General features: G+C 46.9%; 2 protein-coding genes and 1 long non-coding RNA gene across 3 annotated transcripts; 2 read left to right on the top strand and 1 right to left on the bottom strand.

The window, feature by feature from the left end:
• Window positions 1–10979: 10979 nt before the first annotated feature.
• ARHGAP35 (Rho GTPase activating protein 35) lies at window positions 10980–54427 on the bottom strand. Its single transcript, XM_026715484.2, is given in 8 exon segments — window positions 10980–11139; window positions 11142–11443; window positions 11850–11955; window positions 14253–14384; window positions 15651–15728; window positions 26721–26865; window positions 34649–38546; window positions 54303–54427. Coding segments are annotated over 7 exon segments (4506 nt in total). The 5' UTR covers window positions 38342–38546; window positions 54303–54427; the 3' UTR covers window positions 10980–11089.
• Window positions 54428–59885: 5458 nt separating this feature from the next.
• AP2S1 (adaptor related protein complex 2 subunit sigma 1) lies at window positions 59886–67837 on the top strand. Its single transcript, XM_026715491.2, has 5 exons — window positions 59886–60125; window positions 63194–63343; window positions 64730–64843; window positions 65965–66024; window positions 67128–67837. Exons 1-5 carry the CDS (start codon window positions 60123–60125, stop codon window positions 67227–67229), a joined length of 429 nt encoding a protein of 142 aa, XP_026571276.1. The 5' UTR covers window positions 59886–60122; the 3' UTR covers window positions 67230–67837.
• A 411-nt stretch (window positions 67838–68248) lies between these two features.
• Window positions 68249–68496, top strand: LOC148124990 (uncharacterized). The gene is made up of 2 exons (XR_015744878.1): window positions 68249–68373; window positions 68425–68496. It is a non-coding gene; the product is annotated as an uncharacterized LOC148124990 (long non-coding RNA).
• Window positions 68497–70952: the final 2456 nt, after the last annotated feature.

The following is a 70952-nucleotide window of genomic DNA, read 5'->3' as shown; positions in this document are numbered from 1 at the left end:
ACATTACAAAATACACAGCCTAATCAAAGCCGCCTAAAGAAAAGGCCAGATTGGTCTGTCCTATCAAAGGGCCCAGCTGGCAAGAAAGCTCCAGGTCCACTTCACACAACCCCAGAGAGTCGTCGACTTACAAACATCCATTTAGCGACCGTTCAAAGTCACTGGACTACTGAAAAGGGGACTTTATGGCTGGTTCTCCCACCAACGCAGCCTCTCCCTGGGCAAATGATCAGAATTTGGGAGCTTGGCAACTGGCAGGTAGTTACGATGGTTGCCGCCGGTGTGTGTGTGTGTGTGAGAGAGAGAGAGAGAGATTCACTTAACAATCACAGGTCAGAAAGCGGAACGTGCCTCGCTTAACAATCCTCTCACTTAGCAACGGAACTTCCCATCCCAATTGCGGTCATATGCCGAGGACTCCCTGTAGTTTGGGAGGGAGGGAATTAGTCCCTTCCTCCAAGCACCTCTCAGAGACCCAAATGAGTGGGTGGGGGGGGGAGAGAAAACACCCACTGCCTCCTCCCCCCTCCCCCCCACGTTGCTTCCATTTCGGGAGCTGGATCTTTCCCTGCCCCCCCCGCCCCCCCAGCCCCGTGGAGCCAGGATGCCAGGACGGGCCGCCCCCACCTGCTATCCACCTTCACGTTTTTGCATCTACCTTTGGCTGCTGGAGAGAAGAGGGGGGGGGTCCCCCTTCCTTTCCCCCCCCCCAATGATGGGGCTTCTTGAGTGTATTTGTGCAAATGGCGCGGCCTTCCCTCCCCCCTTCCTTGGCAGAGCAGTGGCATGCATGCCCAACCAGAGAGGGGAGCCTCCGGTGATGGGTGTCAGGAGGACCCCTCCCCATCCATTTGGCCCAAATGTGACCTGTGGCCCAGCTGGGGAGGCCTTTGACACCGGCTGAGCCGTAGCTGTCAGTCAGCAGCTTCCTGTCTGCGTCAGGGGGTCTCTCTTGGGGGACATCCTCAGTTTTGAGATGCTGCCAGCTGCTGACATGAGCTTGACCCCTGTTAACTTTTGGGCTGCTGGGGGGGTGGGGGGTGGGGCTTGGCTGGCAAGCTGGCGGGGGGGGGGGCAGGAGAGGAGCTGCCAGTGGCAGCAGGAATTTGCTGCGCCACCAACTTGCATTTCCAAGGATGCTGGCTGCATGTTCCTCCCTCCTCTGCTATCTTCCTGGACTATCCTGGGCTATTCTGTGGGCCAGAACAGTCCAAGAAGAGAGGGTCCATGTTGGTTTGTGGCAGCCAAAACGTCAGAGGGAGGCTTGTTACACCCTTTTTCCAACCAGCCATTTTTTCCTTAAAGGCGGCCGATTTTGTGAGTGACCGCTCAGAAAAGCCAGTGCCTTTCAATAAAGTATTAACAGAAGTTGGAAAAGGCCTTACAAGCTTCCATTTTATATTTTATGTTATTATTAGTTTAGTTTAGCTTATTGAACACTTTCATTTTAATTTTTATTATTTGACTAGCTCGATACCTGTGCTTCGCTATGTGACCGGGCAAGTTTTTGGGGAGGAAAATAAAAGGGAAAAATTCTGCCTCTGCCTACCAGCATCCATCAGTATTTGTCTGGCTAGCGTCCTGTCAGTGTGTGAGAGAGTTGAGGGCTGTTTGGAAAGTGAAACAGTATTTGCTGTGTGAGCAAGGAGGAGACAGCAAGGAGCCTGGGCGTGGCTTAGCTCAACTGTTCTGTACTAAAGCTGGTTGCTGCTGTGAAACTAAAACCGAAACGGAAACTCCTCTCTTCTGCTTGTGTTTTGCAAGTGGGGAGGGGGGAGTAGAGCTCCTTAGCATCAGAGCATGTTAATAATACCAATAATAATATAGGAAATACTCTAAATGCTCTGATGGTCATTTCAAAAATCCTTTTAGTGAGCACCTAGAAGCCAGGAGGAAGATATGGGCCAAATTTAAAGTTTGTAGGCTTTGCAGTTCTGGAGATTTTGTGATGATGCGTGAGGGGTACTTCTCTTTTATACATATATATAGATTTTATTATGTAGTATATTGTATTTATTTGGTTTTGTTTTGTTTTGTTTTGCTTGTAGTCCTCAACTTACAACAGTTCATTTAGTGGCCATCCGAAGACCATCCACAGCACTGGAAAAAGTGGCTTATGACCGTTTTTCACACTTATGACTATTGCAGCATCCTCATGGCTTCAAATTTGGATGTTTTGGTAAACTGTCTTGTATTTACGACGATCGCAGTGTCCCGTGTGTGTGTGTGTGTGTGTGTGTGTGTGTGTGTGTGATGTGATCCCCTTTTGCAACCTTCTGGCAAGCAAAGTCAAAGGAAAAGCCGGATTCACTTAACGACCGGGTCACTAACTTAACAGCTGCAGTGATTCACTTAACAACCATGGCAAGAAAAGTCACAAAGCGGGGCAAAACTCACTTAACTCACCTAGCCACATCAATTTGGGGCTCCATTGTGGTTGTAAATCGAGGACCTCCTGTATTCTCTTATTCCGATTTGGGCATCAAGAGAGGGATGAGGTTACCTGTTCAGGTCAGGTAGCAAAATGGAACAATACCGCCATCTGCTGGACATGGAAGCAGCTACAAGGCCCGCTTCTGGCCCAAGCAATTTAAAAGCAAATTAACTCGAGGGAATTAAGGCTATTGTTACCTCATTTCGTGGAATTAATGGCAGCATATAAACACCAGTTTGGATGCTCACCCTTTTGCATGCAGGTAATTCACAGGCAACGCCTATTTTCCTCCTGAAGATTTAAACCCTGAAATTAAGAAAATTAAGGGACTCGGAAAGTAGAGGGGGCGGCGGGTGTCTTGCTTCGTGTTTAAACGAACAAAATCTTGCGTTAATCAGGGGCTTGGAAAAGGCCTTGTCTCACCATTTATATTCCAGAATAATTAATTTGCATTGGATGCTCGGTAACCGATATGAAAATCCCACTAAAAAGGAGCAAAACGAAGTCTAAAATTACCCAACCTTTGCGGTGTAGTTTGCTTTCCCTTTGCACTGCGTAGTAGCAATGCAGCCAGCTTATACTCGGGGTGTAAGGTCTGCATCCTCTTCCTTTTCTAGCAGCAGAGGAAGGAATGAATAACTTGTGTGGAGGGACCATTCAAAGTTACAATGGCATGGAAGGAAGGAAGGAAGGAAGGAAGGAAGGTTGGTTTACAGAGTCAGCCTCTGGCCCCCAACAATCTGGGTCCTCATTTTACCCATCTCGGAAGGACGGAAGGTTGAGTCAACCTTGAGCCTGGTGGGATTTGAACTGCCAAATTGCAGGCAGCTGGCTGCGGAAGTAGCTTGTAGCAGTACTCCACTCTAACCACTGCACCACAGAGGCTCCTTAAATGCTATCTGTATAAAAAAAAATCTGGTTAACTAAGTTGAATCGGCACTAGATAAGGGTCAAGGGAATTCACAGTCGGTGGGGTGTGTGTGTGGAAGACTTGGGTCACTTGTGGTTGCAGAATGACTCCAAACTGATGACATGTTTAACTCCGCCTCCCAGCTCAGGTTCTTCTCCTCCAACCCTGGAGAGACGCCAATTCCCCTAACCCTTCACTAGCCAAGTCGACGAGTTGGCTACAAGCAGGAATTTTGTCCTGTCTTTTCGGAGCCCCTCTGATGAGTTAGATAAAACGGGCAGGAGGTGTAATCAATGCAGCAATTAGCTACCTGCCCTTAAACAAACCACTTAGCTCACCACGATTTTGTGGGCAGAGCGGTAGATTAATAATAGGGTTGCAGCCGCTTCAACGTGTGACCGCATCCTTTTACTGGTGCGCTGAAGCAAAGGACCGGGGCCAGCTCCATGGACTGGGGGGTGGGGAATGGGGGGTTGAGGAAAGAGGGATGTAAGCTTCCTAATTGCTGGGTGCAATTCTACAAAGCAAAATATTTAATTAACTAAAAAAGCCGTTCACTCGAGCAAATCACCGGGACTGGCTGAGATTAATAAACGGGGGGAAAGGGATGTTGTAACCAGAGAGGGGGGATCGTAAGAGAGTAGGGTGAGGGGAGGCGCAGCCGGCAAAGGAGCCGCTTTGACAAATGGTCAACTGGGGGTCAAGTCCACCAGTAAAAGCAACCAGGATGGAGTTCAGCTGTGAAGCTGGAACGTTTTTTTTTTTTCTTTTTCCCAACAGCAGCAGAAAGTCAACGGCTCATTGGAAGGCGTGTCACTGAATGTGTCATTTGCTCCGGTTTGAGATGGGTCAGAAGGACCCCCTGGATTCTAACCTCGTCCTCATGGACCCCCAAGAGGCAGGTATCTGGTCCCAGGTCATCTTTTGAGCTTTGCTGGCAGCCGCGAATGTGAGAGGTCGCCTCGACTTCCTTTCCAAAATGAAGATGGGGGTTGCAGCCATCCTACTGAAACCTTGCCCTTGTGTGTATGTGTGTATATATGTATATATCTATATCTATATATCTATATATATCTATATCTATATATCTATATATCTATATATCTATATATCTATATCTATATCTATATCTATATCTATATCTATATCTATATCTATCTATCTATCTATCTATCTATCTATCTATCTATCTATCTATCTATCTATCTATCTATCTTTCTATCTATCTATGGCAGCCCCTCCCTTGTAGATGTTCCTGCTTCCTTCTAATTAATTCAACCGATCGAGGAGCATATTTGTAGCTCAGGGTTGAAATGAGTTGAGTGGGTTTTTTTTTTGCAGACCTTGCACGACCCAACTGGGTAACGTCATCAGTGCGGGTCAAAGAGAGGGGTTTCGGGCACTGAGGACAGTTACCTAGTTTGGGTAACTAACATCTGCAAGAAAATCACCAAGATCGGAGGGCACCCCACAAATCGCTCAAAATTAATTTGGTGCCCTGGCGAGGAGCTTAAAAGCAAAGAAGGGACCTCTTGCAAAAATGCAGGGCCTTTCCAGCGTTTGTGCCTCAACCGAGCGGCGGGATCCTGACCAAAGATTATTCTCCTCCCCCTTAGTTCCTTTCCCTAAAACTCTGCAGCTTCATAATTCACAGGGGACAGATAGGTAGGTAGGTAGATAATAGAACAGAATATTCTTTATTGGCCAAGTGTGATTGGACACACAAGGAATTTGTCTATGGTGCAAATGCTCTCAGGGTACAAACAAGAAAGGATTTACGTTTGAGTTCACCAGTACGTATTTATCCCAAGAATTTACTAGCAGTCCAAAGATGTGCAAAAGCTAAAGTAAAAAAGACCACCCCAGGTGTCATTTCCCCCGCCCCCCCTCGGAGTCTGAATCCAAGGAGGAAGATGGACAGCTGACAGGGAGTGGGAGGGTGGCTCCCTTGGCTGGGGAGGAAACTGGGGAAGGGCAAAGTCCAGCTGGGCAGAGGGAGAACAAGGGAGAGGGAATTCAGAGGAAGACCCAGGTCCACCTCCCTCTTCATCCTAGGGCACGCAGGGAGGAACGGAGAAGGGAGCAACATGAGTTGGGTGGCTTACGGGGGAGGAAAGGGCCCTGATTCCCTTCGTTAGGCACAGCTGGGAAGGGAGATTAAAAGAGATGCATGCCGAGTGTGGCAGCCGCTGGCAGCCAAGTGAGTTTATCTTGTGTTGACTTTGCTTATCTGCGTTCCTGGCATCCTCTCAACCGTGTTGAATTACTATCATTCCTTCACGTCTGGAATTCCTTCTCTTGCCCTGCCAAACAAATTATCTCCTCTTGCCTTGTTTGGACTTATAGTTACACTTTTTGTTGACCATGTTTTGGACTTGATTCCCTGCAGCCAAAGGCTGTTCCTGGGAGGGTTTTTCTCCAGCCAGAAGGTAACCAGGACATTGGGGGCCAAGTTGGAGCTACTGATTATCTGACCGGGTTGCATTTGTGCCACGCCCGTTTGGGTCATTACACAGCGAAGAAGGGGCACTTACAAACACAGGCCCTTCCCAGCTTCAATAGAGGGGGAGGTGTCCTGGTCAAAGATCACTCCCCTCCCTCTCATTTCCTTTCCTCCCCCTCAAACTCTGCAGCTTCCTAATTCGCAGGGTTTACATTTGAGTTTCACCTGTGCACATCTATCCCAAGAAGTTACTGGCGGTCCAAAGATGTGCAAAAACTCACGTAAACAAGACCAACCCCAGTTAGTTTTAACTTTGGCAAACCCAATGTGGCATCCTAAGTTTAAAACTGCTGCCACTGGTTGAGGGAGTTAAATTCCCTTTTGACCTTCGGAAAAGCAGTAAAAATGTGTCCCTTTTCCTTTTAAGCTTTGAACCCGATTGGGGTCTCTTTTAACAGGAGAGGGTTGTCATATTTTGGATTTTTTACCGCTTGTTTTAGAGTTTAATAAGTTTGGCACTGACCAGAGCGGCGGCGTTTAAATTGGGCAGCCATAAAAAAGAAATCTGAATAAAAATAAACACCTATCCGGGCAGGTAAAGGTGATGCAGAGATGGCCTTTAAGCTAAGAACGCATCCGTTGGACACTGGAGGGCAGCAGCTACATTGTGTAAAAGTTTTGCTCTTTTTTTTAAGTCATCCCTGAACCTCCTTATAGAACAGGAGTCCCCCAACTTGGCCACTTTAAGACCTGTGGACTTCAACTCCCAGAATTCTCCAGCCTGCGTTGCCACCCATCGTCCACAGCCCAGATTGAGACAAACTGAACAGAAGCCCACAAAAGCATGCAGGACAAGCAAGGGAAAAAAAACAACACATTTTTTTTAACAAGATTGATTTATTAACTATGATACATATCACATAAGGCCTTTAAGTTTTTACACCATTCCCATTGAGACACATACAATACTCTGTAGCAAATAACATGATTTTTTTTTTCCTCTTTAAATTCAGCAAAAAGGGGGGAGCTTTTCTTGGTTTGCCCAGAGATTTCAACAATTTCATGCACTAATTGGATGGGCTGAGAGGGGGGGGGGAAGAGAAAGAACCACAAAGAGTTAAAAACGTCCTTAATAGAAGCATAAAAAGGAAATATAGTCTATCACCAATAACTAAAGGATGTCGTTCGGCTCCTAAAAATACAGAGAAATAACCATTATACTTTTTTTTCCTTTTTCTTTTTTTACATACAGGTCTTTTCGGTAATTTTTGCTTGCTTTTTCTCAAGTGTTTTTTTTTTGGGGGGGGCACAGGTTTAGCTGGAACTACTACCACGTTTTGTCACCGTTCATCATTGTCTTCTTCAATTAAAATGTTAATCCAACATATATAGAGATAATTTTACAATGTGGAAATACAAGTACCGGGGGGTGGGGAAAAAAAAGCTGACTGCAGAACTAAACCCAACTTTTCAGAAGTTTTATTTCCATACAATTTCAGAAATGATTGTGGCTTTTTTTTTTAAATATACATGGGGGGGGGGGAAGAAATTAAGATTCTTTTAAAACAATAACTTACGCCCTGCTTTAAACTACATTTGGAATACAATATCTCTATTGTGTTTCCATTTTACCAAAAGGAGAGGGAGGGGATTTGACCTAACAGTTAGACTACGGCCGACCGAGAGGAGCAGCGAGGGGCAATGTATACCCCCCCCCAACGGGACCCCTGAAGAATACTGACCAGATGAGCTGGGGACAAACTGACCTTCTGTGTTAGGGGAAGCCACCGGCTGGTTAGAGAACCAAAGTCAGAAGTGATCCACTTCTAGGAAAATTAAAAGAAAAGCGAAGGGAGACTTTGAACTGCTAAGTCACCGAAGGGCGAATGATTCAGAACTTTCCTTTTTTCAGACAAGGCTTTCAAAACCCAGCCCAGCCCGAGAGCCTGCATTTTGGGGGGTGGGGGTGGGGGTGGGTGACCCAGAGCTGGAGAGCCTCAAGGCGCTTCTGGTTTTCCACGGGGCAAGGGGAAAAAACCGAGGGGCCTCCCTAAGGAATGGAGAACCCCCCCCCCCCGCTTGCTGGGTGCCCCTTGCTGCCAAAGGACCGAGCCCAGCCGTGCACTCGAAGGGAGCAAGGCTGCGGTGGCTGGGCGTGTCCGTAAAAGCGCAAGGGGAACTTGTCCGGGGCGCACGGCTGAATGCGCAGACACTGCCACCGTCTTGGGGACGATGGAAAAGCCGGCCCTCAGCAGCGTCTGGCAGAAGAGGGACCAAGAAAAGACGGTCTGGGTGGCAGCCGGCAGCAGCCCTGTTTGATGGCCACCTGTCCTCTGGATAGGGGGAAAGGCGCATCGCCTCTGGACGAGACAGGTGTGGCCAAAAGAATATATTTTTTTAAAAAAAGGCCCCGGGAATTGAGAAGGGAGGTAGGTTGTTGGGAGGCACCTGGCCCACTTCAAGGGCCGTGCAATGCCAACTGGTCCAAGAAGAGGGAATGGCGACGGGGGGGCGTACGAAGCGGCTGCCACCCTGCAGGGATGCTCCGATGGTGGTTCAGACACCTGGGAAACTGCCCCGCCCTCCTGTGATCTTAAGGCCACAGGCTCACCTGGGCGTGGGCCAAGCAGCCTCCGGTCCTTCCTCTCTCCTGCCCATGTTCCAGCTCTGGGCTGGGTGTCGGAGCCGGGGGCCGAAGGGCAGATGAAGGAAGGCGAGGCTGCCGGCCCGGATGTCAAGGGCTGCTCTAGCGATTCAGGGGTGGTGGTGGTGGGTCGTGGTGGTTTTTAGCACACTCGCAAAGAAGGCACAGCGGCACTGGATGTGTGCCGAAGGGAAGCCCCCACCCCACGCCCATGTCAGCCCTCCATTGGGATCCAGAGCCCAAAGGCTGCAGCTCTGGGGGTCTCCCCGTGTTTTTCCCACCTGGGAGAAAAGTCAGAAGGGAATTTTTTTTTTCCCAGCCTTCTCAGCCTCCTGACACGTTTCGTGTGTTGTTTTTTTCCACCTGGCGCGGGTAGAGTTGTGGGGCCGTGGGGCCTTGTCGGAGTCTCGAAAACAAAACCGTTCCCCATTATTTACAGAAAAGGCGGGCGAGGGTTATAAAAAGGAGGGAGGAATGCTTGCAGAGAGGGGCTTTCAAAGCACACGATTCTGACACAGATACAACTTTTAAATGTGGTTCTAAAATAAGGAGTACATAATTCAGCTTATTTATAAGAGAGAGAGAGGGAGAGAGAGAGAGGGAGAGAGATTGTGGAAGAGAGGAGGAAGAGGAGGAGGAGGGGGCTCTGGATACCAGGAAGCAGAATGGAAGTGGAAGAGACTTTGGGGCGGGGGGGGCTGAGGGGGGGGGTGGGAGAAGGACCGGAATTTCACTCCCACCCAATGAACGTAACACACGTATCCTTGAAAAGGCTTAAAAACAGCAATAAACCACAGGTTTCATTTTAAAGTGCGAAAAGGTAGTGAGGATGGCCTAGGGATCGCTCCCCCGCGCCCCCCCCCCTCCCCCAGTGGTACCGTGGAAACTCCAGTTCAAACTGCCCTGTTGATGAGAACAACTATGCCCCTCGCACGCCCTCACACACAAACACACACAGACACACAAACAGGGCAGTTTACCAGGCACTGCTGAGACACAATCACATCCCTGGCACAGAAACGCCGGCCGGGTCCTCCCGAGTGGTTCGCCTGCAGCTCCTCCCAAATCAGAGCCCCCCCCCCTGCCCCCCCCCGCTTGGTGCCCACCTTGGGCTAGGGAGAGGGGGAGGCCCCCAGGGGGGAAGGGCTGGCGGGACCCGCTGAAGGCTTCCCAGGGCAAGAGGTGAGATGCCCCTGGGCCGCCAGTCTCTTCCCCCAGGGGCCCCGCCACGCATGAAGGCGCCAAGGGAAGGGGTGGCACGGGAAAGGGCACCGTGGCAGGAACTCGGGGTTGTCCCTACCGGCCTCACCGGCTCTGCCCAGGGGCCTGAAGCGTTTCCCCCTCCTCAGCCTCTCTCTCCTCCCAGGGCAGGGCTGCCATCTTCCTGGCGGGGGCAGCAGCAGCCCCTGATCTGCCCCAAGGGTGGCACTTGCGCCCAGGTGGCCAGAAGGAAACCCCTGGTCTGTCTTCCCCTTCCTCTTCCGCCACCTTTTCTTCCAGGGCCCCGGTGGACTCGGCTCCTCCCAGAGGCTCAAGCGGAAACGGCCTCCCGAAATACGCTGCGCTCCTCACTCGCCTCGTTTTGCCCCACTTTCCAGGGAGGGGATTGGGGGGGAAGGGGGGGGTGAAAAGAAAGGGACCCCTGCAGGTTCGCCCCGCTCCCTCTTCGCCAGCAACGCTCCTGCCCACTTGCTCCCAAGCAGACCCACACACACGCACGCACGCACGCACACACAACAGTGTTTCTGTCAACGTAGTGTTCCAAAGGAGTCCGACCCCAGGCCCAGCCACAAAACAGCGAACCTTCTTTGCAAATGGACATGTGCCCCCCTGCCCCCCACTCCTCTCCTCTGCTAAGTGCTAACACCAACATCCTTCCAGGGCGAGGGAGGGAGGGAGGGAGGGAGGGAGGGAGGGAGGGGAAGAGGGAGGTGAGAGAGATGCCATGATTTGTCCCAGGGAGACAACACGGCCGGGGAGGTGGCCCCGCCCTGCCCTGCCCAAGGAACGGCCGGCCACCAACGCGCCGCACTCTTCCTCCTCCCCCCGCGTGTCCGAGACTGCGCCCCCCCCTCCGCCCGACGTTCCGGCCAAGAAAGAGGACGTGACACAGGCAGCCTTCGCTTGAGCTAAGTGGGCCCAGTTCTCCTTCTGAGCCGCTGTCCTGGGGGTGGAGCCGACGGGTCCAAAGGAACAGGGCCTGAGGTGAGATGTCCAGCACTGCAGGAGCGGCCTCCGTCCTTCCTGGAATGGGCTTGGGGAGGGAGGGGGCAGGGGAGGGGAGGAGCCCCCTCTGGCTTCACAGTCCTCTCTGTCCACGCACGGAGGGAGGCCAAGGAGGCAGCGGGTCCAGCGCCCCAACCGGGCTAAACCGGCCTCTCTGGCTTGGGTCCGAGGAGATCCCGGTGGAAAGGGGGGGCTCCAGACTCTCCAGCCGCCTCCTCCTGCGGGGGACCCCCCCCAGGGTGCCCTCCCAGGCCAGCCCCGAGGCCGAGCCAGGCTCCAGAGGGGTCCACGGTGCCAGTCCGCCGTGGCTCGGCCCAACGGAAGTCTGGAGCCGAGCGGCGGAGGCGAAGGGCGGGCCCAGAGGCGCCGGGGCGGGTCGTCTCGTCCTCTGCGTCACAACGGAGGGGCCTTGCTTCCTGACCCGGCCTGGGTTCACAGTGTGTGCTGCTCGGCCTGGAGGGGCGGCGGGAGCAGGGACTGGAGGGGGACTGGGGCGAGGGGGCGGCGTCTGGGCGGGAGGGCTGGGCCAGGACGGGCGTGGAGGAGAGGAAGGGGGCGCTGACGGGCAGGGCCGAGGGGAGCTGGGGGTGGCGCCGGGGGTCGACGATGGGCCGGCTGTAGAAGAAGAAGGAGCCCTGCTGGATGAAGAGCTCGATGATTGTCTGGTAGATGCGGGTGGCGGTCAGGGCGTCCATGGTGCTGAAGTCGGGGCGCATCAGGGTGGGCCAGAAGCAGATGGAGAGGTTCTCGCTGGTCATCAGGTTGGTGCGGTTGTTGTGGCTCACTCTGCAAGCACAAAGGGCGGGGGGGAGGGTCAGTCACAGGAGGCCAGAGCCCCTCGCCCCCCACCCTCCCAGAGGGGGCCTGACGCTTCCCCAGAGCAACCTGCGCTCTCCCGCTCTGGGCAGCTCAGGAACTGGGGACGCAGAGTCCCAACTGCGGGCGGTTCCTGACTGACAGTCGTTCACTTAGCGACTGTCCGAAGTTACAACGGCCCTGGGAAAAAGAAGGGGCAAGGACCCCGGCTTAACCAGGAGGAGTGTCGGGGAAGGGGATCCCCCTGGGGAGCTTCTGCTGTCCCCGCGGGGTTCGTCCCACGACCGGCGTGCTTAGCTTTCCAGGCGCACCCGGGGCGTGGCGGGGCGTGGGGGGGGGCTCCAGCCCACCTCCGAGGGAGCCGGGGGCCGCTTACTTGTTCAGGTGAGAGATGACGTATTTGAAGACCTCGTAATTCTCCTTGGGGAACTTCTTCAGCACCTCTTTGAGCGCGTGCAGCTTCTGCTCTCGGTCGTTGATCTCTGCGGAAGGGGAGAAAAGGAAGAAGGTGTAGGGGGGTTCTTGTCGCCCTCGGGGCTCATCCAGGTGGGGCCAGGAGCAGCTCCCGCTTAGGGAATAAACCTGCTTACCCCGGCCTCTCCCACGCCCCCCCCACCCCCCAAATACCAGCCAGGGTTGCCCCCAAAGTTGTTCTAGGGAAGCGGGCAAGCTAAGAAGGCCAGCTGTACAAGCCTTACAAAAGCCTTACAAACGGCAGTCAAAATACCCGAGAAGTTTATTCGGCCAAATCTGCTGAAGATTACAAGGAACGTACGGCCGTTAAAATTAATTCCCTTCCCCAAAAACTACTGCAAGGGGTATCAGGTACTATAAACCTACATTTATCAGACAACTTTCTTTTGCATTCTCCTTCCCCAAATCCCAAGAACCTCAAATTGCTGGCAGGACTGAACTGACGTGGACCTGGGCTAAACTCCTAGGCCAAAGCCTCACATCGTATGAAATCCGTTCTATTTAAACCAGGAAGGGGGAAATTAGCTCCTCCGCGGTCCTTGGAGTAACCAAGTCTTCCCAAGTCCTCACAGAAAAATCCAGGTATAATATAGAATACGATATAGAATCATGGAGTTGGAAGGGACCTTGGAGGTCTTCTAGTCCAACCCCCTGCTTAGCCAGGAAACCCTATCCCATTTCAGACAAATGGCTGTCCAGTCTCTTCTTAAAAACTTCCGGTGTTGGAGAATTCACCACTTCTGCAGGAGGCACCTTGTTTTGTTTGGAGTGATGTCAGGCTTTGAGCCAGGCATAGTCCGGCCTTCAGCCCAAAACCAGCTGGGTGATGTTGGGCCGGTCATTTTCTTTCTGCCCTACGGAGGAGTCAATGGCAACCCATTTCTGGAAAACCTTGCCAAGAAAACTGCAGGGACTAGCCAAGGCAGTCTCCAGAATGAAGACACAGCGGAATGGAAGAAGCACAAAACACACAGACACACAGACACACACACACACAGCACTTTGCTTAGCAGCCTAGTATTAGCACATACACGTTTGCATTTTTATTTACCAACTCTTTACGACCCTGTTAATTAGCTTTAATAGTTAGGTTCCTTGCTATTTTATTATCTGCACTGATAGCACGATGGTGAATTCTTCCACTTATCGCATCTCTGCTTTTTAATTCGTACTTGCTAACACCTTACAATAATAGCCCAAGATGTTGACGGTGATAAAGTTAAACCACACTTCTCTGATTTTTGTTTGAAAGGGCTGCATTAAGGATGTCTGTGGCAGAAGCCACAATAAATATTACCGGAGGCTGCGTGCCGAAGAAGCCGGCTCCTTAAGTCAACAGGAGACTTTGCTTCTGTCCTGCAGTTTTTTTCTTTTAAAAATGCACCAACGTCACTGGGTGAATCCATCGCTGGGAGAGGATAGCGCTCTGAGCTTCGTTATTATTATTATTTTTTGTATTTTTTTTAAAAAAGCATCTTTTAGAGCAACCAAAGCAAAAGGCATCTTTTGTCAGGAGTCCCTCCGAGACGGCTTCTAAAGCAGAGACGCCAAACTCCACTTAGATAGACCACACAGTTAAATATTTAAAGAGCCATTTGGAGCTCCGACAATTTTAAGTGCATCTGCAGTGAAATCCGGGATTGTCAACAGCGGCATTGCTGGCTCAAAGGGGGGGAAGTGGGGGGTCTGTTTGGACTTCAACATTGGCAGGGAAGCTTGGAAACAGAACAGAGGCTTCCCAGACCAGGGATGCTCAATCTTGGCTTCTTTAAGATGGGCGGTGGGACTTCAACTCCCAGAATTCTGAGTGGATTAACCAAGATAATGAAGAAAGCAGGGGAAAGCTTAGAAGATGCTGCTTCAGCTGTCCGTTTTCCATTCTGTTTTCGTTTCTGACTCTAGGTGGAGCCACGGAATCCCATCGCTCTACGGCAGGGGTCCCCAAACTGGGCCACTTTTAAGACTGGTGGACTTCAACTCCCAGAATCCCCCAGCCGGCAGAGCTTACTCTCTTGCGATCCCTTCCTCTGCAATCTCTCTCCACTTTAGGAGACGAAGAGAGAGAGAAAAGCAGGCCTAGCTGGCTGGGGAATTCTGGGAGTTGGAGTCCGCAAGTCTTAAAGTGGCCAAGTTTGGGGATCTCTGCTCTATGGCAACAACATTCCAGGACACACGCAATTTGGAAGTTCAACAGCTCGCAAGCAAGTGTCGCTAGTCCTCTTTGTGGGTCCTGTTTCAAAAATGAGCACGAGGGGTTTCTCCCTTTGGCGGGTTCTAAGAGGGGCCGGCAGCACATCCTACTCACTGTGGGCCTCCACCAGCTCAATCTGCATGTTGTAGGGTACCAGAGGATCGGGCAGCTCGGAGAAGAAGCTCTTCATGGCTCCAGCCACAGTGTTCACAGTGAAGTCCTTCTCAGCAAAGTCCAGGTTATGATCTGTGAGGAGAGGACTCAGCGGTTAGGCCTGCCTATCAAAGAACTGCAAAGGAAAGACCAGCAGAAGCGGGAGGGGGAGGGGGGAGGCCCCAGCTAAAAAGTTCCTTCAAAGGAGGCTGGACAATTGGAAAGAGGGACCCTAGTGGCCACTCATTTCCCTTGACACTTTGAGAGTGGCGCAGTGGTTAGAGTGCAGTACTGCAGGCTACTTCTGCTGACTGCCGGCTGCCTGCAATTTGCCAGATCGAATCCCACCAGGCTCCAGGCTGACTCAGCCTTCCGTCCTTCCGAGGTAGGTAAAAATGAGGACCCAGATTGTTGGGGGCAAAGAGGCTGACTCTGTAAACCAACCTTCCTTCCTTCCTTCCCTTCCCTCCCCTCCCCTCCCCTCCCGTTAGAATGGAGTACTGCAGGCTAATTCTGCCAATTGCCAGCAGTTCAATCCTGACCGGCTCCAGGTTGACTCAGCCTCCCGTCCTTCCGAGGTGGATTAAATGAGGACCCGGATGGTTGGGGGCCAGAGGCTGACTCTGTAAACCGCTCAGAGAGGGCTGGAAAGCACTGTGAAGGGGTATATAAGTCTAAATGCTATTGCTATCTCTTAAGACCAGAATCTCTCCAATTACAGGCAGTCCCTGACTTACAAAGGTTTCATTTAGTGACTGTTCAAAGTTATCTCAATAGGAAAAAATGACTTATGATTATTTTTCACATTTACGTCCACTGCAACCTCCCCTTGGTCATGTCATCAAAATTCAGCAACTGACTCATATTTATGATCGTCACAGGGCTCCCGGGGTCACCTTATGTGACCTTCTGACGAGCAAAGTCAACGGGGAAGCTGGATTCTCTTAACAACGGTGTTGTTAACTGAACAGCTGCAATGACTCGCTTAACAACTGCAGCAACCGAGGTCGTAAAACGTGGGCAAAGCTCACCTAGCCCCAGAAATTGTGGGCTCAACTGTGGTCGTAAGTCAAGGACTGCCTGTGTGTTATGATCCTGCTGGGAAAAGTAGCAGGTTGTCCCCCGCTTTGGGAGCCGTGTTTTTCCGCAAGGGGGCTTCCGCAAGGGGACCCCTCTGGAATGGCCGCCCATTGGAGGTGCCTCTGTCTCCAGGTTGGTTGGCCTTCCAGAAAAAAAGTTAAAATCAAGAGTCCCCCACCCCCACCCCACCACCCACAATCCGCCTCCCCGCAAACCGTGACTGCGTTCCTGGACTGCCTCTCCCTTCTCGGGGAAAAGCGCAGAGGCTGCAGGTCCTACCTTGGTCAAATTGCCGCTGCAAGCTTTCCATCTCGGACTTGTTTCCGCTCACCCGGTAGATCCCTTCAGTACTCAACCCTGGTGGGGAGTGGAAGGAGAGAGAAAAGGTTAGAGAAGAGGAAAAGCGCAACTCCGAAGACCGCATTACCAGGAAAGAAATACTTGATGGAAGACTCAAAGCATAGACGGGGACGGAGTCCAGGCAATGATTTCACCAGCATTGATGAGGTTACCTATTTTGGTCACAAAACGTCTGCAAGAAAGCAACCGAGCTCAAAGAGCACCAAACCCCCACAGTCATTTCGTCCTCCCCCTTCTAGAAACGATAATCTGGGTCCTAAAACACCTGCAAGGAAACAACCGCGCTCACAAAGCACCAAGGACCCCACAGTCCTTCTCCTCCCTTCCAGCACTGATAAGGTTACTTAATTGGGTAATGAGAGGTCTGCAAGAAAACTGACACAGCTCAGGGAGCACCAAAGACCCCAAAACACTGAGGAAAGTGTGATTTTGTATTACATTTGCCCTGCATTCAAGGGAAATGAGTATGGCAGACTAACTCTGCCCACCGCCAGCAGTTCGATCGTTCGTGTCCCTTGGTTCCTTCCAACTACTAAAGCTCTTTTAAATTGCTAAAAGAGGCAGAAAGAACTCCAGAGCAAATAAACCAGCAGCGGAGGTTACAACTAGAAAAACAAACTGAGGCAGAAACGGTGGTGAATAACATTCTGCCTTTCTGCTTTCTCTATCACGTATAACCGTGTGGCTGTAGCTGTTTATAGGATCCCTTTGTGGTGGATTTTAATTGCTCCGAGATGCTGTGGGGAGATAACGATAGCTAAAAGTATAATTACTAGAACCCTGTCCTAACCTCAGGCCCCTGCAGAAATGGGTTGAAATTATATTTCCTGATTGCAAAGGGCTATAAATGACCTGCAACGAATGGCTAAGGCGGGTTTTTTTTTGCAACCTGAGGATGGGGAGAGGGTGGTATGAATGAAACACCTGGTCACTGTAAGTATCCAAATCCAAAGCACAAGTGCTAAAAAATATAGGTCCACCAACTGCTTTGACAGTGCCTCTGTGATTACAGGCAGTCTTCGACTTACAACAGTTCATTTAGTGACCATTCCAAGTCACAACGGCACTGAAGAGACATGACCGTTTTTCACACTTATGACCACTGCTGCGTTCCCCCGTGGTCACGTGATCAAAGGGTCGTGTAATCACCATTTGTAACCTTCCCAGCCGGCTTCCAACAGCAAAATCAATGGAGTAAGCCAGATTCTCACTTAAAGACCGCATGATTCTCTAATAACTGTGGCAAAAGGTCAGAAGATGGGGAAAACACACTGAACAATGGCCTTGCTTACAGCAACAGAAGTTTGGGGCTCAACTGTGGTCATAAATCAAGGATTACCTGTATCTCCTTCAATATGGGAGCATTTTCTTCCCAAAGAAAGCAATTAAACAACCTGATTCTGGTTTAAAACTTGCCTGTGCCAGAATCTCATCTGGTGTTTAGCAAACAGACTCTCTTCCCCTGCCTTTTCGGTTTTGGTTTATCTTACTGGGCCTGAAGTAAAGATTACAAGCTTACGAGAAAGCCTGACGCATAAATCCCAGAGTGCCCGGTTATTTTAAGTTCAAGAAAGTTTAATGGTTCTCTTTTTTTAAACGAGAAGGCATTGAGTGGAAAGAAAGCTGGCATGGAAATCTGGAAGCCATCATAAAGCTAAGAAACCAGGAGGGGGACACAAATTATCCTTCTTGGTACCTGCAGGAAGGTTTTCATCAATCTACCTGCTGGTGAGCAATTCAGCGTCTTAGCATCTTCAAATTTGGACTGCTGCTTTCCAAGAAGCCTACTTGAGAGAAATGCAAAGGGCTGCCTATCTCCCATTCAAGGAAGGTACATTACAAACAGGAGAGTCTGCAAGGTTGATTCAGAGGACAGAGGTCCCCAATGGCTTTAAAAGCTCCTGACTGCCAGTTGCAATTATGCGATTAATCCCTGGTTGGGAGGCAAAGGATGCCCCACCCATGTAAGGAATTAAAATGAGGCAGGGGTTTTCTGAAAGACCAGGTTATGCACAGCTGTACATAGCAAACAAGCAGGTTCTGGAACAGGGGCTTCGCCGGAGCCAGCAAGTAATACAGGGGACTTAGAGACACCCAGGAGGAACTAAAATGGCCATCAGATCCGAGCCAGAAGGAGCTTCCTTCCAATCGCACCATCGATTGCGAGCGCTACTCTCAGCTTTGGTGCAGTGAGAAAGCAATGTTTAGTAATATTTCCTGCAATCCACTTCCATGTTTATGTTATAAAATCCTGTTTTACACTCGATCCTTGTCACACACAAAACTAGGCAGGCGTTGTGTACTGAGAACAGTAGGTGAGCTATTACAATAGCCCTGTTTCTGTGCCAAAAACCAGCCTCTTTGTTGACAGATACACGTCTGATTCACAAGCAGGCAAGATATAGGCAACCGACCCCTTCAGCGGCAATCCAAAATACTTATTATACAAGAAACCCTGAATGCAATTTCCCAGGGTTTAATTTGGACTTAAAATGACACACTGTAAATTGTCCCTTTACGCTACAGGTAGTCCTCGACTTACGACCCCAACGGAGCCCCAAATTTCTGTTGCTAAGCAAGACAGTTGTTAAGTGAGTTTCTCCCTGTTTTATTTATTGCCTCAGTTGTTAAGTGAATCACTGCAGCTGATAATGGTTGCTAAGTGAACCCGGATCCCCCATTGACTTTGCTTGTCAGAAAGTCGCAAAAGGGGGATCACGTGACCCCAGGACACTGCGACTGTCGTAAAGACGAGTGAGTTGACAAGCGCCTGAATTTTGATCACGTGCCCAGGGGGATGCTGCAACCATCGTTAAATGTGAAAAACGGTCATAAGCCACCTTTTTTTTAGTGCTGATTTCATTTTAGAACAGTCACTAAATGAACAACTGTAAGTCCAGGACCCCCTGCACAGAGACAAAGCAACGTTGGGGCAGGGGTGGAGAGAAATTCATCCCTTTCTGTCCCTAACAGCCTTGACCACGTTCACTGGAGAGCCCAGTTGGAGTCACGGATCATTTTTAAGGCAACGTCCTTTGAAGTTTACACTTTGCTTAGTGTTAGCTGGAAGGGACCTAGTAGGTCATCTAGTCCAACCCCCTGCCCAAGCGGGAGACCCTACACCATTTCTGACTGATGGCAGTCCAGTCTGTCCTTGAAAGCCTCCAGGGATGAAGCTCCCACAACTTCCGAGGGCAACTTCTGTTCCATGGGTTGATTGTTCTCCCTGTCAGAAAGTTTCTCCTTATTTCCAGGTTGAATCTCTCTCCTTCTTCAGTTTCCATCCATGATTCCTTGTCTGGCCTTCAGGAGGCTTTGGAAAATAGCTTGACCCCCTTCCTCCTCCCTGTGGCAGCCCCTCAAATATTGGAAGGCTGCTCTCCTGTCTCCCCTGGTCCTTCTCTTCCCTAGACTAGCCAGGCCCAGTTCCTGCAACCGTTCGGTTTTCAGCAAGGCGAACAGAACGGGATTCTACGAACCCGGAGGACCGACGGAAGGCAGGCCCTCTTCCATGTCGCCAATCCCCAGCGGCTTCCTGTAACCAGCCCACACGCTCCATTCATCAGAGTCATGCCCAGAGCAAAGCTGTCGCAGGGCAGCTAATGGGCTTCCGCCCGTGGAAGGGACAAGTACAACAATGCCTCTTGGAACGGAGGCCTTCCTCCCCCCCCCCCCAACCCCCCCACTGCCCTTTTATTCAACAGAGAAGCCCATAGTGTCCCATCGAGTTACTCCATCCAACATGGCCGATTTCAGAATGGGACAATTGTGAGAAGCTGAACATTAGGCGGCAACGCCTCCCCATCCTTCCTGCAGGCAGCAAACGGCCTCCAAATATAGCGGCTGCGGCTGCTGGATGATGGAAGGACAATTGTTTTACTGTATATGCAAATTAACAGCCAGCGTTATTTGCCCTGGTAATGATGGACGGAGGGAAATAAAAGTTTAAATTGGGGGGGGGGGGGGAAGAGGTAGGAATTGGAAGTTTTCAACGTCGGTTGAAAGTACCTGAAGGCAGAGCAAGCAGCGATGGATGGAAGACTATCAAAGACAGAACCAACCTAGAACCAAGGAGGATTTTGTGAGAACAGTTAACCAGCAGAGCAACTTGCTTCCAGAAGTTGTGTGTAGTCCGCTACTGCGGGTTTTTAAGAAGACGTTGGACATCCATTTGTCTGCAATGGGCCTGAGCAAGGGGGTTGGACTAGAGAGCCTCCAAGGTCCCTTCTAACTCTGTTGTTCCATTATAACGGGAACAGCAGATAACATTCAAAAGCAAACACATAATAATCATCCATTTTTAAAAATCTTAACCAATCTGCACGTTTCTGTTCAACTCTTATCTCAGTCGTTGCTCAACTCTTCGTCGATCATTTCATAAAATGGGAATGTCAGTCAAAGTATGGCTGTAAAACAGCTTATCCCAATCAAGGCGGACTCCATCTCAACAAACAAAATTCTCATCTAGCAAAAACTCAAGGAGGCAAGCCAGCTTATTCCCAAAGCATCCGTTTGTAGCCTGCTCTTTTCCACATCGTGTCTTTCAAGGAGCTTCAGCCCGAATGTGGCAATAAACTGCATCACAAATCTGTGTTTTTCTGTAAACATTTCATTTGTGAAAACAGATAATCAGCCTTTCAACACTGTTTGATGTCCGTCCTATAATTAGTCGTCTTCTTGCAGTGTTAGAAAATATTAAAAATATTCCTGAAAAAAACAAATCAAAATGTCTAATTGATCCAAGCCTGTACCTAAATTAGAAACATTTTAAGGTGCCATTTGCTATCAAAGATCTGTCAGCACAAACAGAATTTTCCTCAAATGTGTGTGAAATATGATTAATATGAAAGTAGGTAGCTTCGGTTTCAGAGAAACTAGCAGAAATGCATTTAGCCAACATCAAACATATTACCACCTGGGGGGGGGGGGAATTATTTAAATGCATTAAATATGTCATAGATTGTGCTATTAAAGGAACAAATTATGCTCAAGTACAGTGATCAAAGTATTTAAAAATACACAATATGACAATATATATGGCTTTTCCCTCCTCTAATCCATTAAATCAATAAAAACACAAGCCAATTTTCAGTTAGAGATCAGTGGAAATGAAGATATTTTTCTTTGCCACTGAAGTTCATAGATTTCTTGAAATCTAACCCTGGAGTGTTTCTCAACTCTATTTTAAGAGTTGTGGATTCCAACTCCCAGAATTCCCCAGCCAGCAGTTGGACTCCACATGTCTTAAAGCTGTCAACGTTTGCCCTAGAAGGCAAAATTTGTTTCGGTATTAGAGAGATTTTACATAACCTCTACAGTACAACTGCACCATTCATTTGATAGTTGATGCCACTCTCAAAGAAAGAAATGGTTAAATTGTAAAACAATCCTTCCACAGAACCACCTGGATTTAGTTTTCCTTCCAGTCTGCAACTTCTTAGCTGAAAACAACCACTTTGAAGCAATTCTTAAAACTCTGCAAATCTCTTGATTATTATTATTACTATTATTATTAAAATCTCTGCCCTGGTATCTATTCTTGCCTTACCACATTCCAAGTCCATGACATCAGTGGGCTGAAATTCTGATGGGGCCTTCATAAAAATGCCAGCTCCTTTTCGGATGTCAACCGCTCTTGCTTGGGCCGATGTGAGCGCAACCCTTCTCCCCTGAAGAGCTACTGTTCTTTGATTTCAATCCTAACAGATCCAAGGAAGCCACGTAAAAACGTGACCATTATTGGGGACTGGGGAAAAAGGAACTTCTCACAACCTCCCTGGGCCTGCCAGTCCGATCGTTTAGCGTCTGTGTTTTGCTATCAGGTAGCAAAAAGAAAATTCCCCGCGGTTCACATTCGGATGTGTCGGTGTCATCACAAGGGCAGAGCAATTGTCAAACACAATAGAGGACAGTCTAACTGTTCTCCTGCCAGGCAAAGAATCGGATCAGCTCCAAGAGACCATACTGCTTTAAATCTGCGCCGTTTCTTGGCAGAACCCTGTTCCGGTTGGTCCTTTACAGGTGTGCATGCCACAGATGACAGGCTGGGACTTCAGTTGCAAGTTTCATTATTTTGGCATTGTGATTAATGACAGAGGCTTAGATTCTGCGTGACGTTACAGCAATTTCTAGACCAACGATTCTCAACCTTGTCAACCTTAAGACGTGTGGACCTCAACTCCCAGAATTCCCTAGCCAGCATGTTCATAATCATGCCTTAAAAATCCAAACCATGGTTTGGAGCAACAGTGCAACTTGTAAAGGGAAATGGGGCCACTTTGGGAAAATTGAAAATAATCCGGAGCCGCAAAGGAACAGCTGGCGCGCAAGGATGGAGTTGGTGAGGCTTGAAGGCGCTGGGCCCTGGCAGAACGTCTTCTGGGATGGCAGCAGCAATAAATTGATTGAATTGATTAGATTTGGGACCTCAGAAAGCTGCTTGGTTTGGAGCCTAGCTATCTTCTAAAATAGATGGGGCAGCCGCAAAGAGCAAGGGGTCAACCTATCCTCCAAAGCACTGCAAGGCCAGACAAGAAGCAACGTATGGAAACTTATCAAGGAGAGAAGCAACCTGGAACTAAGGAGAAATGTAACTGTTTGCCTCCAGAAGTCGTGGTTCTTTCAACACTGGAAATTTTTAATAGGAGATTTGGATAACCATTTGTCTGAAATGCTATAGGGTTTCTTCCTTGTGCAGGGGGTTGGACTAGAAGACCTCCAAGGTCCCTTCCAACTCTGTTGTATTGTTATTGCTACTCAAAGGTGATTTGAAAGTTGGTGCCCTACTCATGCCCCCATGTCGATACCAAAGACTATGGTGGGACCTGACAGCTTTGATCCAGAAACTTGTCCTCCAATGATCGATCGTTGTGCCAAAGTTCACAAAACGCCAAACTATGGGTAAATCAAACTACAGACAAGTTTAGGGAGAGAGCAAAACAGAGTTTGCGATCCCACGCATGTTTATAAACCAGGGTTTGAAAGTCACCCGTTGAATTTTCCCCACGCCGTTCGTTATTGCAGCCCAATCTTTCTATGGCATTGCAGAAGACTGAATTCCAGTTGCATTGCCAAGTTCTCCAAGACATTTGCAGATGGTAACCATGTGAACTTTGGAAGATTGCTTTGAAAAATACCTCAATGTTTCCTTTGTTTAACTAAGCCCAAACTCACCATGTTGAGTCATGGCCATCATACTAAGTAATGCTTGATGGAGCCAACCACTCTAGTAAAATTCCTTCTTTTATTTCGGGGGAAAAAAAGACCCCAGTAAATTAATTCCACAAATGCTACATTTTTACTTTTTCATTTCATCCTTCCTATTCTCTGTCTAACTTTAAAGATAGTTTTTCAATATAATCCAGGCTCAGTTCAACTGACTGATACCTTATATAGAAATAGGGTAAAAAATGAGAAGTGCAAAACGAGGCAATTTCATTGCATCTCTTCCAATAGACAGAGACAGGCCATTTTTAAAGTGAAAAACAAATATTTTGACACTTTTACTTATTTCCAGTTAGTAAAATGAAACATATGAGATATGCAATCACATAAACTTTGGCTGGTAAAATACGTATCTGAATCTCTTTCGTTCTTTCCAAAAATATTCTCTGTGTTAAATTATACCATACTGTAATCTGGGAGTTTATTAGCATTAAGGAAATAACATCATGGATCACTATTTTATTGGTTGTTAATCCATTCTGTGTGAATTTAATATTTAAATCATGTAGTATTAGTTTCATACAAGCGAGGAGGTTATATGAAAGTAGCCATCTTCAAACACCTTTAACCACTAATGAGACCAAGGGGTGTGTGTGTGTGTGTGTGAGAGAGAGAGAGAGAGAGAGAGAGACAGAGAGAAACAGAGACAGGGACAGACATACACACACAGAGACATAAATAAAAGTAATCAAATTTTCCACAATGTGCAGTTCTCTGCCAAAGTCCACACTAAGAAGAGTTTCTATCTCTCGATGCGGCATTCAATACAAGCCAACTTATTATTTTTTACTCTTTCCCAATTATATCCGTTAAGAGGCTTATTGCTCTGACGTGCTTTCGAGAAAATGAGGTGCCTCTCAGAGTTACCAGGCAGGTAAAAAGGTAGAAGAGGAATAGGGAATGTGGAGAACAGATTTAACAGGAAGCATGTCAAGCATAGGATACAGTGCAGGGAAGGTTGCCCCATGCTCTGTCTGCAGGATATTCTGTTTGAAAATCACTCTCAAGAAGCATCCAACATGGTTTAAAAGCTTTCTGTAACGTCAGGGGTGTCCAACCCCGGCAATGTTAAGACCTGTGGACTTCAACTCCCAGAATTCCCTAGCAAAACTGGCTAGGGGATTCTGGGAGTTCAAGTCCACAGGTCTTAAAATTGCCGAGATTGACAAATCCTGTTCTAGAGCCATCAGTTGTGTAAAGTGATTTACTATTTAGGTTTTCATCCTGCTTGTGAAATACACATACGCCTTGTCTTACGACCACAAGTGAGCCCAGAATTTATGTTGCTAAGTGAGACAGTTGTCAAGTGAGTTTTGCCCCATTTTATGACTTTTCCTGCCACAGTTGTTAAGTGAATCACTGCAGCTGATAATGGTTGTTAAGTGAATCTGGCTTCCCCACTGAGTTTGCCCATCAGAAGGTCGCAAAAGGAGATCACGGGACCCCCCGCAGGGACAGGGCAACCATCGTAAATATGAACCAGTTGCCAGCCATCTGAATGTAAGTCACATGACCCTGAGGATGCTGCAACAGTCATAAGTGTGAAAAATGGTCGCAAGTCCCTTTTTTCAGCGCTGTCGTAACTCTGAACGGTTACTAGATGAAATATTGTAAGTCAAGGATTACCTGAACCTCATTCTCAGTTTGTCTTTATTCCCGGTTGGTGGGAACAGAGCACTGAACGGTTGTGTGTTAGGTATGTTCATGCCCTCAACAGACACATAAGCGGAACGCCGGCTGTTGTCTGGTTTCCCCCAAGAACATCCAATTTATTAGCAGCGGCCAAGAGTACCTGCAACTTTGCTTTTAAACTGACAGATTAGCAAACTGGAACTTCATCCAGCAATCAAACGAGTGATTTTTAACAAAACAGCCCCTCCAAGCCACAAGCAAATACTACTCGTGCCCCAAAATGAAGGCAGTCAAGATCTAAGCTCTTAGGAGCCAGTGAGAACCAGGCTCAAAGGCAAAACAAACATTTCAATCCAAATAACTAATCTGAAATTCTGATTTTCTCTAGAAATAAGAGCAAATATTCCGTGGGCAAAAGTCAGCTTTGCGATTTTACCCTGAGGGTTGCCAAGCACTTATCCTACGGGGGAATATGCATATGCAATGCAAAGATGTCTTTTAAGGTTTCCAGATCAACCTGGCTAATAGTTAAATAATTAAGCAGCTGGCAGATGCTATCCAATTTCACCTGCTGTAGCTGCAAGGGATAAAAAGATTCATATTCTGTTTGAACCTCCACGGTTAGACACGACTGTCAATTATTGATGCGGTAAAGAGGAGAGCTGATAAGGAAATAAGTTTGGGAGACTTATCACTTAGAGGGGAGAGGCCCTTACAATTGGTTTAAGCCTTCACAAAAATGCAGCATGTCCCATTTTAGTCACGGAGTTCCAAGAGCCAATGCAAAAAAAAAATAACTATAATAATTATTTGAATTGCATATATGTTTATTTAGTGTAAGTCCATTTATTTAATGTAATAAACACAGCTGAATGACCCCCCCCTCTCTTCTCCAAAGAGTTTTGCAGCTTTTGGGATAACATCAAAAGAGCTTTCTACCTGCGGGACACGCCAGTAAGAATCAGCAAAGAACAGGTGTAGTGATGCAAGACGCAACCGCCTAAAACTCTCCTGGCAGTTCAAAGGTTATCTCTACATAATTAACCAAGGGAAGGACAGATGGCAGCCACATCCACAGAACACTTTGAAGTCCAAGTACAACTCCTACCAGAATACATCATGTCTCCCAGGCAGTTTTAGCTTAAACCACATTCAATAAGTTACGTGGACAAATCATTTCGGTCTCTTAACCAGCGTGCTGAGACTTTCGGATTTATTCCTGTCCTGAGTTCATTTTTTATTTCTTCTGCTTAGGCAGGCAGTAGGTGTCCCAGTGGTTTTTGTTTAATCGTGTGTTATTTGCTCACAAGACAAAGGATGATAAAAACCCCTTTATTTTGCTCCATCACTGCAGGCTGTGAGAACCTGAAGTGAGGCAGAAACAGGGGAAAAAAAAACACAAAAAACCCTGCCAATTAGGAGCTCCCGATTTTGTCCTTAACTGTATGAGCATTATCACAATTATCGCAAGAAGGAGAGCACACTCTACAATTTCAGCAACCAAAAATTACGAAGTTGCTCTGAAAGCATGAGAAACTGAAGCAGAACGGCACTCCAAGACTTCCTCCGTATTACCGAGGACTGTAACCTCAGGGTAACAATCCTAAATCAACCATCTCCGACACAGTGCTGGGATTTCCAGCCAGAAGTGGGCCACCCATGGTTCCAGAGCCACAAGTGGCCCCATTTCCTCACTTTGTACCCCACATGATTTTTAAAAAACTAGTGGTTTCCCTTCATTATAAAGAAGGAAATAGATGAAAACGGAAGCGTGTGTCTTAAAACATATACCAATAAAGAAGAATATCTGCAAAGTATTGAAATGTGACATCCTTGAAGCTCTCTGAGCTTGGTTGGGTTCTTGCAGACATTTCACTACCCAAATTAGTTGGACTGATGATGTTACCTAGTTTGGGTAATGAAATGTCTGCAAGAACCCAACCAACCTCAGAGAGCACCAAGGATCTGTCACTGAAATAGGCATATCACACTTTTTTTTTTTTTTTAAAGGGAAACCCCCACATTTTGACAGACCCAGGTGTGGCCACTTAAGCAGTGTGGCCCTGCTACTCTCTGGCTGCTACTCGCCTTAAACACCAACTTTAACTATTAAAACACGGCTTTCTTGCTTACCTGTTGCTTCAATGTATTCGATGCATCTCTCAATAAAAAGGGGAATGGGCTTCTCTGGGGTCACTACAGTGGTCAGAGGCACCCCAAAATAGTTGCTCTCCCAGGTAGTCTTTGTGATAGATGGTCGAGGCTTAGGCTTTGGTTTCTGTAGAAAACAATTAATCAGAATTAGTATGGCTGGGAATGTATACTAAGAAAGAAAGAAAGAAAGGAAGGAAGGAAGGAAGGAAGGAAGGAAGGAAGGAAGGAAGGAAGGAAGGAAGGAAGGAAGGAAGGAAGGAAGGAAGGAAGGAAGGAAGGAAGGAAGGAAGGAAGGAAGGAAGGAAGGAAGGAAGGAAGGACTGTTTTATTGCCTAAAGATGATAGCTCCACATTTCACTTACATCTGATTAGACAAAGGGGATCTATATGTCCGAAAGCACAAACTGCTAGTAAGTCGTATTTGCTCAAGTTATGCTTGCAATATGAATTGGTGTAGTGGTTAAGGTGGTGATCTAGAAATCAGGAGACGGTGAGTTCCAATCCCACCTTAACCATGAAAGCCAGCTGGGTGACTTTGAGCCACTGCACAGCAGTGAGTAAGATGCCAGACTAGGTGCAGGGCCACCAAGATTCCCAAGCCATCCTTAGCCACGGAAATCTCTCTGGTATCTTTGAAAGGTCAGCCACACTCTGCCCGTCCATTCCTGGCAGGCTTGTGAGCGTGGGAAATGGGGTGGGGGAAAGGAACAGAAATTATGTCACCATGAGCTCTTAAAAGACAGGAACCTAACCAATAAATACCACCAGTTGGAAAACGTTATATAAAAAGCAGAAAGCCATTCAAGGGATATGTCACAACATAAGCCACGAGAAAAATAGGCTCAGCGCAACCAAAATAATTATGAACATATTTATACACTGAGTAACAGAGAATTCAAAACAGTGGCAGGCGTCAAAGACAGCAAAAGCGAACGAGGAAGATTCTGTTCTGCTTCCTCCAGATTAAGGTAATACGATGCAGATCACACACGATTTTGTTTTGAAAACAGTGCTGTGAAAGGTATTTTGTAGTTTAAATAGCGTTGAGGCTGAAACAACATGCCAAGACTAGCTTAGAGCAACAAGGGCAAGATCTAGTAGATCCCCACATCATAAAGATGAGCAGCAGAGGATTATTAAACACTGAGCTACAAACTACAGTTAGTCCTCAATTTACAACAGTTCATTTAGTGACTGTCTGAAGTTACAACGGCCCTGAAAAAAGTGACCAACAACCATTATTCACACTTACGACTATTGAAGCATCCCCCATGGTCACATGATCAAAATCTGGATGCTTGGCAATTGGTTCATATTTATGATGGTCACAGTGTCCCAGGGTGATGTGATCCCCCTTTGCGACCTTCTGACAAGTAAAGTCAATGGGGAAGCCCCATTCACTTAACAACCGGGTAAATAACTTAACAACTGCAGTGATTCCCTTAACAATTGTGGCAAGAAAGGTCACGAAATGGAGTGAAATTTACTTAACAAACATCTCGCTTAGCAAAGGAAATTTTGGGCTCAATTGCAGTTGTAAGTCGAGGACTACCTGTATAAAAAAAAGGCAAATGAAAACAACCACAGATCAGGGATTGCATAAGAGAAAGATTAAGTCCCCAAATCAGAGTCCTAATCCAAGCCTCTTTTTTAAATATAAAGGAGGAGGAGGAGGAGGAGGAGGAGGAGGAGGAGGAGGAGGAGGAGGAGGAGGAGGAGGAGGAGGAGGAGGAGGAGGAGGAAAAAAGAAGAAGAAAAAGAAAGCAAGCAAAAAAGAAAGATTTCTGGCTGAATCAATCCTGGATCTGCCAAATCAAACACAGATTTGATCCACGGTATTTGGATGTAAAAAGACAAGGAAGCAGAATTAACTGGCATCATATATATTCCACTAAAACTTTCGGGCCTGTTTGACTGTAACCTTCAATTGGGTGAAATGGTGCACCATACAGCAACATTTTTTTTTAATCAAGGTACCTCAAATAAGCTTAATAGAATGTGCCCTACATGGTACCAAACTGCTACCGTCACTTGTTGAAAGTTCCTGACTGGCTTTATTCAGGCAAAGTCAACGGGGGAGCCATCAGGAAGTCGGGCGGTGCTCCCATTGCTCTTTTGCCTACCTGTGGTCATTCTGCTTCTCTGTTTAGGTAAGGAAATATCTCTGAAACAAAGCCAACAGGGCACAAGAGGTCCGACTTCCCATAAATAGCTCTTTAATCCTAAAATTTGCCCGATATAGCTACTTTTGTAAATCTCAAATCACTGAGTTGGCATCCTATGTAGTTTTATAAATAAATTTATAATGACTTTTCATCGTAAAAATAGCGATTGACATTTTTTCAAGGTGAGGAAGTTGGCAGGAAACCTGAGAAGATGGACACACTGCAATAATTGAAAAGTAACAATAGGTGAGGTGTGACTCAATTACAATGAGGGCCCCAAAATACAAGGACAGATGTTTTGTTATTTTGAGCTCAAGAAAGAAAGAAAGGAGGAAAGAAAGGAATCAGTGGCCTAGTTAAAATACCAATCCTTGAGGACATCTCCTGAACCACGTGGCCCCAGGAAACCTCTCACCCTCTCCATTGTCTATTTCCTGTTTAGTCTATTTCCATACAACTTCCTCTTCTAAGGTTCTGGTGACAGGAGGATATTTTGAACAATACTAGCTTGTAACAACAAGGGGCGTGTGTGTGTGTGAGTGAGTATAACCATTTATTTTCAGACCACAGAAGAGAATGAACCTTTCGGTATGGAGATACCAGGTACTTTAACAAGAAATTAAACCAGGTAACCATAGCTTAATAAGAGCTTAAATTCTACCTGTTGATAAATACAGGTAGTCCCCGCCTTAAAACCATTTGTTTAGTGGCTGTTGGAAGTTAGAACGGCACTGAAAAAAGTGATTGACGACTCTTTTTCACACTTATGGCCGTTGCAGCATTCCTGTGGCCGTGTGAGCCAAATTCAGACCCTTGGCAACTGACTCGTGTTTACGACAGTCGCAGTGCGCTGGGGTCCCATAATCCCCTTTTGAGACCTTCTGACAAGCCAAGTCAAGGGGGAAGCCAGATTCACTCAACAACCATTCTCAGCTGCAGTGATTCCCGTAACAACTGTGGCACGAAATGGTGCAAAAAACTCAGTTAGCAACCGTCTCACTGAGCAATCAAGATGCTGGACTCAACTGTGGTGATACATCGAGGACTACTTGCAAACCATCCACCAGCCAAATTATAATTCAGTGACATTTCTTGACTCAATCAGGCTTAAAGAGGTTGGAAACTTACATTCAGGCAAAAAGATTCAAGGGATATTTACAACTGTGGCTGGCTTCAGCGAACACATACGCCAAAGTCCCTTGATAAATGCGCATGAAGACGGAGTGTGTCTTTTTTAACTTTGTCCGCTCACCCTAGCAGATTATATTTCAAGATTAAACAAGGTGCACTGATTCACCTCTTGGGAGGATGCTTGTACTTCTACTATCCTAGACTGCTTACTCTAGGGAGATTTATTGAGGAATAAATCCAAAAGGTAACAGAAGGAGCCATATATATTACCTCATGACCATAAGCGACAATAAAAGGAGCCAACTTTTAAAAAGCCCCGGTGATTTACAACCAGCACTTCGGCTGTACAAACTAAAAGAGCAAAGTATTCTTAGATCTCAATCAGTTGAAAAGCTTGCACAGGGAAAGGGATGCTGGGTGTAAATCCCGATGCTCTCATTTTTATGCTATTTGTGGACATTAGTTCAAGAATGGACATTGTAGCGAAATGAGGATTTTGGAGATAACCCTAGTTTTCCTGATCAGAGTGCTCTGGGACAACCTCAAAGCTAGAACACTTCAGAGAGATAGTCTAACGTGCCCCAGGGTGGTTTGTCCACCACTTCATTCATAACCCGGAAGAGCTGCACAAAAACAGACCTTCCAGACCTGAAAGAGAATAGTGGAAACGCATTTAAAGGAACATACTCTGAAAAACTCCAAGGTACGTCCATTCCCACTGACCGTCCTAATAACTTTCAGCCCCCAGATGTCTGCTTTGAGGCATAGTTAGTCAATAACAATTAAGAGAGGGAGCTGGGTCTACTGGTTAAGGCATACTGGGGATCATGAAATCTGTAAACTTTCTTTAATTGTTTTCTACAGATGGAATCGACCGGATCTTCTTTTTTTGAGTCCAATACGGTTAGGATTTCTCCTGCTATATTTAAATGGGGAAGTATAGTGGATTCAGTCATTGTTTTCCTGCAGAAGTGACTTCCGCTATATGTTGAGTCAGCTCCTGAACTTAACAGCGCAGGAATGCAGATTAAAAATCAAAGTTGATTTATCATGGAAAAAAATCAATGTGACAGAAGCAGCTAGAAATCCATGACAGAGTCAGTTGAGAGCAGGCCTAATGAAGCAGCAAAGGCAGTCCACATTTAAGCGCCTAAGCCGTATTAATTTTGCAATATGGCCGATAGCCATTATCTTGGCACGCTGCCTGTGTGCATATAGAGAGAAGAAAAAAGGTGGACACAAAGGCCCCTTTTACCTATGGATAAACTGTAACGCACACACACACACACACACACCCTTTTATCACACATTTCTATCTATCAGGGTAATAAGCCCAAACTATGATTGAGCTACAAAGAGGCTTTCACATCCTTGAAAGGTGTACAATGGCTGAAGAATAAATAAAGGCTAGCCATGCATTTTAGAGAAGATTCTGCTATGAGAGACACAACATGACAATGAATACCCACCACTCTAAAATCCACTTGCACACAGTTGGGTCTTTGACTTACGACCGGTTGCTTAGCGAGGGTCCGAGTTTCCAACAGACCTACCTTGGGGCTACCTATAACTTTATTATTATTACTTCATTATTACCTTTATTGTCAGAGTACAACATGTGTACTCCGAGATTGGCTGAGCCTCCCTTCGTGCACCCCCCACAATGCAACTCACAGGGAGGACAGAAGTCCCTAACCCATTTCCAATCTTATTACACTAAGTGACCTTGTTGCACAACGCACCGGCCCTGCAGTTCTATCGTACTATGTTGGCATGAAGTTATTTTCCGTTCAGGAGTCTGACAGCCCACGGGTAGAAACTGTTCTTCAGCCTGTTAGTGCGGCTGGCTCAGCTTCTCTATCTCCTACCCGATGGTAGGAGAGGGAAGAAGGGCTGACCAGGGTGTGAGTCGTCCCTAAGGATTTTCCTCCCTCTTCTAAGGCAGCGAGCCCTAGCGAGGTCATCCAGTGGTATCAGGGGACAGCCCGCGATGTTTTGTGCTGTGCTCACCACCTTCTGCGGTGTCTTTCTATCCGTGGCTGTCAAGCCAGCGTACCACATCGTCATGCAATATGTGAGGACGCATTCTGTTGTGGCACCGATAAAAGGAGGTCATCAGTCATTGTTCCACTTTATTCTTTTGCAAGACCCTAAGGAAATGGAGTCTCTTTAAACCTGGTTTAAAGTTCTGAGGATCATGTCCCTTCCGCGATCCCACGGCCGAACTTGAGGCCCTGGGCCAAAGGACTGCCTTGACAGCCATCTGCAGAATCCCGCAGTCACACAATCGCATTTTACGATGGTTTTGCCGAAAACCAGCAATTTCTCCCGGTGTTTGGCCAAAGCACACCCATAGTGAATCATGGCTTTGCTTGACAATCACAGTGGCTGCTTTACAACTCTGGCAGCCGTTTAACAATTGACCTGTTCCTTAGGTAGTCCTTGACTTACAACCATGGGTTTAGTGACCGTTCAAAGTTACAACGGCAAGGAAACAAAAAGCAACTTACGGCTGTTTTTCTTGAGTTATGACCGTTCCAGCATCCCTGCGGTCACATGATCCAAATTTGACCGCCTGGCAACCGGCATGTATTTAGGAGCGTCGCACTATCCGGGGGTCATGAAATCATCCTTTTGCGACCTTCTGACAAGCGAAGCGAACGGGGGAAGCGTAACGACCTCACGAGTCACTTAACCGCAGTGGTTCACTTAACCACTGTGGCAAAAAAGGCTGTAAGATGGGGGGCTAAGCTCATTTAGCAACCCCCTGGCTTAGCAACAGACGTTTTTGGCTCAGTTATGGTCGTAAGTCGAGGACTGCCTGTCTCTGTGATTTTTCCGGCAGACAATATACGTAGGAAACTTTTTCCGGTTCTTGAAGCTTTCCCGTGCGCCAGCTTTGAAATCCGACCCACTCAGCGAGCTCCGTGGCCCATCTGTGCTCCCCCTGCTGATTAAGAGGCAGGTCAGCAGCTCTTCCGTCTCCCCTGAATTTTCTAGCGAGCCGTTTTTGGTTCCTGCCTGGATGGCAAGTTTGAATTTCGGCAACCTGCTGGAAGAGTTCTCTTGGCCACGGACTCTCTCTTGACACCTGATTTCATCTTTTTTTTTACGCCAACAGTTCAAACAGGTGGCCTGGTACAAAAAGGAGCCTCGAGGGGGTTATTCCCCCTGCCCCATAAAGGAATGGAAGAGTTAATAATGTTCATATCCTTTCTAATCGGGGGTTGTTTTCCCATTAGGAGATGCGAGGTGCCTTTGTAGACTGCGAGGAAAAAAGCGGTTGGCTTTTTTCCTGCTTTCAGCTCGCAAAGCATACAACCATCGCATAACTTCAAAATAAAATATAGTTGGGTTTTTTTTAAAGTAGCAAGCTCTGAGTCATTACCCAAGCTTTTTCAAATAGAGGGCATTAAAAAAAAACCAACCCTATCTCGCTTGCTTTTGTATTCCACCCACCCCCCTCTTCCAGTAACAGAGCTCTCCTGCCAATGTGGAGAAGTCCACCCTGCTGGCAGCAGGACAACTGCAGCAAGAATGAACTCACCACCGTTTTGTAAAGCAGCCACAGCATTGTTTAAAGAGACCCCGGTCCTTCTGTGGAAGAAAGGAATCCTTTCTGATGTCATTTCAAACTCCTCTACAGCACTATAGATTAAGGGGATTGGTTTGAGAATCGCATGAGAAATGAAAACATATAGACATTATCTGGCACTTCCTATTGACGTTACAATCTGTCCTTTTTGGCGTATTTTGGATGTCTTATTACAAACCGGAACAGTGATGGAGGTTCCCAGAAAATAATTTGAAACACAAAGTCCATATTGTATACTTGACAACTAGCTCTTCAAAACTCATCATTTTCAAAAGGGCCAGCTGCTTATTTGAAAATTTCTTTCTGAAGCCGGATTTAAAAGGCAGATATGGAATCTTACATTAAAAAAAAGCACAATTGTATTAATATCTGATTAGAATGCTTTTCTTATAATTATTGAACGGGCCCCTAAACTGTAACTCTGATCAGAGATTATCATCAGAGCATTATTGCTGGCTAGCTTCTCAGAATGCAAAGGGGCAGAGTCTCCTGAGAATCTGTTGATCAGATTAGCATCCATTATTTCTGTGCAATTCAAGGCAGTGTAAATAGCACTCCTTCCTTGCGTGTTCCCACACAACAATCCTGAGTTGGGCTGAGAGGAAGAGCGACTGACCCAAGGTCACCCGGTGTCTTCAAAGTTCAACACCTTCATTTCTGAAACCAAAATGTTATCTTTAAATCAATATTGAATCCTTTAACATTTGTTCCCAATGTTTCTCAAATAGAGAGCTAAAGAGCAAATCAATTGCCCAGGTCTTACGCAGAAACGCAGCCCTCTATTCCGAGACTCCTAAAATACAGGTACCCCTCTGTTCAAACATCCCAAACCACTCCTAATTATTTTTCTGTTGTATTAGCAAACAATTGGATGACCCTCTAACGCAGGAGTGGGGAACTATCTTCCTTTTATGACTTGGGGACTTTAAAAGGACCATCACACACACCCCTGCTCTAAACCAGACCATCTGGAGTACACACGGACACACACTCAGACGCGCACACACAGGTGTTACCTTGGTGGTCCTTCTCAAGCTACGCAAGATGTTTCTTTTCCTGGGGTCTTCATCAGTGGTCTCGTAGGGAATGACGGCGTTATCTCCTTTGTAGCCTTGGGATGTCTGGTCTTCCTCTTTCTTCCTGATGGGCCCCAGCTCATCGTCGCTCCCTATGCTGAAACTGGTCCTGAAACTGGCAAACCGCCCAAGTCTCGTGCATCGGGTCCGATACAGCACCGGCTTGGTGGTCAGCGACACCTTGCGTCCCCGCTCCAATGAGCTGGTGTCCATTTCGCTGTCCGACCCGTTGCCGCTACCGTTGGACTGGGTTTTGTTGATGTTCCGAATGGTGATGATTTTGCCTTGGGTGCTGTCGTGAGGCACCGAGTAGATATTCTCCTCCTCGTTTCTGGGTTTGACCACGGCGTCCATGGGTTCGGCATAATCTGAAGGGTCAAAGCCATCGGTAGGGGGCCAGCTGCTGGAGGAGACAGGTTTCCGTTGCCCCTCGCGGTGTCCTTGCTCCAAGTAAGAGAGATCCCCCTTGGTAATATCAAAATGGACAGCGGGCTTTGGTTTCACCGGCGGAGGTACTTTGTTGTTCAGTTTGCTTTCAAAAGTGCTCATCAGAGAGAAGACCGAAAGCCCATCGTTGCCCTCCAGCTCCATGGAGAGCTTGGACAGGTCTTTGGACAAGGCGGGCATGGAGCCGTCGTCCCTGAAGGGGCTGTAACTGGGAGGCTCGACGTCCTCCTCAGAATCCTGCAGGTTAGAATTGCAGAGAGGGGAGCCGGCCCGGGGAGAGTTGAAGACTTCTTCCGTGGTGCTGCAGGCTTCTGCGGCATTGTCGTACATGTGGGTCGCCTCGATGATGTTCTTCCTCTCTACCACGTCCTTGAAGAACAAGTGGAAGACCTCCAGCTTGTGCTGAGGCTGGCTGCAGGGGATGCTTGTGAACTTCCCTTCGATGTCCTGGGCGATTTCCTCCCCCTCCATCAGCTGTTCCCGACTCAAATCGTTGTCTAGGACGTCGATGGAGCCCTCCGTGAGCGCCACAATCTGCACGGGGATGATGTCCTGCACTTCGCAAAGAAAGGCCCGTAACATAGCTAGGGATGCCTTGCGCTTGGTGGAGTAAAACAAAATGTAGCCGTGGACCAGCCAGCTTTTGCGAATGCTGAAGGCGGAGTGGAAGGACAGCAAGGAGAGCTCAATGCGCCTCTTGTGCGGTCCGATGGGGTATTCAAGTAACACGGAATTGCTACTTCCAGAAGGGGAGGGCCGGCAGGTTTGGGACTGAAGAACAGGGAGAAGGATGTCGTCGGCGTTAAAAGGGTCTCCGCACAACAAGCACATGACGATCCGAAGGTCGATGTCGGCCAGATCTTTAAGGCTTGCGGTTGAGCTCATCAGGTTTAAGTTGCGCTTTGAATCCAGCAAACCTTTCAGGACTTGGCTGATCTGCTTTTCGTTGATGTTGCGCCCGTATCCTATGCCGGTGGAAGCCGGGTCGAGGAACACGCACTGCAATTTACTTGCAATCTGCTGGCCTTGCTGTATTAAGCTGTGTAGGGTTTCTCCACTGGTGTCCCCTCTCTTGTTCACCAGAATTAGGGTGAGAGGAAGGTGAGCGAGGTGATTGTCCCTCCGGCTGAGGGTGGACTCCCTGCTCTTCTCGATGCTCTCCACCACATAGGACAAGGACTCCTTGGAGTTATAAAGGCAGAGGCAGCCGTGGGGCTGAAAGGTGGGCGTCTGGAAAGAATTAACCGGCAGCCGGACGTTTCCCTCAATGGGTCTCAAGGAGAGCTCGTACATTTTCCCGTCTATCACGTACTTGTCGTCGTTTGTGCAAAGAGCTCGGATCTCGTTGGCTAGCTCGCGGGCGAGTCCATCTTTCCCGAGAATGACTAAGTTGATGCGGTCGATGTTGGAATCAGAAAGCAAGTTTTTCTGATTGCGATCCGAGGGCCTGATAAACCTGGAACTTATTAAGTGCTCTATTTTAGCATCTACGCACGCCGGGCAGCTGGGACAAGTGTCCTTGGTGGGATGGTAGACAAAGTGAATGTGTTTCAAGATCAGCGCGTCTCGTTCAGCCTGCAGCTTTTGCAACGCTTTAAATCTCTGCTCTTCCCCCAAGACATCCTGGATGACCCCCATTTTTTCTTTGCTGGGTTTGGCATCAAGCTCCAACTCATAGAAGAGTTCCGAATACTCCAGGAGCAGTTCCTGGAAGTCCTCCTTGGCCTTCTCGATAATCTGTTTCTGATGCCGACCGTAAATATCCATGTACACAGATTCTTCTAGCCACATGTAAAAATCCTCATTCATGATGAAACTGCGAGCTTCTTCCCAAGGTTTCCCCGGGGTGATGAAAGGGGACGTCTCCAAGTTCTCCTTGAAAGCCCTTCTCATTTCTGCCCTCTTCCTCTCGTTCCTCAGCTTTTCCAGGTGGGCCTCGTAGAGCTGCTGGGCAGGCAAGGTGTCCATCACATCGAACGGGATGCGATCATTCTCCATGTTGTCGACGTGGCTGGTGGCATCCCAGGGCGTCTCCTCAAGTACCACGAACCACTTCAGGAAGTCCGGCTTGGTCTCCAGCAGTTTCTCCACTTTGATGCAACTCAAGTGGTTGATTTCGTCCAGGTTGGGGATGAGGGCGTCGAAGGCAAGAGGCAACATAGCCAGGTACATCTTTCTCCTGCGCTCTATGTGCTCTTGCTTGAGGCGAAAGATGTGCTGTAGGAAGAGTTTCTTTGCTTTCTGAGTCCCTTCCAAGTAGACGTAATCCTGATATTCCGGGGAGGACTGCATCTTTCGCGAGACGTTGGACCAAGTTTCGTTGTGGTTTTTAACAATACGGCTCACCAGCCACTCATACTTATCCTTGGCGGCAGCGATCTGTTGGCTCTGTTGTTTCAAAGCCTCGAAGTACGGGATAATTTTAGTTTTTCCCCTGCTTTTGTCGATCAGCTGCACCAAAGTGCTGAAGGCCAAGTCAACGTTCACGTTGGATCTGGCCGAGGTCTCCACCACCTGGAGGTTCTTTTTGCTGAAGACAAAAGTGTGCGCATCTCGAATGTACCGCTCCACGCCTTCGTCGCACTTGGTCAGGACCACCACGGTGGGCTTCTTGGTCTTGGTGAGCTGATTGTAGAGGTTGGTGACAAACTTGAGCTGCTCGTCAAAGTTCCTGTTCATGCCCCGGCTGACATCGATGCAGAGAAGAAAGCCGTCCACCAGCAGCTTCCCGTCGGGCATCTGTTTCTGCTCAAAGTCCTGCTCCAGGCCGAGCTGATCGGTGCAAAAGTACATGAGCTTTTCGGCGGAGGCCAGTTTGGTCGCCGCGGCCCTCTTGATGTAGGGCTGCAGGGCGGTGCTGCGGTGCGGCTGGAAAGTCTGGTCGTCGATAAATTCGGTCTGTTCCACCACGTGCATTTTACATTCCACACAGTCCTCCAGGGAGCGCACCACTTCTCCCCAGTACAGGAAGTGGTCATTGTTAACCACCCGTCCTCCAAAGTCACTGGTGCTGAGAACGGAGGTGTGGTCCAAGTGGAAGTCGTCTGCTCTTGGCCGCACAAACCGATTGCAGAGGCAGGACTTCCCGATACCGCACTGGCCTTTCTCCTTCTCGGTCCCGGACAAGCCCACCACACTGATGTTGTAGGTGGGAATGCGGACATCTTGCTTCCTTGCCATCATCATCGTCCAAACATCCTGTTTTGAGCGGGGCTGCTTCCTGGGCTATCAGGGTTCTCCCGTGCAACCCCCCAAAACGGCAAGGGGGACACTACTGGCAGTTCAGATTGAGTACAGTTAGCACAAGCAAAGACAACGGTCCCCACTCTTGGCACGCCACCAGCAGCTCAGTCGTCACCGATCCCCACAACTAGATGCTCAGCATTTTTCCCTGAAATAAATAAAAAAAAAAGAAATGGTTCAGGATGGTTGAAATTTATTTTAATGTGCAGCAGACGTAAGTAGGTGGAGAGGCCATACGTTACTTTTTTTTCCAGTGCCATTTTAACTTTGAAAGGTCACTAAACGAATGATTGTAAGTCGACTTGTACCTGTAGAATCCCCCCAACTCAGTCCCTTCCAGGAGGACAGGATTAAGATGCCCTTATCTTCTGAGTGAGCTTAACACATCTGGAAGGCACCATGTTGGGGAACACGGATATCATGTTTCTTCCTCTCTTAATTACTGAATGGTTGATGCTTTTGTTTTGAAGGCTCAGGAATGGCACTTTGTCCTCCTTGTGTAAAGGGAACAAAGTGGATTATTCTATTGTGCTATGTTAACCACAGCGTAGGTAGTAATACGGAGGTTAATTAAAAAGCAGTAAGCAATTTGTCTCAGCTCTAGCCACTCTGAAACATACTAGGCGTGTTAATTTGGGGGGCGTGGGGGGTGGAGCGTACTCTAAAATAAATTTAATCGGTTGCTTGTGCTTTCAAAGTGGGGACTGGCACCGGGATAACAAGGAGTCTAGAGTTATGGTGGATGGTAGATCTTGAACCCTCTGTCAGTATATAATACCTTTTGCTCTGATTGTAAAATAAGGCTGCTTAACTAGTTCTTCATTCGGAATGGATTACCAAAGACAAAGGGTGGCTGTAAGTTTTTAATGCTATTGTATGTTTGGGTCGGAAAAAGAAACCTGGAACATTTGATCCCAAGTACATTCAATTTTTTCTAAGTGGCAGTTTAAAAATCAGCTGAGTCACCAGATAAAACATTCCGAGCTCTTTAAAAAAAACTGGGAAGGAGGAAGCTGGCACAGAGTAGAAATTCAACCCTGCTCTGAATCTGACCAAGGGTTTATCCCGAGTACGTACAATTACACCTCAAAGGTAGCTGTTATTTAGACCAGCTCCATTCCCCACTGGGGCATCTAGAAGGCTGGGGTTTTTTTCACATGTCCAAAAGAAATACAGAAATACAAACACACATTTTCAGTGCTGAAAAGGTATCCCCATGTTATGATTTTGCTATCTCTGTACAACCAGCTTCCCATTTACAGAATTTTTAAAAGCTATAAAGCTTCTGTGATTACAAAGTGCTAGAAGTTTCTACATTACAATGACACCCCCCCTCCTTAAGGAAAAAGGCAGAACGGGTTAGAAGAGGGGGCATTCTATTAAATGAAATAATAAAAATAACAGGGATATCATTTAACTAAAGGGGGACAAATAAGTTCTCCAATTTGGAAAACTACCAAGCAGCAATTCTCTGTTAAACATTTACAGGAGCGTAATGAAATTTTGTGGCATTTTGGGGCCTCAAATTTAGCAGATGTATTTTCTAAGCAAGAAAATAATATGATTATAGTACGTCAGCTAGTTTCCTAGCAAGAAAAGTGTTTAAATTGCAATACAAGCGTTCCAGCATCTAATACCCATGAAACCAGCTAAAATCTGCTTTATCCCATCCTCACTCCTTTGACTCTGCAATCAGATAATTTTCCTGACCACCACCTACATTCTGCCATCCTGGCTGCCCACTCAATCTTGCAAGGGTTTGCATAATGCCAGATAAAGAATTTGAGCTTCTATTACTAGAGTATTTAGCAAATACAGACAGCCTCTCTCTGTAAAACATGTTGTTTTACATTCAAATTGCTTTTTGACGATTCATGTATGAAAAGCAGGGTTCAAGTGTACAAAATACATTAAACAGGCAATATCTGTAGCCATTCATGGGGATGATAGTACATTGAGGATTCCTGCCTATCTTCTCCGTTAGTATCCTGTCCCTCTCTTCTCACCCCACCCAAGTATGGATTGGCCCCTACCAACATCAAGAGCTTCATCCCTATAACCAGTACTGTAAGTTCTCAACATAGCAAATAAGCAACTCTGGAGAATCTCATGAGTAAAATACACACACACACACACACACACACACACAGAGAGTGTTTTTCAAACGTGGCAACTTTTAAGATGTGTGGACTTCAACTCCCAGCATTCCTTCATCTGTAAGCATGGACTTCAACTCCCAGAATTTCCTAGCCAGGATATCCTTTACAAATCATAATGGATCAGGCTAAGCCAAGGATGGGCAAGCTTTTGATGCGCGTGCATCGTCAGGTGTGATGGAAAAGTTGAGGGCCCAACGGGTGACTGTATCATGAACGTCAGTAGGGCAAGGTACTTCTTCTGGGAGGAAGTTTGTGGGACTTTTGTTTTATTAATTGTGCTATGCCTAATTTAGGGCTCAGATCAGGGGTCTCCAAACTTGGCAAATTTAAGACTTGTGGATGCAGCCATGCTGCCTGAGGAATTCTGGGAGCTGAAGTCCACAAGTCCTAAAGTTGCCAAGTTTGGAGAACCCTGGCTTACATAACAGGCTTTCATATGCCTTCTACCTCAAACAAAGTAGGGATATGTGTTGATAGTTTTCAGACATCATGATGATGGAAGGACTCCAAGGGCTAATAACATACTCTTATGTTAAATCCAAAGCAGACCATAGTCTTAGCATCATGTGTGCATCTCTAGCCAGTCACCAATGCATGTATTTTATGTTATCTGTGAAACAGATATTCGTTAGATATTTGTTTTCAGGAAACAAGGGATTTCTCAGCCCAGAAGATTACAGTAGTTAGTTAGCTAGAGAGTACCATAGAACCGCAGCCAACCTTAGTTAATCCTATGCTGATTTAGAGAAGTAGAATGTATTATTTTATCACGTTTCATCACTAAGGAGCAAGTAACACTTCCCTACCACAAGCGGCTCACAACTAAATTAGCTTTCTTGTCTGCTGGATACTCTCCTTAAGCAAAAGAAAACACATCCCAACTGAGCCTGTTTTGAAACCCGCCACAAATTAACTTAATTTAAGGGCGCTTGTTCGGCAAACAATATCTGTGATACTTGTACTTAATGCTGGCTTTCAGCCTGGCGTGGTTCGAGTGTTTAAAATGACGTGCTGTTAAAACTCACTTTTAATAAAGCCAATGGCAAATGAGCCTGAAAGCACCACAGCGCCAGAGGAGGGAGACGCTGCCTGACAATGCCTGGCCAAGGAGTTCCTCGCAGAGCCATACATTTTCTCACTGCACCAGGGCGGCTCAAGTGTAGAGAATCTCTGAAATGGGTCATTTGTATCTTTGGAAAGGCCGATTTAAGCTTTTAACCATCTGGATGAGAAATGTTTAATCTCAGGCGACAGATGGGCTATTCTTAGAGGCAGGCAGGGCATATAGGAGCTTTCAAACCAGGCCCCCTACCAAGGCCAAAGTCAGCCCACCTCTGCAAATTTGCTACCAGAAGGGCGGGGAAGAAGCACCAAGGGTAGGAGCCGTGCCCACTGGTTCCGGTGCTCTTCTGTCGGATCTTCAATCACGAATTAGGGAAAGTACGAGTAGGAAAAGGCAGGCCATTATTAAGCCTTCTGAAGTATTTGGAGCTCCAAACAGGGGTTCTTACTGAACATATAAACTACAGGCGACTTACAACAGCATTGAAAAAAGTGACTTATGACTGCTTTTTCACACTTACAAGCATTGCAGCATCCCCATGGTCACACGATCAAAATTCAGGCGCTTGGCAACTGACTCGTATTCATGACGGTTGCAGTGTCCCCAGGTCATGTGATCACCTTTTGGGACCTTCTGATGAGCAAAGCCAATGGGGAAGCCAGATTCACTTTACAACCATGTTATTAATTTAACAACCGCACTGTGGCAAAGAAGGTCATACATTGGGGCAAAATTCCCTTAACGGTCTCGCTTAGCAATGGAAATGTGAGGCTTAGCTGTGGTCGTAAGAGGAGGACTATCTGAATTCCAAAGCTATTCTAACCATCCTAGAATTGTTCTGAAATGTAATGCAGCTGTTTATAAATTTAATAAACATTTATACGTATTAATCTTCTACAACACCTAATCTGAAGGACGCAGCACGTGGCAGATTATAACACAATTGACACTGTCCAGCAAAGTACAGCATAAAACAACAGAGAAACGGTTCTAACAAATCAGTGCTATCTAGACAAGGTGACAATTCAAAAGCTTTGCAAAAAAGCCCTGGCTTAACCGCCTTGCAAAGGGATGACAGGTTCAGTTACCGGAGGAAAGTTATTTCAGAAAATGGGGGCCACCACATAAAAGCACCTTCTGGGGAACCTGTGCTTCTAGACTTTTTTTTTCTTTTCTTTTTTCTTAGTACCGGGAGCACTGAGCTCGCTTGCGTCTAGGCAGCCCTGCAGATTCCTGGGAATCCGGCCAGCCAACAGTCTCAATTGTACCCAGAAGCCTATTAAAAGCCCATGTAGTCCTGCAGCCCAGGAGTTGCAGTTACACGGCTGGAGGGACTCTCACCTGCCAGCAGGTGGGCTCCTATGTTCTGTCCTAACTGAAGCTTGGAAGCTGTCCTCCAAAGCCGCCCTGGGGAAAGCAGATCAGATTTCTGTAATGAATTCTGGGAGTTGAAGTCCACAAGCCTTAAAAAGTTGCCTCCCGATGAGAGAATGAGTAATTTTTGTCATCTTCAGTGGTGGGATTCAAATTTTTTTTACTACTGGTTCTGAGGGCGTGGCTTGGTGGGTGTGGCAGGGGAAGGATACTGTAAAACCTCCTGTCAGAGGTGGGATTTGCTGGTTCTCTGAACTACTCAAAATTTCCGCTATCGGTTCTCCAGAACTGGTCAGAACCGGCTGAATTCCACCTCTGGTCATCTCCTTCTCTTTTGGTGTGACCGCCCAATGTCTTAAAAAATAAAATAAAATAACCCAAGAACCCGCTCCGTTTTCTCTTAACGGACAAACTAAGAAAGAGCAGGTTATGAGTCAAACTTAGCCCTAACAAGGAAAGGGGCGGAGGGGGGAGTTGCTTTTTGATTTTTGTGTTTGTTTGTTTTTTGTTTTCCCAAATTTTGTTCTATTGTCCTTTACTAATTTATGATTCTTTTTCTTAGTTTTTATTGTTTTTATTTTTTATTTTCTGTTTCAAATATGGTTTTACATTGTGTAAGCCGCCTCGAGTCGCCATGGGCAAATAGGCGGCAATATAAATTAAACAAACAAATCAATAGAATCCAAGATAAAGTGCACTGGCAAAGACACCGTCCTGGCCCCCATTTTTCACCTGCCACGTAATTCGGAACATTCCTAAGAGAAGTAAAAGTGTCCAAGAATCCGTTCAAAGGACGGGACCTATTAGCTTACGGTAGTTAAGCCCCGTTATCCCTGTGGTAACACAACGCTTTGAAGCATCAAGCCGCTGGGATGGTGGAGGAACTGGAGACTCGCCAAACAGGCTGGGCGCCTTCCCAGCTGGGTCATTACAGCTAACTAAGTGGAGATGGGAGTTGAGGAGGAATTCAAGCTCTTGAGATAAAGGGAGACTCCCCCGGTGGTGAGCCAAGGGTGTGTGGGGTCGTCCCTGGAGGTGGGCCTTCTCAACCCACGGCCCTCTGCCCTGGAAGGAATAGAGATGATCCCACACACTGGGAGTCCTTGACCTGCCACCCAACTGAGCCCAAAGTTTATGTCATTAGGCGAGGTATTTTTTTAAGCAAGTTTTGCCCAATTTTACGGCCTTTCTTGCTACCGTTGTTAAGTGAAGCACTGCAAAGATTTAAATTAGTAACGTTGGTAAGTGAATCCGGTCTCCCCGTTGACTTTACTTGTCAGAAGGGTGAAAAAGGGGGTACACGTGACCACGGGGGTATTGCAACTGTCACAAACGTGAGCCTGATGCCAAGAGTCTGAAATTTGATCATGTGACCATGGGGAGGCTGCAACGGTCGTAAGTGTGAAGAACAGTCATAAGTCATTTTTTTCAGTGCTGTTGTAACTTGGTCTCTAAATGTAAGCCAGGGACTATCTGTATCGGTTATTTCAACAGGTCTTTGAGATGGAAGTAAGTTTACTTACATTCTTCCTTTGATACAGGTGGTCCTCAAGTTACAACTGTTGGTTTAGCAACTGCTCAAACTTATGACGGTGCTGAAAAAGGTGACTTGCAACCAGTCCTCATGCTTACAACCGTTGCAGGATCCCCACAGTCGCAATCCGGGCACCAGGCAAGGGGCTGGCATTTGTGATGGTTCCAGGGCGACTTGATTGCAATTTGTGAGCTTCCCAGCCGGCCTTCCAACAAGCAAAAGAGGGAAGATGGCAGGGAAGGTTGCAAATCACAATCCCGTAATATCTCGCTTGCCAAGCGCGGCAAAAAAGGTCGTAAAATCAGGTGCAGTCACACGATGCCTCTCTTAATGACTGCACCACTCAATGATGAATTTTCTGGTTCCAATTATAAGTTCAGGATTACCTGTAAAGGTGTATGGATCATTGTTATCGTATTCCTTGGGTTTGTATACAATTTCATAATTTTATTATTGGGTCCTTTTCCCGTCGTTTTATCCAGTTTATCTATAGCAGGTGTCAGCAACCCATGGCTCTGTAGCCACATGAGGCTCTTTGGGCCCTCTGCTGTAGCTCCCTGTTGGGTGATCCCACCACTGGCTGGCCCCGCCCCTCGCCTTCCCCTCCCAGTCACGCCTCGCCATGCCTGAGAAGGTAAAATACCCCCCTCCCAAAAAAAAACCAGAAATGGGAGGGAGGGAGAGACCCATTTCCCACAGAAAACACTGGAAGCCACAAAACCTGGGTAGGCATGGCAGGGGGTGTGTCATGTGACTGGGTGGGAGTGACATTGAGTTGGCCACGCCCATCCAGGTTTTGTGGCTCCCAGTGTGTTCTTTTCTATGGGAAACGGGTCCGAATGGCTCTTTGAGTGTTTCAGGTTACAGACCCCTGATCTATAGGATTGTAAACCGTTCAAAACTGGTTTAAGGCGGAATGGCATATATGACAGACTAACTACAGCTCTGTCTTCTGCCCTTCTAGTCTAGGGGCATTTTTAGTGAAGAAAGGTGTTTTCAAAGAGACTGATGCTGTTGAAAATATTATTTAAGACATCTGTAATTATATCCAAGAAGTAACAAGGAGAGCTGAGCTTCCCAAATGACAGCCTCTGAATTTAGCAACAGCTGAACTGGAAGAGAGGGGTAGATCCACTGGGGAATGTTACCTGCAGAAATCCCACTGAAATTAGTGAATGCTGACTAAGGGCCTTGTTCCTGCTTCCCTCCCGTTTCAGAGGGACTTGCAATCAAGACATTCCCAGGAGATGCAGAACCCAATCTGCTAACAGGCTGTCTTGCAGGCAAAAATTCATCTGTAATTCTTCCCACAGCAAAATCATTACAGACCTTAAGGACAAAGGAACCCACCAAAATAAAGTCATTTGGAAAGGATCCTCTGAAGATAGCACCTATGGTTGTTTAATACACTGGCATTGTTTCGATTTCCATACTCTTCAAAAGAGATGCTATAGGTAGTCCTTGACTTATACCCATTCGGTGAGTGACCACTCGAAGTTGCTTATGTAAAAAGTGACTTGTGACTGTTTTTCACGCTTCCGATCACTGCAGCACTCCCATGGTCATGTGATCAAAATTCAGCTGCTTGGCAACTGACTCAACCTATGGCAATAATGACTTACAAGGTCTACAGCTAAGCACCTGGTCCGTTACCGCATAGTACTATTCTATAAAGCGCCTGTAACCTGCAAAACTCAGTTAAGATCAGACTGCCACGTTTCCCAGGCATAAGATGAACAATGCATTTAATAACCAAACAATCTTTTAATCCAGCTATGCTGGTTCTTTTTCCAGAAGGTGAACACCCCAAATTACCAGCTCTTACAATTTTAAGAAACAGACAGTCCACAAAAGAGATCTGAATCTACGTCTGCTAACAATGATGCTGAAAAAGAAATCTTAACGCACAAAGAACGCACTGAATTGCAAATGCTGAGTCCTGCCATAACATACCTTCACGCCCTACTTGAGAGCTATTCACAGGCAACCAGCTGTTCATTCTTGAAAAAAAGAATATATTGAATATGCAGACGAGCAGACCTATTGCTAAACTGCCATACTCTGCAACATACGTGTCAGGTGAACAATGGTCCCTGTTCTTTCTTCTAATGTGCTTGCCTGGTCATATGAAATATGACCAATAATTCTCTGTGTATTCTTTTGCTAACACAGCTTTTATCAGTCTACCAGCATCTTCAATTTTATTTTAAAAGAAAATCAATACAATTTAAGCCACTAAGTAACTGTAATAATGACACCCCAAAGTAATCTTTGATGAGAAGCCTCTGCTTGCATCAGTCTTATCTCATCAGTTTAGAAAGATAATTAACACCAAGGCATTTTCAGTGCTCTGAGCTGGTATTAAAAAAAAAAAATCACTGTTGAGAAATAAAAGCATCGGTGTCTGGACAGCCTATTCAGCACCTACATCCCAACTATTTTAGCAAGAGGTATCCAACCTTGGCAACTTTTAAGACTTGTGAACTTCAACTCCCAGAATTCCCCAGCCAGCCATGGGAGTTGAAGTTCACAAGCAATAGTCTCTTTTACTGTGCCTTGATTCTCAACCTTCATCACTTTCATTACCAAACTGCCAAAGTTTCTTTTATATCCTTCAGAGAAAGCAAGAGAGATAAAATTTGATGCATTGATCTAGGTTTTTTTTTTTAAATCAAGTCTAATTAAAAAGTTGTTTATTATTTCAGAGATCCCCTTAAAATAATTTGGATAAAATTTTGCAAAAGAAACGTATTAAAATTTAAAGCTATAGTATTGAAACACTGCCCTTCAAATTTAATTCTAAAAAATGTGGCTATATAGTGGCCCAAAGGTTAACACTTTTTTGGACAACTTTTTAAAGCAGCTGCGTCTTTTCCCAGGGTCACAAGGCAGCTGCAGAAAGCAGCTTTTGAACTGAAGTCTAACATTACATTCTGTATTCTACGCAGAGTGGAAATCCACTGTCAATAATTAAGGAACCAGCAGTTGAGAAATATGCCACAGACTTAGCATTTGGTAGAAAAACACTGAAAAGCCTTGGAAAAGATATGGAGATGCTGTGATGTGCCTATACTTACAAAGACCGTAATCATTTCAGACAATGTTTTCCCCTGTGACGTGCAATGGAAATTAAAAGTTCAATTCAGAAGACACAGGACTGAAAAGAGTACTGAGGCTTTTGAACTTTGGAGTTAAAAGTCTCTGGAGAATAACAAGAACAGCGAAGAAAACAAATGAATCAGTCAATCCAGACTTCTCACTTGAGGCACAAATGACCAGGTTCAGATTATATTTTGGACATCTTGACGCAGAAGACCTAGCTCCCTTAAAAATGTACAATGCTGGCAAAGATGTGGAAAAAAAGACGAAAAAATAAATTAAAAAAAAGAAAAGAAATGATGAGTAGAAGTGGGCTGGATGGACTCGATTACAGTGATGATTGATACACGGATGAAACACCTAAAGCCCTGTTTCTCAACCTTGGCAATTTAGAAGATGTGTGGATTTCCAGGAGAATTCTGGGAGTTGAAGTCCACACCTCTTCAAGTTGTCACGGTTGAGAAATACTGACCTAAAGGATTAGGTTAGAGATAGTTGCCTATGGAAAAATATCTGGTCATTGAGAGTTAAGGCCAAGTTGATGGCACACAATCTGTCAATCAATGTACGCCTCACTGAAGCCAAAATGCTCACATTCAACTAAAGCTGAAGAAGCTTCTGGGATGAGAAGGAAACCATCTTCAAAGAAAAATCAGAAAGTCCAGGTGCCTCTTAAAAAAACACCTTTGGGACAACCATGACCTGGATGACTGAGAATCTCCATAGACATTTAACTAAATCTCAGGCAAATCCTTTAATTTACTCACTTTTGTTAGTTTTAGCAAAAATAAACTGAGACAAAATATGGATTTTCCTATCAGATGTAAATTAATAAAAAAATACGTGCCATGAAATTGCCGTTTTTTAAAAAAATATTTAGCCTGTAGAAAATAATAGATTATTCAAATTATGAAGAATGCAGGCTAAATAGGAGAAATAGCTAGGTATATTAAGAAATAACTGCTTCTTGCTTCTGGGAACCAACTTCTTGGTTTCTTATATAAATGTATGTTGTTCAGAAGGCATATGGGATAGATAGATAGATAGATAGATAGATAGATAGATAGATAGATAGATAGACAGACAGACAGACAGACAGACAGACAGACAGACAGATCTCCTGCATTATGCCTGGAAAATGTAAAGGATCCAATTATCAGCAATAGAAATGTTTTAACTAATATAGCAACTAATTGGCAAGTGTACAGTATTTGTTCAGAAAATAATTGACTTGGAAAGTGAAGGCTTGATTTAAATCACTTTGTCGTGAAAAAAAAAAATCTCAGCATGGCAGAAGCATATTTTTAAAAAAGAAAAACTGAATTCTTAGAAGTCTGCAATTTTCTCAAGCATATGTCTTATAAACTTCTATTCTTGTCCAGATCAAAAAAAAAGTCAGCCCAGTATGGCTATTATTGGATCTTGAAGGGATTCTATTACATTTTAAGACTACGAACTGGCCAGAAATTCCACTACTATATAAAGTTGGTAAATTTTACAACAAGGTACAGTATACCTCTCAGAAAGGCACAGGACATTAGGTTTCTCACTAAATCAGAAACGAGATTTGAAAAATACAATTTACAAATACCTGTTTCTTCAACAAAGCAGCTAGACTCACATAACAAGCTAAACTATGTTTCCTTTGATTGATGGTTTATTGAATGGCTGGTTAAAATATTGGGGCGTATCCCTACAAATCACATTGTGGCTTGCTGCAAAGCCACTTAGAGTTACCTCAGGCCACAAGATAGGTGGCAAATCCATTTAATAATAAATAGGCAGGAACCCACATTGTACACTGCCAAGCAGCTTGTTCACATCATACCAAACCAAAGAATCCTCACCTTTTAAAAAAATTTAGTCAAGCAAACCAAAACTTTATCGGGATGCTTTGAATTTAATGGATTACACTGCAAACCATATGGATGGAAGTTGCAGTGCCAATGTTTTTGGTTTGACTGATGAAGCAATATGCTACAAAATACTTATCCATTACAGTAACACCCCTATTTGTTCCATCTATGTTATGCAACTTGATATGCAATTTGCTAGCATTGTTCCATTTTCTTACCCTAAATGTGTATGTTCTCCAAGGACAAGGTAGGTTTTAGTAATTATAGCACCTTTGCAGAACATATAAATTATACAATTTAAACTTCATGTTTATATTTAGCAGCAAATTGCACCAACTTGAAGCAGCAACAAAGAGAGCCGGTTTGCTTTGAAATGCATAAGACCAAACAAAAACTTTGTAAGTTATCTGTCAGCACACAATGACTGTGTTATTTCAGAAAAAAAAGAAGGCCAGCTAAAAGACAAGTGGTTTCTTGATAAGCTTATAAGGAAGGAATTCAATTGGACCAAAAGGAAAGGTAGGGAGATTGCCATGACGGGAATCTGAGTCATGGCAACTGGACTTTTCTTTTTCGGTTTGAAATTCGCTGCTTATCCCGGCAGATTCTTCAACTACATTAAAATGGCTCAGGAGTGCATTTCATCTCCCTCAAAAGTAGGAAATTAATATTGGGATTAGGCTGCATGTGAAAATTTATCTATGATGAGTCTGCAAGTAGCCAGGTTCTACAGTTAAAAATAGTTAGAAACACTTACACCAAAGTGTTAGTTTGTTCCTGAAACACAATTCAAACTATTCATTGGATTGCTATTTGAGGACAAGGTCAAAATGACTTCATAAGAAATGCTGGCACTGTATGCCTTTTTAGACCTGTTTTAAGCTGAATCCTAAAATATTGAGAATATTTTTACAAATGCATTTATCTTCCAAGTATATTATTTAAAAAAATGAAACAACAATTACAAAAATACAGTTAGGCCACAGATTGATTGAGCTGTAATATAAGAATAAAAAAACGTTCACACTATCCAAACTTGATTGAACAAAATGCAGTGGAGTTTCATCAGAATACCAGAGTTCCTTTCACAAGACAAATATGGAACTGATCAATCTGCTCAGGTTTCAGTTCAAACCCTAAACTACATTTAACTGAAAATTAGTGGGATATACGTCTTTTCCTTCGACCCTTCTCTCTTCAGTGCCCCATTTTCTTCCTCCAGAAACAAACAAACAACCCCCCACAAAAGAACAAAATCTGCACCTCTGCAGAATACACAAAGAACCTTAGAAAGAAGTGACAAGTTTTGAAAATCTGGCTATTAAGGATCTTACAGACATCAAAAACTGAAAACAGATAAAAATATCACTTGTCTTGCATTGTCTCGCTCTCTCAACTTTCAGCCAGGGAAAGGGAGTTCCTACAACCACGTGGGAACCAGAAGGAAAATAAGCCATGGGTGAAGCTGCCTACTTAATGCACGTAAAATGTTCTTACAAAAGAGCACAACATTTCCCTGCAAGAATGTGAATGGTGGTTAAAAGCCAGGTCTAAGGCTTCAGTCCATCCTGTGTGAAGGAATGGAAAAAAACAAAACTATTTACTGCCACATCCTGAAAATCTGCTGTTGGCAGTATTTTCAGATCTTACCCAAAAGAGAGAGAGAGAACTAACTTGATTGAAGTATACTTTGCAACTAAATGCTCAGATGCAAATTAATCTAAAATGGCCTTTCAGGGTCAAAATTATTTTATCAGTTTCCTCCCTCCCCCCCCAAAAAAAAAAATCTCATTCCTAAGTATCAAGACTATGCAAATAATAAACATACTTGCTAAGATCCTTGCTAAGATTTCTCCAACATCATTTAGAATTTAAAACTCATGACTATCTCGGTGACAGAAATTATGATCATTGACAGAATTAGTTCTGGAAAAGACTCATTGTTTAGATTGGGGTTGCACATAAAGTCCGATAAAATATATTATTTTGTATAAAAGGTTAGCAAACAAAACCACCCCAATGGTTTTGGAATCCATATCCGTAATAAGAACTGATATCAAAACACGGTAAAACAAAAACCTGAAAAAGTAGATGAGAAGCTTATAAATACTAATGAACATTTGATTCAACTTGAATAAAGAAAATGTATTTCCCATCCTATAAATGCTATTTAAGACAGTTGAATACTAACCTCTCAGAAACACATCTATAAATGAAAATGTGGATTCATTTTTAAGTGAGTGGCAGAGTCTTTGCACTTCCAGACAAAGTAAACAGAATGCGCATTATTTGTCATTTGCATATTCTAATTCATTTGACATGTAACACTATGTAAAGATGATGTTTTGATGATTTCTTGACAAAGACAACAAGTAGGAAACAAAGGAATGCTGTTATAATCTTAGAAACTCGTCCTTGGAAAATTCTGTTCCTGTCTTTTAGGATAATAAGTTCAAAACCTCCTAAATTTTGCAAAAGAAGGAACCTGGATATTCATGTCATGTCCACTACAAAGACTACATTCCTCCAATTAAATTATTCAAACAGATCAATCAAGGGATTCTAAAGAAAAAGGCAACTGCTCTCAATCCATCCTTGGGGAAGACGTAATGGCGAGAGCACATGTGACCTGGAAGAATAAGCCCAAGGAGGCAAGCAGAGCCTTCATGTACCTCAACAGTATAACTGCAGAGAGATGGAGAGAATTTAGAAGAAAAATGTAAAGAGCATGTTCCTTAATGCTATACTGCTGCCTTCTTTTCCTCCCCCCCTGTGCTTTGGATGGCCATAATAAGTCTAGGCTTGGAAACAAGGGGAAGTCCAGTCCAGTTTGACTCGGATGGTAAGCACAGCATCACGCATCATTTTCCAGGATTGGGAAGTTGAAAAAAAAAAAACCCTGTTTTTGAAAAGCATAACTGCTTCTGTAGTGTGGCCAAGAGTATTAGATGGATACATCCACAAAGTCACCAGAAGTTGAGCATGACTTGATATCATGACATTTCCCCAAGTACACCAGCCTGATAAATTCTACATCAAACAAAATACCACATTTGCATTTGCAGCCACAAGTTAAGGAAAGCCTCTTTTCGCTTCCTAAGCATTACTGACTTGCAGAGATGACGACTACAAATAGCCAAAGGTTGCTATTCTGCAGAGAGTTTGGAGATGTTGTTCCCAGGAGAGCCAGATGGAAGCAAAAAATGAGACACGCAGGGAAAAAAAGCGCCTCATTTCTCCCACAATTTTACTGCTCTCACACAGGTAGGCCCTACCTAAGACTTACTTTGAACATTAGAATAAATCTGTATAGAGAAGTGTGAAACCAATTTGGGTCTGACCATTTTAGGCAACAGGAAGTGAAGGTGGGGGAGACAACACACTCACAATGGAAAGGTATGGACCTTGTCCCCCCCCCCCAATCACCGTTCTAAAACTGGGGGAATAGATATAATCCCCATGGACTTCCCTGGAATCCCAACCTTCATTTCTGCAGCAACACATGATCTCAACATACAGGCAACTCCTCGACTTGCAACCTCAGCTGAGCCCAACATTTTCAATGCTAAGCAAGGGTTAAGCAAGCCGTGCCCTGTTTTGCAACCTTTTAGCCATGGCTGTTAAGTGAATCACTACAGTTGTTCAGTGAATTGTGCGGTCGTTAAAGCAAATCTGGCTTCCCCCATTGAGTTTGCTTGTCGAAAGCCATCCGGGAAGGTCATGAATGCCGATCACGTGACCCCAGGACTGGGCAACTGTCCTGCCTTACATGCCAGTTGCCAAGCGTCCGAATTTTGACCAGGGGGATCCTGCAATGGTTGTAAGTGTGAAAAACGGTCATAAATCAACTTTTTCCAGCACCGTTGTAACTTGGAATTATCCCGAAACATAGGTGTCAAGGCTACCTGTATCCCAACTTCAACTTGAGGAGGAATTCCCACCTCCCTTAGGGAGCAGGGCTGGAGGAAGCCCTCCAACCCAGTGACAAAGTAGGGCCACTTGAAATGCCATTGCGGGGACCCGGGACCCCAGCCCCCAACTGTGCAAAGATGGGTCCCAGTTCCTGTCCAGCATTCCCAGAGCAAGAAGGACCTTCCCGGCCTCTCTCTGCTGCTCCAAACGGATCCCTCTCGCTGTTTTCTGATGGTTGACAGAGGTTAGTCAAGCCTTCTCGCCCCCACCCAGCAAATGGTCCCTCCTTCCCGGGCCCCCCACCCCTAATGGGCACTGGCCTTTTGTCCCTCACTTTCTCCGGCTCTTTCTCCGCTATTACCTCGACTCCAGCACCCCCACCCCGTTATGCCAAAACGGACCCCCTTCAGCTCCCCCCTCCAATCACAGCACCCTGGGAACTGCAGGACCCTCATTGTATGGGTCCGCCCAGCACATCCAAGCCGGCCTCGGAATTCAGGCATTGGCGCTGCCATGGCAGGGAGGGCGGTATAAGGCTGGCGTGGGGGGGGCTCTTCTCTCCATTCCCGCCCCCCAGCCAGGGAAGCCCCTTTAGAGCCCGGGAAGGCCGGGAGGGGCGACCCATTTCCTCCTCCCTCCCCGATGCTGCATCCCAGACGTGGGGGGCTGGAGGACCCACCTGGCCCTCCACGAGGCGGGGAGGGTCTTCCTCCCTCCTTCCCGCGCCGCGCCCCTCCCCGCAGAGGGGCGCCTCCCTTTCTTCACCCCCGCCCGCTGGCAGCACTCGGGGGCGCCGTAGGGAAGGGTCCCCCGGGGACCCCCTCCTCCTCCTCCTCCTCCCCTCATTGTTCCTCAGTGGGGCCGGGCCGAGGCGGAGGCGGCGGCGGCGACAGGCGAGGCGACTCACCGGGTCGGGGGCGGCGGGGCCGGGCCAGGCCGGGCTCTCGGGGCGGGGCGGACGAGGACCCGAAGCGGCGGCCGCGGCGGCGGCGGCGGCGAGGGCGGAGGAGGCGGCGCCATGTTCCTCCCTCCTCCTGGCTCGCCCGCCCGCCCGCCCGCCCGCCCTTCCTGCCTTCCTTCACCCGGCCGCCGCGAGGGAGGAAGGGGGAGGCCGGGCGGCGGGGAGGCCGGCGGGGAGAGGCGGCGGGGGAGGCCGAGGAGGCGCCTTCGCCTCACGTTGAGGGGAGGCGGCGGCGGCGGCAGCAGCGGCGAAAGCATCGACTGAGGGAGAAGCGACAGGGCGCGGGGCCGCGTGCGTCTCGAGTGAGGGAGGGGGCTAAACGCGCGCGCGCGCGCCAAGATGCTTAGCGCGTACGCGCGCCCGAGCAGGCCGAGCCTTTGCGCAGGAGCCTCGGCTCGCGCCGCCGGCAGAGCCTGAGAGCGAGCGAGCAAGGAAGGAAGGGGCGGGGGCCGAGAAGGGGCGGGGCCGACGCTACGGGCCAAAGCAGCAGCAGTGGACGCGGGCGCGACCCCGGGAACGCAGCGCCGGGAGGGTGGAGAAACGCGCCTGCGTCGGCATAGCCCCGCCTCTCGCGGTCCGCGCCCGGGGGAGGCGGGGCAGCTATGCGGGGAGGGAGAGGGCGCGCGCGCGCGGACGCGCGCGCTGAAGGGAGGGAGGGAAATGAGGTTGCGCGCGCTGCCCGTCCGTGGCCTCGCGGGGACGCGCGCCCGCGCCCGCTCCGGTGTCGGATCGTTCTATCCTAGGGAAGGGGTGGTCCGCGGGAGGTGGGACAACCCCCCCCCGCGGCGAGGCACCGCGCGACCCCCGTGGAGGGTCTGGTTGGGTTCTTCCGGGCGCCTCCCGGGGAAAAAAAAAGGGGGTCTCGCCGCAGCGCCCCCAGACCCTCCTCGCCGCCGCCGGGCTTTTGTTCCGGGAGCGCCTCGCCGGCCCCGGCGCTCTTCCTCCACCCGGCCGTTCGGGGTTGACCGGCCCTCCCTCCCACCCGGGACTGCTTTCCACCCGGTGGCGGCCTTGGGTGGTCTCTGCCTTGGGATCCCTGAGCGGAGCCCCGGCTCGGGAGGAGGCTCCGATGCTGGGGAAGGGCAAGGACTGAGGGGTCCCTGGTGGTCTCCGAGCTGGGCGGTTTTCTTGCAGACGTTTCATGACCCAACTAGGGAACATCATCAGTGCTAGAAGGGACAGGGGTTGCTCTGTTTATATATTAGTGCAGGGGTCCCCAAACTTGGCCACTTTAAGACGTGTGGACTTCAACTCCCAGAATTCTCCAGCCAGCAGAGCTTACTCTCTTGTAATCCCTTCCTCTGCAATCTCTTTCCACTTTAGGAGATGAAGAGAGAGAGAAAAACAGGCATAGCTGCCTGGGGAATTCTGGGAGTTGAAGTCCATAAGTCTTAAAAGTAGCCAAGTTTGGAGACCTCTTTATTTATAGCCTGCCTTATAAGTGTGGGTGGGGTGATGTTTTTTTCTTGGTAATTAAACAGGGCAATCCCTCTCTCGGAGCACTGATGATGTTACCTAGTTGGGTCATGAAATGTCTGCAAGAAAACAGCCAAACTCAGAGGGCGTCAACGGCCTCATAGTCATCTTCCATTTGGTGCCACTATTTGGCACGACTTCTGGGCAAATAGACACCCTCCTAGATGGAAACCTGGCTGCACCCTCACCGACACCATTTCCCCCCGCCCCCCCCAATAAATTTCTCTAAGCTTCAACGAGGCCCAGAGGCGTTTTTTTTATGAATTAAGATAATGGAGGGAAGTGCTGCTTTGCTCTCTCTGCTTCATGTTTCATGTTAATTAAAAACCTTTGCAAAATGAAGTCGGACTGAACAGGGAACCCGTCATGCAGAAATAGGAAGGCTGCGTGATTCATCCCTGACTGACTTAGGCTGTGTGCGATATTTGGGGGGTGCCGCCAAAACCAGACTCCTGGTTTATATTTCAAGCTAAACTGTGGGTTGCTTAAATCAGAATTGATTAAATAAACAATAACAGCAGAGTTCATCCAGCGTGTTAAACCACAACCAGTTTCACTCATTTATTAACTATGTGCTAGATCAATCAATCAGAATAGAGTTGGAAGAGACCCTGGAGGTCTTTTAGTCTAGCCCCCTGCTGAAGCAGGAGAAACCCTGTACCATGTCAGACAGGTGACTGTCAAGTCTCTTCTTAAAAACCACCAGTGATAAGAGCACCTACAGCTTCTTGTGGCAAGCTGTTCCACTGGTTAATTGTCCTCCCTGTTAGGAAGTTTCTCCTTAATTCCAGGTTGCTTCTTGACTAGTTTCCATCCATTATTTCTTTTGGAGTTTTGGAAAACAGGTTTAAACCCCCTCTCCCTTCTTTGGGGCAGCCCCTCAAATGCTGGAATACTACCATGTCACGAATGAAGGCAAATGTATGTCCCAGGATAATCTTGCAAGATCCAATCTGGGTTTGTCATTGGGACGAGGTTTACTTTTCTGAGCATTTGGACTGATGCTGGAGCCCATCTTCAGGGAACTTCTCTCCACTGCAATATGTCAATAAACTCATAATTCAGCCATATTCCACAGTCCGAAAGCTCAGAGAAGTAAACCTCTTGTCTTGTCCCAATGACTAACCCAGATTGGATCTTGCTGTTTGGGCACCTTTGTGAGATTAAGGACTGCGTGTATTTGGGAAAAAAAAATGGGGGGATGAGGGAGTGAGAGGAAGATCTACAGACACGTTTTCCACAGCAGGAGAAAAGCAACTCAAAAGATCGACTGCTTTTCAGCCAAACTCCATAGTTTTGGAGGTGACCTTTCAGGATTTAAATCGATATTTCTTATTCTGACTCGCAGACAGCTGGGTTGGAAACCTGCCTTGTCACAAACCTGAGCTTTGCCCAGAAATCTTTAAAATAAACAAACAAAACAAACACGGTTGTCACTGTGAGCATTCCAGGGAGGACATTCCAGATGGCACAAGGTTGTGGCTGGCACCCCAGGCTCTCTTTCTGCCTCTTCTGGCTCCCCCTTTCTTGCTGCCCTCCAAAAGAGATGGACTTCAGATCTGGAATGGGATATAACACATCTGAACGGCAGCACATTGGAAAAGACCACTGTACGTCCTTCCTTGGTCTTTTTAATGGCTGATGATGAGGACTTTGTGTTCTGCCATGAAGTGTGGTCTCTTCCAAACCCACTTCAGAACAGGGTCGGAAATCTCCCAGAATTGCCCAAGTGATGCCAAGAATCACAATCTTGGCGAAGTAGCTTTTGAACTTGTGATGCCCGCTCCCATCCACTTAGCTTGCTATTTAAGGCTGTAACCACAAACTTTCAGGAATCTCTCCACGTTTCTCAGAATGCTTAATTCAGGCAGTGCTCGACTTATGACCGTTTGCTTAAGTGTCAGCAACTGGCCTACGTTTACAGCCATTTGCAGGATCCCGTGTTCACACAACCGTGTTCTCCAATGGCCTTGCAGGAAACCAGCACTCATTTCCAGTTTACAGCAAAACTGGCTCGTTGATTTGTTTTAACGACTGCTGGGGAAAAACAGTAAAATTGGGTCAGCGTTGTAGATGTGATAAATGTGATGACTTACAACCATGATGGGCAGGTTCCATTATAGACATAAGCTGAGGACTACTTGTGATTAAAATATTAATTACAAGGCAAAATAATGCAGATGTCAACTCATAAAACATTTTGTATGCACGTTTTATGGTTGTCAACAGAAGGAGGGGGGGGGGGGAGTTTCAAAGAGCAGGCAGCAGTGTGGAATCGAAAGTACATTCCATTCATATTTTCTTCAGAGACTGATTAGATGACTGAAGCTTCTGCTGTGCAAAAATCTAATTGGAGAGCATGATTGATGACTCTTGGCTATGGACGTGTCCCTTTGGAGAATATGAATTGCGATACACTCAGCGGGGTGAGGGAGAAACCAGGGTCAAGGGGGACAGTGAATTACGTATCTCAGAGTCGGCTACACTCAGGTCATGCTGGCATGTTAACTTCTAATAAATCCTTTCAAGTTTTGTGGCTCGAGGCTCATGAGTTAATTGGAGTAACTGCCAGAATCCTGACAGCAGATATATATAGGTTGTTCCTGATATTTTAACAAACATCCCCTCGAATTAAGGGAAGGAGGGAATTGTTGGATGGTGCCTGGAAGCAGCTACAGGTAATCCTCAACTTATGGCCACAACGGAGACCAAAGTTTCCATTGCTAAGCAAGACAGTTGTTTTGCCCCATTTTACTACTTTATTTGCTATTGTTGTGTTGAAAGAAATATCCTTCTGGGTTCAGTTCCAAGTGGGGGAAAAAGACACTGGAAACATGGAGGCTGCTTGGAAGGTTTAATGGTGGACAGGACCACGTGGCCTGGAGCTCCAGAAGGGGTGATCCCATGCTTCAAGGTGAGAAGAGATCAAGAAAAATGGTGCTGAGAGTGCCTGGGTTTTATAACTTTAGTGTTTCCTGTTTCTGTGTAAGATATGTACCTCATTGGTTGTCAGACTCCCAGGGGCAACTCTTTAGGCTGTCCTGAGTTCCAGGCTTGGTCTAGCCTTGCTGGACAATTTATGCCCTTAAAAGGGCTTTTGGCAATTGCTATACCTTTACCTGGAGTTCTTTGTTATGTAAAGTATTCTGGCCCAGGCCTTAATGACCCACCCATTAACAAAGGTGGGGGTGAGATTCTGCTTCTGACTTTGTACTCTTTTTTAGAGGAAATATTCTGCCTTTTGAATATTTTCTAGGCTATTTCAATTTTCAGGGGGAGGGTGTGCTAACTTCCTACAGTTGTTAAGTGAATCCCTGTAGTTTTTAAGCTGTTAAGTGAACCCATCTTCCCCTCTGATTTTGCTTGTCAGAAGCTCGCAAAAAGGGGTTCGATGACCCCCAGGACTCTGCAACGTGTAATTGCCAAAGGTCCGTTTCTTTATTACGTGATCATGAGGATGCTTCACCGATCGCAAGTGTGAAAATGGTCACAAGTCACTTTTTTTCAGTGCTGTTGTAACTTTGGTCACTAAACAAGCAGTTGTAAGCGAAGGACTATCTGTAGTACACAATACCAGGACTGCATACACTCAAATGGAAACAACAGTTAGCAGTTTTGGATGCATTGAAGCCCCGGTGAAGCAAATGTTCCTTCTTGAGGCTGACAAAGAAACACCCTCTGCGGCAGGAGATGCTCACCAAACTGCCCTCTCCTCCGTTATTTGAGATTATTATTATTTTGTTCTTATGGGATGTTAAAAGTTGATGAAGTTCTCAACTCCATCAGGGCGGCCTGTCTCCTTATTCTCTGGAGTCTAGACCACAGCACCCTCATGCGTTAGGGCTCAGAAACCTTGGGCCTACAAGGCCTGCCTGAGCCTGGGGCTAAAGTCCAGCCCGGGCAGCGCCTGGGCCATCCCTTGCTCGGCTTCCTTCTGCCACACGAGTGCCCGGCTTCGCCCGAACATCGCGGAACTCGAGCGCCCCCTGCCGGAGGCAAGCGGCACCCTTTCCCCCCGCCCCACCAAAGAAATTACAGCTCCCGGCATGCAGCGCAGCCGTCGCGTGGCCCGCCCGGCCGAGGAAAACAACCCTATAGGCTCCTTGCTGGCGAAAAGCCTGACGGGAGTTGCCCCCCTTCCCTCCTTTAGACTACAACTCCCGACGGGCTCAGCGCTTGGCAGCCGCCCTGTCCCCTATCCCGTAGGAAGGCAGAGAATAGAGTCGGGGGGCTAACGCCGCTTCCCGGGCGCTCTGCGGGCAGCAGCAGGAGGGGGTCTCGGGAGCCATCATGGTAAGGAGGGGCGGGGGTCCCTTTAAAGGAGTGGGGGGAGGGGGTCACTGGAGCAATGGGGTTGCCAGGTTTTGGGGGGGGAAACTTGGGGGGGGTCTTGATCAACCCTAATAATGCCATTATTTGGGTCGGGGGGTCAGTAGCGGGGTCTCAGCGTGGCCATAAGACCCCCCCAAGCCATGCCTATATTCCTAGGGCCCCCACAACCGTAGCTGTCCCAATCCCCCCCCTTCTCTGCTCTCCCCCCCCCGCAACTTTCCAGCAGCCAAAATATTAAACTTTATTCCCATTTGTCACAAAATCGGTCAACCAGCAGAGATTCTGGGGTGGGGGATCCTCGGGGTAAATGAGGCTCAGAAGGGGGCCAGGGGCAAAAAAACCCCAAAACAAAAACTCCCTCCTGTCTTGGATCTGTACAACAGCCCTGTAAGGTAGGCTAACGGTGTTTTGCTAGGGATGTTGCCCCCCACCCCCAGCTCCTCTCATCCCCGACCAGCATAATTTAAAAAAAAAAAAGGTGAAGCACTGAAATCCAACCTACAGGAAGTCCTCGACTTATGACCGCAGTTCAGGCCAAATATCTGTGGTTAAGCAAGACGGTGGTGATTCAGCGAGTCTGGCCCCGTTTTATGACTTTTCTCGCCACCGTTGTTAAGTTAACCGCTGCAGTTCGTTTTAAAGTCAGTTTGTTTAGGGAATCTTCTGGCTTCCCTGTTGGAGTTTTGCTTGTCAGAAGGTCACAAAAGCGGATCGTGTGACCCCGGGATGCTGCGGCCGTCGTAAATATGGGTCAGTCGCCAATCATGGGACTGTGGGGGATGCTGCGACAGTTGCAAAGGTGAAAAGCTGCTTCTCGGCCTTTTGCCTAAGATTAAGTGTGGTTGTAAGTGTGAAAATCGTTCACAAGTCACTTTTCTTCAGGGCCGCTGTAACTTTAAACAGTCACTAAATGAATCTGTTGTAAGTCGAGGACTACCTACATTGGGAAAATTCCCTGTGATCTTACAAAAAAAATCTATTTGTTTTTAAATTAAACCTTTATTGAAAATTTAAAACATTAAAATGCAAAATGCAATGCAAATTTTTAAAATGAAAGTGTTGTATATATTACAATCCATTTTGACAGTGCTTACATTTCAATAGTTATTCCAGTGCATATTTTATACTCCTAACTGTTCTTATATACCTTTATCTTTCTACATTATACATTGCTTATTTATTTAATTGCTTGTTTCTATTTACCCAATGATACCAATTTTCCCAAACTGTATAATAATCTGAGCCTTCCTTCTCTTTTAATTCTAATTAAACTTTGTCCATTTCCACACAATCGAAAATCTTTTGGATAATTAAACTATGTCAGCATAGAATTTTTTTTTTAATTTGGCATACAGGCCGTTGCTGTTCTACTCTCTTGCAATGCGGATGTTTCCTGATTAACCAGGTCATAAAACTGCATATATTATTCCTGGAATCAAAAAACAACAACCTCGTTGCTTTCATGGTATTGTAAGAGATCGCAAACCGTTTGCCTTTTTTGCTCCTTGTGCTGGGCTGGCTTTCTTGTTTAGGGTGGGTCACTTCCCTATCTTAGCTTCACGGTTGGAAAGTGGAACTAAGCAAAAATGGGGTCAGGCTAGCAAGGTTTTTGCAAACCTTTGGGGAAAAAAATGCCCCATTCTCCAGTGTACAATTCATGTAGCAAAAGATGCCAAAAGGAAGCAGGCAGTAATTAGATCTGTTAAATGGAGACCAAAGAGGAAACGAACTGTTTTGGAGTAGGCTCCTGATGTTAGTGTTAAATTTATGTTTTTACTGACAACGAAATAAAGGGTGTCTAGCGTCGTAATGACGTGGCAGTCGAGGTGTTTGATCATGATCAACTGAATCATGATGAACTTTATTGGAGTCTAGTCTTGCATTTATACACATTTTTAGTAATCCTCCAACATTGATTAACTTTGGTTATTGCTTAACTTTTGCTACTGTTTAATATAGTAGTTAATACAATTAATTATCTCTAGTTAAAGTCTAACACATGTTTACTTCCTCTCTCTAATCCTCCTTTAGATTAGTGACTTTGTTTGCCTGAGTTGTATTTGCTTGGAAACATTCCTGATCTGAGGTTTGCCATCCGAGATTGGAACATTCCTGCAATTACAACTCAAAACAGTCTAGCATAGATCTATTTCAAACTATTTAGCTGTCATCTAAAGAGTATGGCTAGCTGATGAGAGCTAAATAGCTTGAAATAGATTTAAGCTAGTCTCCCTTTATTTCATTGTCAGTAAAAACATAAATTTAACACAAAAATAGTTTGTCACAAAAGCAACTGCCTGCAAAGCCTCCTGGATCGGGTCTGAAAAGTAAAAATGGAAGCAGAATGCTCTGTCCCATAACTGGGCAGAATAGAATAGAATAACAGAGTTGGAAGGGACCTTGGAGGTCTTCTAGTCCAACCCCCTGCCTAGGCAGGAAACCCTGCACCACTTCAGACAAAATGGTGATCCAACATCTTCTTAAAAACTTCCAGTGTTGGAGCATTTACAGCTTCTGGAGGCAAGTGGTTCCACTGAATCATTGTTCTAACTGTCAGGAAATTCCTCCTTAGTTCTAAGTTGCTTCCCTCCTGGATTAGTTTCCATCAGTTGCTTCTTGTCCTGAGTTCAGGTGCTTTTGAGAATAGCTTGACTCCCACTTCTTTGGGGCAGCCCCTGAGATCTTGGAAGACTGCTATCCTGTCTCCCCTGGTCCTTCTTTTCATTAAACTAGCCATGCCCAGTTCTTGCAACCGTCCTTCATATGTTTTAGCCTCCAGTCCCCTAATCCTCTTTCTTGCTCTTCTCTGCACTCTGAACTCAACCTGGGTAGACCAGGTTGCCCTGATAGACCGGTCCCACTGGAGAATACACACACACACACACACACACACACACACACGAGTTAAGCTACAGGTTCCTGGCGCCCACGGGAGTTGTGTGCTGCAAGTGGGAGCTTCTCATTGCTCGCAGCTGAATGATGTTTGGATTCTGAAGATAAGCAACCTGTGGGTTGGTCCTCTTTTACAGATCCGCTTTATCCTGATTCAGAACCGGGCCGGCAAAACCCGTCTGGCCAAGTGGTACATGCAGTTTGACGATGACGAGAAGCAAAAGCTGATTGAAGAAGTGCACGCGGTGGTCACTGTCCGAGATGCCAAGCACACGAATTTTGTGGAGGTAGCACCTCTCTGGCCTTATTTACTTATGAGTGGTTGTTGTTTTTTTTTAATCCTGCCTTTATTGTTTTTCCAAATAACTCAAGGCGGCAAATATACATAATAATTCTTCCTCCGCCTGTTTTCCCCCCAACAACGATCCTGTGAGGTGGGTTGGGCTGAGAGAGAGAGAGAGAGAGAGCGCATAACCAGCCCCAAATCTCCAAGCTGGCTTTCGTGCTTAAGATGGAACTAGAACTCACCCAGCCAAAGTCACCTAGCTGGCATAGCCGGCTGAGGAATTTCGGTTGGTGAAGTCCACAAGTCTTAAAAGTTGCTGAGGTTGGAGACCGCTGCTTCAGAAGACCTCATCCATCCTTCTCAAGCCAGCAGATACTTGTAGATGCCATGTCCTTCCCCCTGACAAAAGACCATCCCCGAATTATGACGGTGGGACCAACAATCCAACTCCCCAACGCATCGTGACAGAATGTCAAAACAGTGCCTATAATGGAGGTTTATTTAGCTGGTTTCCCGGCTGCGACAAAGGAAGTAAATATATATATATATTTACAACCTAGGCACACATTTATAATCTTCCTGTTAGGATTTCAAGGTCCTATGTGTTGAATTTTTCCCCTGTGCTCCTTTTTCACTGAAATATGAAATATACGCTCAATAAAAGCCGGCAGACAGAAGGAAGTAAGGCTGTTGACACCCGTGTTTGCACCTGAGCCGTTTGACTAAAGGGCTGGTTGCATAAAGATGGGGTTTTTTTGTGCTCAAGAGGGTCATGGCCTGATGGGTGGACCCAACAGATAAGGCCAGCCTTTATCCTTGACCAGCATTGTCCAGCTTCTACTGCTGCGCCGTAGAGAGTATCTTAACTTACTGCACCTCTGTATGGTTTACCAATTGCACCGGGGCAGATAGGATGGTGCTCCAGGGGGTTAACATCATTGCCCAGAGGATTATGGGTTGCCCTCTCCCCTCTTTGGAAGAGCTTTAGAGCTCCCGCTGCCTTAAAAAAGTTCAAAACATCCTCAAAGATCCATCTCATCCTGGACACCCCCCTTTTTTTTTTTAACTATTACCATCTGGCAGCCGGTACAGGACAATAATAAAAACAAGAGCAAAGAGGCTGAAAACCAGCTTCTATCCCAGGGCAGTAACTCTATTGAATTCTGCTGTATAGTGCAATATTAATGCAATATCAGGAGTTTTCCATTCAATGTATAGAATGTGAAGGATGTGTGTTTGTGTTTATTTTCATAGTCATAATGTATACAGAAGATGGTGTTTGATTTCGTTGTACGAGGTACAGTGACAAAGTAAAGTAAAGTAAACTAAACTTCTAACAATGTTTGTTTTCCCCTCCCCTGATGGTGGTTTGGTTCCCTCCCTCCAGTTCCGAAACTTCAAGATCATCTACCGACGTTACGCGGGGCTCTACTTCTGTATCTGCGTGGATGTGAACGACAACAATTTAGCTTACCTTGAGGCCATTCACAACTTTGTGGAGGTGAGTGTGGGCCTGTCCAGCTGCAAAGCAGGCCTGTTCCCCCCCCCTCACAGCCCCGTGAACATCTGTCCTGCCTTCGAAGCTGTGCCTGAAATTCTATCCTTCCTGGTAAGTGGATACAAGAATAACCCAGGCAGTCCTTGACTTACAACAGTTGAGCGACCATTCAGAGTTACAGTGACACTGAGGAAAGGTTGCAAAAGGGGACAAAACTCACTTCACAGCTGTCTCGCTTAGCGACAGAAATGTTGGGCTCAGTTGTCATAGGGCGAGGACTGCCCGTATCTCTGAAATGACGACCTGACGGGACACAGGTCATGTAGCCTAGTAATAGTAATAACGTGGCAGCTTCTCGCTCCTCGTTGCTAGAAGAACTCTGGTGGCACAGGGGTTAGAATGCTGTACTTTCAGGCTAATTCTGCCAATAGCCAGCAGTTCGATCCTGACCAGCGCCAGGTTGACTCAGCCTTCTGTCCTTCCAAGGTCAGTAAAACGAGGACCCAGATTGTTGAGGGCAGGATGCCGACTCTCTAAACTCCTTAGAGAGGGCTGTAAAGGCACTATAAAGCGGTATATAAGTCTAAGGGCTATTCTTCTGAAGGAAGGAAGGGAGGGAAATGAAAAGGAAGGAAGCTGTGGCACAGTGGTTAGAGTGTAGTATTTCAGGCTGACTCTGCCCACAGCCAGAAAGTTCAATCCTGACCAAGGTTGACTCAGCCTTCCATCCTTTCAAGGTCGATCAAATGAGGATGCAGATTGTAGAGGCAACTCGGTAAACCTCTTAGAGAGGGCTGGAAAGCACTGGAAAGCGGTATATAAGTCTAAGGGCTATTGCTCCTCTTCTGACGCTGAGACTCTGCCGAGGTTTTCCCGTTGCTTGTGACCCAAACCTGTTTCTCCTCCCCGTCTTCTCTTTCCCCTTGATCGTCGCACAAAAGGCTAGTCAACGAAAAGGGCTGAATGTGTACCGGATGCCTCTCGCAGGAGCAGCATGTGCTCCGCCTGCCAACAGCGTATCCAACGTGGCGATCTTGGCCACAGGGGTGGCCTCCCATTCCTCGCTGTCTCTTGCGCAGGGCTGAGGTGCCCCGTTCAACCTCCCTCTTTCTCTCTCCCCTCAGGTGTTGAACGAGTATTTTCACAACGTCTGCGAGCTTGACCTGGTCTTCAACTTCTACAAGGTGGGAGTTCGTTACTTAACTCGTTTTTAAGGCAACCGTTTGTGTCAGGCCTGCCCCAATCCGATCCCTTGGGAAAGAGAAACCCTCGACTCCCCTTTGGTTAAGTCAAAGGCTTCTTTCACCAAGGGTGTCGGTTGTAGCAAAGTCGAGTCAGCTCTGAAATCTACCGTGCTCGATGGGTGCAAAAATAAGGTGTAGGTTTGTCCCCAGCCCATCCCCCCCTCCCCGGTGACCAGTCCATTTCCAGCCAACCAGAGCTCACCCAGATGTTTTGAGAACTGACTTGCATTTATGATGATGGCCTGTCCTAGGGTCACATGACCCCCCCCCTTTGCGACCTTTTAACAAGCAAAGTCAATGAGGAAGCCAGATTCACTTAACAGCCGTGTCACTAACTCAACCCCTGCGGTGATTCACTTAACAGCGGCAAGCCAGGTTGTAAAACGAGGCAACAACTGTCTCTCTCCCTTAGCATGGAATTAATAGACCTGTTATATGTCAAATGTATTTGCCGCTCATCTCGTGATTCAAGACCACTCCGCTGGAAGGAGTGGGATGGACTCCTGGTCAGGGGTGGGATTCTACGGATCGGACCGGTTCTATAGAACCGGTTGTTAGGATTCTGCACCATTTGGAGAACTGGCAAATCGTGCCCTTGTCTGGCCCTGCCCTTCTCCTCCCTCCCCTCCCCTCCCTTCCCCGCCCAGTCAGTCCTCATTATGCATGCACAACGTTGTGCGCGTGTCCAACATCGCTGACTGCGTTCTTTCCCGCCCAGTCACTCCTTAAGGTATTTCCTCTTTTTTTCCCCCCTCCCGACGATCAGCTGTGCCAGGATTCTCCTCGCTGTCTCACTGCTTCACCCAGGAGGCTTCCCTGAGGCCCAGAAGGCCCCCCCCCAAAATGGGGGGTGCTGCCCCCCCCAAAGCCACACCCAACCAGTCGCATGGCCATGCCCACCGAGCCGGTTGTTGCAAACTTTGAATCCCGCTCCTGCTCCTGCTCAGCTGCTCTGAGGCCGGCAGCCAACCCTCGGTGGGCTTTCTCTGCGTAGGACCCTTTGCCCCCTCCCCATTTCAGCAGCCCCCTCTGCTCCTTTGCAGGTCTACACGGTGGTGGACGAGATGTTCCTGGCCGGGGAAATCCGGGAGACCAGCCAGACGAAGGTCTTGAAGCAGCTGCTGATGCTGCAGTCATTGGAATGATCTTCTTTTGTGTTGTTTGTTTTGGGGGCGGGGGGGTGGGCTTCGCCCGCCACCTCCTTGGGGGTCCTCTTCCTCACCTGCCCCTGCCGCTTCCTGCCAGCCCCAGTTCTCGTCCTCTCCAGCACCCCGAATCAAAGACTTGCTCGCCCCATAAACCCAGAGCGGAAGGCTGGCAGGGAGCAAGCATTTGGGGAAGGGGTGTCTCTTCAGTCGCTGCCCCCTCCCTGCCTGGAAAGTGGGGTGCCTGTGGAAGAGGGAGAGCTGGCAAGTCAGAGCCGGCTTGCCTCTTTGGTCATAAGGGGGGGGGGGGAATTGGAAGAGGGGGGAGTGCTCCCCTCTCTTCCCACCTCCACCCGCTCGTAACCATTTGATGTCCCACTGCGCTCCGCTCTCCCCGTGGCTGGTCTGCTGCCCCCTCCCCATCCGGCCCTCCGCGTCAATGTGTTGTGCTGCACCTGCAGAAGAGGGGACCAGGTCTCTGTGCGTGCACGAGTGAGCGTGTGTGTGAGTGTGCGTGACTGTACAGGCACCTGTCTTAAGTGGGTTTGAGCGATTCAACTGCCAGTAAAGTGACGTCTTGAAATAAACCATCCATCCAACACTGAAAAGAGAGATGTGGCTCATTTAAATCCTGGCCTGTTTCTGGAGGGACAATGCAGCCCGTGTTCGCCTCGGTTAATCGAACAAATCCAGTTAATTGCGTTCTGTTTCAGTGCGTCGTATGAGACGGGCCAAGAACCGCTGGGCAAAAGGGGGGAACCGAGTTACCAAAATTTGTGAACCCTTTTTGTAAAATTTGGCAGCCTGCCACTCTGCGCGTGCCTCTTTCCCCTTGCTGAACCCTGAAAGGGGAAAAACAAGCCAGGTTTCCTCACCCTCTCCGGGTTCATTGCTCCAGTGCAGAGTTTCTCAACCCAAATTTAATTTAATAAAGGAAACAAATGAACAAAACTTCAGGGAATTTTAAGCCGTGTGGGCTTCTGCTCTCAGAATTCTCCCCATGGCATGTTTGAGGATGTGTGGATTTCAATTCCCAGAATTCCTCAACCGGCATGAGGCAGGCTGGCTGGGGGATTCTGGGAGTTGAAGAACTTGGATGTGAAACGAAACATCTTCAAGGAAAAATAAAATACGGTTATTATTTGTCCCAGATTGGATCTTGCACCATTATCCCGGGACTCGTATTGTTACACAGACCCAACTGGTTTCTAAGCTTAATAAGCTCAATAAAAATATTAAATTTAGTTCAATAAAAATATTCAATTTATTCGCCGTCCATCTCCCCGTCATACGACCCAGTCCTGCGGCTTACAATCTGAGAAAACAATATTCTAAAAGATGAAAATAAGAGAAGAAACGTTATTTTTTAAAAAACAAAAGGAAATTAGATGGGACAAACCCTGATCAGTTAACCATGGTTAGGTGTGTCATGCAGACACCTTTCAACCTATCTGACTTTCTCCTGGCAAGACCGGGGTCTTTTCTCAGAGCCAATAAATAAAACATATTTGAAATTATGACATCAAATTAACCTCCTCCCTGGATAGCAGATGCCTCAGTCTGCCACGTTAGGAGGAACCTGCTACTGTTATATTGTTCACCATCATGTCATATTGTGTGCCACACACCAGACAGGTGTGTTCCATCTTTGTTTCGTTTTGTTTCCTTTATTGTCATCGCACCTCGTACAACGAAATCAAACACCATCTTCAGTGCACATCATGACCGTGAAAATAAACACAAACACACAGCCTTCACCCTTCACACATTGAACCAGAAACCCCCAACACCGCACCAACACTGCACTATATAGTAGAATTCAACAGAGCTCCTGCCCTGGGATAAAAGCTGTTTTTCAGCCTATTTGTCCTTGTTTTTATTATTGTCCTGTACCGTCTGCCAGGTGGTGATAGTTCAAAAAAAAGGGGTGCCAAGGATGAGATGGATCTTTGAGGATGTTTTGAACTTTTTGAAGGCAGCGGGAGCTATAAAGCTCTTCCAAAGAGGGGAGAGGGCAACTCAGGATCCTCTGAGAGGCAATGACCTTCACCCTCTGGACCACCATCCTATCTGCCCCGGTGCAATTGGCAAACCATACAGAGGTGCAGTACGTTGAAACGCTCTCTTACGGTGCAGCGGTAGAAAATTACCAGCTTTGCATGCAAATCCAGCAATTTTAGAACCGTTCTGAGGTCGGAATGACCCAGTAACATTTTTTCATCAGGAGGTTGTAAAATATCCTGTCCAGGAGGGCAAATTGCCTTCTGTGTTACCTCTGCAGTAATAAGGAAGGTGGCCAAACCTAAGATGTCCTCTGGCTAGCGGGCAGTTCCGTTCTTACACCTGGCGACCGGCCGGCAAGTTTGCCCAGGTGGAGGATGGGTGGCCACCAGGGGGTGCTTTGGAGTCCTCTGCCTACCCTACTGGGGAACAGCTGGAGGCATTTCAGCCTGGTTCACGCCTTCCCGTCCCACCCAGTCCGCCACGATTTGAGCGAGCCAAGGTGGTCCAGGTTTAAATTCAGCGCTGTTAGAAACAGTACGAGTTTGCAGATGGAACTACTCGAGGCAATAACGTGGAAGCAGGAATGGATTTATTCATGTATTTGCAAAGCTTTTTATCCCGTTACACAAGTCTGCTCCCTCCACCCCCCCTTGGCACAGTAGCCTCCTATGAAAGACATCTACCTTGTAATGGTACCTGCTTCCCCCTAAGAGCCCCCTCACCTGTGACACGTCTCCATTTTAACCATAACCTAGTTTTTGCTAGCCTGAGCTCTATTTTTATCTTTGCGTTTGCTCTACGCTGACATGTGGTTGTTAGCTGCTCACCTAGTGTCAAAACTGCGTAGAATTTTCCACTTGGTGCATACGTGGAGCGTTTACTTTAGAAACCACAACAGTTCCATCCTTTTGCTCATAAGCGGCAGAGGCATCGAGCGGAGGTGCGTTTTCTCTTGGTTTGGGTGCATTATTCTATTTCATTTATTCGATTTTTATCCCGCCATTATTACTTTGTAAGCAATCGTTTTATGAGTAGCGCAAGACTGCGAGATTTGCATAACCTTCCTTCCTTCCTTCCTCCTGTTTTCCCCACAACGATTTTGCAAGGTGGGTTACGCTCAGAGAGAGGGAGTCCAAATCACCCAGCCAACTTTTGGGACTAAAGCGGGACCAGAACTCTCATTGTCACTCTTTGGGTGATTGGCCCCCAAATATCACCCATCTGCTTTCATGGCTAAGGCAGGACTAGAACTCACCATCTCCTGTTGCCTGGGGAATTCTGGGAACCGAAGTCCATGCAAGCTTAAAGTCGCTGAGACGGAGCCATGCCGCTCTCGAGGCAGCTGGCCAAACACTCCGCAGGGCAACAAATTGGGGAAGTGATGTTGGGCCAAAGGGGAACCCCCCAGAAAAGTCCGTCCCTAGGAAGAGGCAGCTGGGAGGAAGTCAAGGCCAGCTTTCACTCATCTGCAGAGGGGAAAATACCCAATTTAAAGAGCCAGTCCTGGCTACCATGCGTATCTCTATAAATATCTTCCTGTACGGCATTTTTATTCTCTGCGAAGGAAATGGGCGATTTTAAAATACAAATAGATAAGAGAGAGGAAGGGAGAGAATACAGATAAGAGGACACAGAAAAAGAGATAAATTATTTATAAACAGATGATAGAAACAGATGAGAGAGATGGAAAATTGGTGATAGAGATAGATGATAGCGAAC

Source organism: Pseudonaja textilis, chromosome 10 (genome assembly GCF_049901715.1).
Source record: "Pseudonaja textilis isolate UNSWEBS1 chromosome 10, rPseTex1.2, whole genome shotgun sequence".
Classification (NCBI taxonomy): Eukaryota; Metazoa; Chordata; class Lepidosauria; order Squamata; family Elapidae; genus Pseudonaja; species Pseudonaja textilis.
This window is presented reverse-complemented; position numbering and strand designations above follow the sequence as displayed.

Excerpts from the sequence above, each read along its gene's own strand:
- AP2S1 (XM_026715491.2), top strand. Across the intron at positions 63,344-64,729 it reads AGCACACGAATTTTGTGGAG|TTCCGAAACTTCAAGATCAT; the intron begins GTAGCACCTCTC and ends CCCTCCCTCCAG. Across the intron at positions 64,844-65,964 it reads CCATTCACAACTTTGTGGAG|GTGTTGAACGAGTATTTTCA; the intron begins GTGAGTGTGGGC and ends CTCTCCCCTCAG.